At 49.4% G+C, this 60,135-nt stretch overlaps 2 protein-coding genes across 2 annotated transcripts; one reads left to right on the top strand and one right to left on the bottom strand.

The window, feature by feature from the left end:
- Window positions 1–759: 759 nt before the first annotated feature.
- Window positions 760–9,538, top strand: LOC119945794 (sialic acid-binding Ig-like lectin 5). Its single transcript, XM_038766978.1, is given in 11 exon segments — window positions 760–804; window positions 917–943; window positions 1,346–1,467; window positions 3,176–3,246; window positions 5,038–5,412; window positions 6,397–6,690; window positions 7,603–7,875; window positions 8,008–8,310; window positions 8,759–8,858; window positions 8,957–9,100; window positions 9,346–9,538. Coding segments are annotated over 11 exon segments (1,881 nt in total). The 3' UTR covers window positions 9,473–9,538.
- An 8,726-nt stretch (window positions 9,539–18,264) lies between these two features.
- Window positions 18,265–57,518, bottom strand: LOC119945793. Its single transcript, XM_038766977.1, is given in 20 exon segments — window positions 18,265–18,582; window positions 19,735–19,843; window positions 19,952–20,057; window positions 20,187–20,468; window positions 20,594–20,857; window positions 21,845–21,898; window positions 22,533–22,805; window positions 24,623–25,000; window positions 25,101–25,215; window positions 25,377–25,458; window positions 43,882–44,066; window positions 44,892–45,000; window positions 46,631–46,736; window positions 46,847–47,131; window positions 48,627–48,890; window positions 49,825–49,878; window positions 50,348–50,549; window positions 50,551–50,648; window positions 56,720–57,094; window positions 57,454–57,518. Coding segments are annotated over 20 exon segments (3,561 nt in total). The 5' UTR covers window positions 57,488–57,518; the 3' UTR covers window positions 18,265–18,396.
- Window positions 57,519–60,135: the final 2,617 nt, after the last annotated feature.

Below are 60,135 nucleotides of genomic sequence, written 5' to 3'. Positions count from 1 at the left end.
CGCTGCCTGTCATGATAAGTGAGGGTGGTCCTCCCCTGGCCTCCTCCTCCTTGTCGTCCTCGCCCTCCGCCCGGGCCTTAATGGTGGGCCGAGGGACAGGAGATGAGTCCTCGGAGCCGCTGAGGCTGCTCCTGGCCAGGCCAAGGGGCTGCCATCTTAAGGGCAATGTGTATGTCAGGATGGAGAGGCCGCGGCCTACCTCAGGGCCGGGCTTTGGGCTGCTGTTTGGGGGGTGGCGTGGAGCTGCCCCCTCCTTCCTTGCAACAGTCCTGCTCCTAAAGCCCGCTCAAGTTAAATTTGCGGGGTGGGGCATTTGTCAGGCGTTTGCTGTAGGCCAGGTGCTGGCATTGGATACAGTACAATCAGATACATTCCCTGCCCCTCGCGGTGCTCATTACTAATATTTATTGAACATTTATAATGTGCAGAGCACTGTATTAAGTGCTTGGGAGAGTGCAGTAGAAGTAGACCCTTTCCCTGCCCACAGCGACCCTGCAGTGTAGGACTACCCAGTCTAAGGGGAGAGAGAACGGGTGTTTTAATCCTCATTTGTGAGCCCATTGTTGGGTAGGGACCATCTCTATATGTCGCCAATTTGTCTTCCCAAGCGCTTAGTACAGTGCTCTGCACACAATAAGCGCTCAATAAATACGATTGAATGAATGAATGAATGTGGAGTGGGGACTGTGTAGGGAGAGGATGTGGAGGCTATAAGGGGAGGCTTGAGGGCTGAGAAAAGTGTTTAGAGTTAGAGTTTAGATGTCGTGGTATATACCACTTGCCTCCACGCCCAGCTCCAGTTCGGTAAGTGTTAGGTCTTAATTGCATGATGTCAACAGGGGCCACAATAACCAGCCCCACTTGAATAGGTTTCCGCTGAGGCAGTCCTGTTTTTTAAGCTGCCATTGCCTACCAGAAGCGCCATGAAACACTAGGGCTGAAGGTGAGGGGTCGGGGGAGGTTGGAGGTGGGGGGTTCTTCCCTGCCTCTGGCTCAGATTCCAGTCTGGGCCTGGGGATGACCAGTACCGTGGTAGAAGGAGGAAGGAGAGACCACCAGGAGTTGGGAATGGTGGAGGCTGGCAGAGGCAGACTTGGGTTTCTGGGATCATCATCATCATCAATCGTATTTATTGAGCGCTTACTGTGTGCAGAGCACTGTACTAAGCACTTGGGAAGTACAAATTGGCAACATATAGAGACAGTCCCTACCCAACAGTGGGCTCACAGTCTAAAAGATTTGTCTGTGCAGCAAGTGCTACTCCCAGAATTCTCCCTGCTTTCCACTGGCAGTATGCCAGGGCTATGCTCTGGGCTCTTATGAGTTTCTGTTCCCTTTCTGACAGATCGCACTGAGGATGAGGCTTCTGGGTCCCTCAGCCAGTGGTTGAACAAGAGCGGACCCTGCCTGTAACCCTGCTGGCCACAGAGGTGAGTCCGGAGGGGAAGCTGGGGACTGGGAGGTGAGGTAAGACTGCTTAACTGGGCTCTGAGGAAGGAGTGGGCTTTGTGGGGAGGGAGAGTTAGGGGAAGGGCACTTGGGTCCTGGGAGGGGAGAGGGGTTGTGGGCGGCAGGGCTCCCCCTTCTAGACTGTGAGCCCACTGTTGGGTAGGGACTATCTCTATATGTTGCCAACTTGTACTTCCCAAGAGCTTAGTACAGTGCTCTGCACACAGTAAGCACTCAATAAATATGATTGAGTCAATGTCTGGACCGGGCCTTAGGGGAATAGTGTTGGAGGTTTAAGATCCCAGGTCCTGGGAGGGAAGTGGGTGGTGGGGGACAGGACAACTGGGTCTTGGGAGGGGAGCTGAGGTCAAGGACAGGATGCTGGGTCATGGTGGGGAGTTAGGGAAAGAAAGACTGCTCCTGGGAGGGGCTGGAACCAGGGTCCTGGGTCCCGAGGAGGGGAAGTGGGGGTGGGGGACAGGGTCCTGAAAAGGGAAGAGGATCTTAAAGGGAAGGGTGCCTAAGTTGGCAAGTCATTTTGTCATGAGGAGACCCCTTCATTTTCTTCTCCCCCATCCTCCTGAGGAGAACAGAAACCTGATGATGCCCACGAGAGGTGCCCACAACACTCTCTCCCTTCCCCAGTCATCACTTCCTTCCCCAAGCTGCCACTTCGCCTTCATCTCACTTCTCTCAAGCCCTGACCCAAGGTGGTGAACTCTGGACCCCTCCCTGGTCCTTCCAAGGTCCGGCCCGGGCCCCGTGGCTTGGTTCCCAGGGACCCGATGGCCTAATGGTTAGAGCACGGGCCTGGGAGTCTGAAGGTCATGGGTTCTAATCCCACCTCTGCCACTTGTCTGCTGTCACTTTGTGCCTCAGTTACCTCATCTGTAAAATGAGGATTGAGACTGTGAGCCCCAAGTGGAACAGGGACTGTGTCCAACTCGATTTGCTTGTATTCACCTCAGCGCTTAGTACAGTGCTTGGCACATAGAAAGTGCTTAACAATTACCACACTTATGATTATTATTCTATGTACATATATTATTATTATCCCCTGATCCCAGACTTTCACCCCACCAGCCTCCCGGAGATGCCTGGAGCGAGGAAGGGTGAAGGCTTGTCTCCCAGCAGACTCCCAAAAAAAGTGAGTCCTCTTTGTTTCCCCCAAATCCAGTCTCCTTCTTCCCTGCCCCCACAGCAAACCTGGTAAGCCTGAGCCCTGACCCCTAGACTGGCAGCTAGAGCAAAACTTCCCAGAGCCAGGGCAGAAAAGGGCTTAGGAAGCCCTTAAATCAGGGATGGGGCAGAGGGAGGACCCAGCTTCTGTCCCCAAACCACAGGATCCCCTTTGTTATCTTTCTCCTCATGGGTATGCGAGGAGGCCAGGAGGCGGAACCAGGGCAGGGGCTTCAGCGTGGAGAGGTGTTTTGTTGGGGGGCCCTGGAAGGAGGAGTTGAAGGGAGGTGGGAGAGAGGGAAGAGCCAGTCAGCAGTGGGAGCTGGGTCATGAAGCGGGAGGGGGTAGAGGTTGGAGGGACCCCCAGGGCCTGGTTGACTCCTGGGATTTAGAGGGCGATGGCTGGGGCCAGGCAGCATGTGACAGAGCGATGCCTGATCCCCAGGAGGAAGAAAGGGGAGCTGGGAGGGGAGTGGGGTTGAGGGGCCACTGGGCCGGATCCTCACACCCTCCCCACCTCCCTGTGACTCGACCCACTCCTCCTCAGATCGCTGCGCTTCCCCCAGGACTCAGACATGGGGTGTCCTCAGCCACAGCTCCTCTTGACTCTGCTAATCGGTGAGGTCCCCTTCTCCCCCGGTCCCAAATCAGGCCCTTTCCCTCCGGGGTTCCCCTGCTCTTCTATTGCTCCCTGAAGGAGGTAGGGCTTGGGGGAGGGAGTGAAGAGCCTGCAGGCAGAGGGAGGAGGTCAAGGCCAGAGAAGGTCAATCCTCTGGGCCAGTGCTTAAGTGGGCCGGGGTTCGCGTGGGCCAGTGTGGGCCGATAGGGAGGGGAGTCTGGCCCCAAATGGCTCTTTCGTTTGTGGAGTTGGGGAGAGCAAGGATTCAGTAAGGAGAGTATCGGACAAAGGTAATGGATCATCCCCACGTCCAAGTCTGACCTCCCTCCGTTCCCCCTCCAATCCTGCTCTGTTCCCCCTCCATCCCGCTCCTTCCTTCTTGGCCCTCCGCCGGTTCTCAAGTGAGAAGTGGCACGGCATGGCTTAGAGAAGCAGCATGGCATAGTCGATAGAGCACAGGCTTGGGAGTCAGGTGGTCACAGGTTCTAATCCCGGATCCACCACTTGCCGGGTGTATGACCTTAGGCAAGTCACTTCACTTCTCTGGGCCTCAGTTCCATCATCTGTAAAATTAGGATTGAGACTGTGAACCCCACGTGGGACAGTGGCTGTGCCCAACCCAATTTGCCTGTATCCACCCCAGCGTTTAGTACAGTGCCTGGCACATAGTAAGTGCTTAACGAATACCATAATTAATTAACTGTCTGCCAGCTTTCCCAGGAAAGATTTCTGAGCCATCCAGTCTTTGGGGAGGAGGTGGGGCCGGATGGGAGAATGTGAGCCCACTGTTGGGTAGGGACCGTCTCTAAATGTTGCCAACTTGAACTTCCCAAGCGCTTAGTATAGTGCTCTGCACACAGTAAGTGCTCAATAAATATGATTGAATGAATGAATGAATGGGAGGGAGGACAGACAGATGACTGGAGGTGGGGGTCTTAGGGAGGGCGGTGGAACCTTAAGTTCAAAAGTCCCAGAGCTGATGGACGTGAGGAGCCTGAGCGTGATGGGGGAGGTAGGGGGAAGGTTCACCCCAAGCGAATCCTCCCTAGGGCCAAGCGAGCACCAGCCCCTCCATCCCCCCGCCCTCCCCGCCCTGCTTCCCGGGGCTGGGACCAGGGAACCCCTCTCCTCCCAACACCAAGAAGCAGTATCGCCTACTGGATAGAGAACGAGCCTGGGAGTCGGAAGCACCTGGGTTCTAATCCTGGCTCCACCACTTGTCTACTGTGTGACCTTGGGCAAGTCACTTAACTTTTCTGGGCCTCAGTTACCTCATCTGTAAAATGGGAATTAAGACTATAAGCACATGTGGGACAGGGACTGCGTCCAACCCGATTATCTTGTATTCATCCCACAGCTTAGTGCAGAGCTTGGCACATAGGGCTTAAAAATACCATAAAAAACAAACAAAAAAAGCACCCTGCACCCTGTGTTTGGGGGTCCCTCCATGGGCCTGCTGGATCTGGCAGGGGATCCCTGGGGTGTGCCTGACCAGACCCAGCCACAGCAGGTGGAAGGGATGGAGGTCTGCGGCCTCTTCTGGTCCCATCCAGTAGCCCAGAGGAGCTGAACTCTGCCCTCCATCTGGCTGCCGGTCATTCATTCATTCAATCGTATTTATTGAGCACTTACTGTGTGCATTGCTATGTGCACCTGCCCGCACCCCTGTCCTCTGTCCCAGCCTCAGCTGCCCCCCACCAACCCAAACTCCATCCCTCCCCCTTCCACCTGCTCCCAGCAGGGCTGTGGGTCCAGAGAGGCCCACCTCAGTGCCCCCCTTCTCTCCCCAGCTGTGCTGCAGTGTGGTGAGGGGGCTCCATCCTGGCATGTGGTCCTGCCCTCCTCCCTGAAGGCCCTGCAGAGCTCCTGCGTGGTCTTGCCCTGCTCCTTCAGTGCCCCACCAGAAGCCAGGCCCCCCTACATCATCACCTGGTACCTGTACCGCTCCATGAGGTACCCCGAGGTCTTCCGCAGCTCTGCCACGGCCAGTGGCCAGGGTGATGCCCAGACCCGCTGGAAGCTGCATGGGGATCCGGCCCAGGGGGAGTGCAGCCTGCGGATCAACCCTGTGCTCCCCAGCGATACAGACGTCTACTACATCTGGATCAACTTCGAGGGAGGGCACAAAGGCTTTTACGACAAAACTCTGACCTTGACCTTGCAAGGTTAGTCAGTCAGTCAGTCAGTCAGTCAGGTGTATTTATTGAGCACTTACTGCATGCGAGCACTATACTAGAGAAGCAGCATGACTCAGTGGAAAGAGCACGGGCTTTGGAGTCAGAGGACAAGGGTTCAAATCCCGGCTCTTCCAATTGTCAGCTGTGTAACTTTGGGCAAGTCACTTCACTTCTCTGTGCCTCAGTTACCTCATCTGTAAAATGGGGATTAAGACTGTGAGCCCCCCGTGGGACAACTTGATCACCTCCCCAGCACTTAGAACAGTGCTTTGCACATAGTAAGCTCTTAATAAATGCCATTATTATTATTATTACTAAGCACGTGGGAGAGTACAATAGAACAATAAATGGACACATTCTCTGCCCACAACGGGCTTACAGTCTAGAGTGGGAGACAGACATTAATATAAATAAATCAACTTACAGAGATGGACATAAGTGCTTTAGGTCTGGGGGTGGGGATGAATAAAGCGAGGGAGTCAGGGAGATGCAGAAGGGAGTGGGAGAAGAGGAAAGGAGAGCAGAGTCGGGGAAGGCCTTAAGGTCAGAGCAGGAGGGAGTGGGAAGAGGCTTGAGTCAGGGGAGTCCAGGTTGGATGTGGCTGCAGGGGGGGTGGAGCTAGGGGAGGGAACCCAGGCTGGGAGAGCCGGAGGCTGGGAGAGCTGAGGCTTGGAAGAGTGGGGGGAGGGGGCCCAGGCTGGGAATGGGGTCCGGGAGAGCTGGGGATGAGAATCTATGGGAGCTATTGAACCCTGGTTAGAGTAGGGGAGACAGGAAGGAGAGAAATTGGGGTGGGGCACTTGGATCTTTGGGGACACAGTCAGAAATTGGAGAAGAAGCTTGGAGTGGAGTTCTGGAGTCCCAGGAAATAGGTCAGAGGAATAGCCAGAGGCGGGGTTGAACAGTGGTGGGGGCTCTCGGCCCAGGGCGAACTGGGCTGAAACAACCGGGTCCCCACGACTGTCACCCCAGAAACTCCGGAGCCTCTGCAGCTGACTGACTCCGGGGAGCTGAAGGAAGGGGTGCCCGCCACCCTCACCTGTTCTGTCCAGCACACCTGCCCCTCGGACCCCCCTACCCTGATCTGGTCTGGCCAGGGGGAGGCCGCCAACGTGAGCCACCAGCCTCTGCGGGATGGGGTGTGGCGGCTGATGTCCCAGCTGCAGCTGCTGCCCTCAGCCTCTGACCATGGGCGCCTTGTGGAGTGCAGAGTGCTCTACCCCAGCGGTCAGCGGAGCCAGGCCAAGACAAACCTCCAAGTCAAGCGTGAGTGGGGTGGGGGCGAGACCTGGGCAGGTAGGGCTGTAGCCACCACTGGTTGGCCACACTGGATCATGGGCCTGGACCCATTGCAGGGTCCAGTGAGCGGTGTGAAGAAGGCGGATTTCTCTCTTTAGTCTGAGGCCCCTGAGAAGGAAGCAGCGGTGGGGGAGGGCTAGTGGGGCTGGCTCTGGGGGAAGCTTCTCTCTGCCCCCAATTTCTCAGTAGCCCCTGTGGGACTGCCCAATCTGGACTGAGTTCCATGAGAGGAAGGCCATGTCCAGCTCAAAAGCCAGTAGGGCCTCACCTCATTTCTTGGGCGGGAAGGGGACGAGCCTGTGTGGATTCTCCTGAGGGCTCCTGGGACTTGTCATCCCAGCAGCTGAACAGGAGAGAAGAGGAGACCACTGGCCAGGCCTGGCCTGACTGAGTCCATGGTCCGTAGGAGGGGCCTGGGCCTATGTAGGGCTCTAAGTGTCAGGGAGCAAAGTTGTGGTGGGGGGGGGGGGGGTGAGAAGGAGAAGATGAGAGACGATGTAGTAGTAATAGTATTTATCAAGTGCTTACTGTGGGCAGAGCACAGCACTAAGCACTGAGAAAGAGTACACAGTTGGGAATTAGACACAGTCCCTTGTCCCTCCAGGAGCTCCCAATCTGGGAGTATATGTTGGGGTTGGAGAAGGAGGTCTGGAGACAGACATATCGGGAGACGTGACATGCAAAAATATGATAATAGCTTAAGGGACAAGGACAAATATACAATACGCAAATTAAAAAGGAAAGTCAAAAGGATGTGTGACTGGAGAAGCAGAGAAAGAGGTCATTGGGTTGTCCACTCCCCCGCCCTCCTAGTGCCAGACCCTGTAAGTGCTCAGGAAGTACAATTGACTGACTGACTGACTGACTTTTCTCCCACAGACCTGCCCCGGGCAGCCCAGGTGTTGATACAGGGTTCTGGACCACTGATCGAGGGCGGCTCTGTCACCCTGCGCTGTACCTGCCAGAGCCACCCACCGGCCCAGGGCTTCCGCTGGACCCAGGGGCCCACACGTGCGAGCGTCCCGGGGGCCGGAGACCTGGACACCGTGAAAGTGACGGGCCTGCTCCGTGACACCGGACCCTATTACTGCGCCGGGATCAACGAGCTGGGGGTCGGGGAGGAGTCGGCACCGCTGAGCCTGGACCTCCAGTGTACTTGGCGGGGGCAGGGGTGGGAGAAGATGGTGGCCAGTCCTGAGGGGCTGGGGGTGATGCCATCTTGGGGGGGAGGGAGGGAAGCCGGGGGCCTCAGGAACCTCTCCTTGTCTCCCTCCTGCCCTCTAGACAAGCCACTGCTCCTGCCCCTGGGAAACTGCTCAGCACAGCCCGATGGGGGAGTGACGTGCCACTGTGGGGCCCGGGGGAACCCGAACCCAAGCCTCCAGTGGCTTCTGCCTGGCGTTGCCCACCCCGTGCCCAGCGACTACAATGACTCGGCCGTGAGTGCGGTCTCCTCGGCCTGGGATGGGGCTGTGCTTGGGGAGCTCCGGATGCCCGTTTCCCCGCCTGGGAACGTGACCTGCCGGGCACTGAACCTCCATGGCCACAGCGAGCTGCTGCTGCCCCTGCTCCCTCTGCCACCCTCAGGTACTCGAAGGCCTCTCAGGATCCGAAAGCCGGATCCCTTTCCTCCCCTGGGCTCCTCGGGATTCAATGATAATAATAATAATAACAATAATAATAACGATAAGGACTATGGTATTTGTTAAGTGCTTACTATGTGCCAGGAACTGTACTAAATGACGAGGTAGATACACAGGTTGAACACAGATCCTGTCCCACAGACCCTGTTGCACATGGGGCTCGCAGTCTTAATCCCCATTTTACAGATGAGGAAACTGAGGCCCAGAAAAGTTGAGTGACTTGCCTGATGTCACAAAGCAGACAAGTGGCGAAGCTGGGATTAGAACCTATGCCCTTCTGACTCCTGGGCCTGTGCTGTACCCATTACACCACGCTGCTTCTCAACCCCCAAAGTCAGTGGGGTAGAGAAACCGAAGCCCCCTCCTCTCCATTGCTCTCCCTCTTCCCTCAGAGCCAGAACAGCAGCTGCTTATGGCCTTGGGGGCCAGTGGGGCCGGGGTGCTGCTGCTCCTGATCCTGGTGATTGTGGTCTGCCGGTGGATCCGAAGCCGGTGAGGGGGACTCTGGGAAAGGAGGGGAGAGTGACTTATGGGATCGGGAAGGGCGGGGACTCTCCTGGGAATGGCTGCCTGAGCCCCTACTCCCACAGAAAACATGGGGCGCAGTCTCCCTTGGGACTGAGCCTGCAGGAAGAAAACCAGGCTGGGGGAAAGCTGAGCCAGAGCCCCAGCAACGGGGAGACCGGAGATCTAATCCACACGTATCACACCCGGCGGGGGCCAGAACCACCCCTCAGAGGAAGGAAGAAGGTCAGGGGGCAGAGCTGGAAGGAGAGGGGCAGGAAGCCTGGCTCAGGGCTCTAAGATCTTGGAAGGGGAGTGGGGCATTGGGAGTGCCTGGAGGCTGTGGAGCGGGAGCTTGGGGGTGGGGAGGAGAGTGGGGGGGTGAGGGGCTGGGTTCCCTGGGCCTGGGGAAGGGAAGTTGGAGAGCTGGCAGAGGGGCTGGCAAAGTTCTGAGCGTTCACCTCCCTTTTCCCTACTCACAGAAGCTGGCAGGGGAGAAGTTTGAGATTCCAGACCCAGATGCTGATTATGAGAACTTTGAAGTGTTTGCCGGAGGTAGCCAGCCCCACCACCTGACTGAGCAGATATACTCCAACATGTGACCTCGAGCGGCCCCCCGCCCCATTTTTCAGAGGGGTGAGGGCCTACCACTCCCAGCCTCGCCCAACTCCCCGTTCTAGACTGTGAACCAGTTGTTGGGTAGGACCATCTGTATATGTTGCCAAATTGTACTTTCCAAGCACTTAGTACAGTGCTCTGCACACAGTAAGCACTCAATAAATACGATTGAATGAATGAATGAAAGAATGAATGAACTCCCAAGGGGCCACCTCTGTCCAACCAGCAATGGTGCTCCAGTTTCTAATCCCGGATGCGGGACTACTGTGTTCTGGCCTGGTGTGGGAACGAAGGACCTTGGCCTCTCCAACCCATCGCCTCTGCTCCCTTGGTCTGCCTATTCTGGGGAGCTGCTGCTCTAGGGAAATGGGCCTTGTTTCCACATACTTCCCCTTCCCTCCTCTTCCTCCTCATCCCCTTCCTCCTCATGCCTCACAGGACACGAGCCCCTCCTCTTCCTCCTCATCCCCTTCCTCCTCATGCCTCACAGGACACGAGCTTCTTTAAATGAATGGGTTTCAGAACAAGCACCGGCTCTTTATTCTGCCTCCTTCTGAGACTGGGCCCAGGAGAGGATTAGAAATGGATGCAAGGAGGGAATGGTCAACGTCTCCTTGCTGCTCAGCCCACAAGGACTGCCTGGAGGTGAAAGATTTGGGAACCGGAAGGGAGAGCAGGGTCCATCCTTGACCCCATCCAAACTCCACTGCCCTAGCCCCTGAACCCCAGTTTCCTCTCTGGAGGGGCTCATGTCCTTTAAGTCTAGTACCCCCATTTCCACTGTTCCCTTCTCTCTCACCACAGTCAGCACCCCAGCCCCCAGGGAAGAGAACAGGAGGAAAAGGTCTGTAATAACCTCCCTGGTAATTTCCTAGGATGCCAGAACCCTCTCTGAATGGGGCTGGGATGTGATGTGGAGGCAGGGGGTGGATTTAGTGATCTCAGAAGGTTCTTCCTGCCCTGGAAGAGTTGGAGATCTCTAGGTTCTCCATTGGTTTTCTTTCTGGGCCTTCAGAGAGGATGTGGGCCCCCAAACCTGGCAAAACTCTTCTCTCCCCTTGCTTCTGGGCTTCTCCAGAGGTTTGGGTTTCCCGGTGAGGGGTCTTGGGTGGCTCTGGGCATCCCCAAACAAACTGGACCCCAGGTCTAGCCTAGAGAGGCCTAATCTTTCAGACCGGCTCTGGCCCCATGGAGTTAGTATGGAGGACTTGGAGTAGGGGTGTGTCTTGCAGTGAAGGGAGACTCATAAAGGGGTAAATACCACGTGTGGGAAAGCTTCTTCTGCACTGGGCATTCAATGATGGTGGTTTGTAAATACCAAGACAAGAGGAATAAAATAAAACGTGATCTTGGGTAAGTCACTTAACTTCTCTATGCCTCTGTCAACTCATCTTTAAAAGGAGGACTAAGACTGTGAACCTCATATGGGACATGAATTGTGTACTAGATTATTGTGTCCTAGATTATTGGCTTGTATCTCCCCCAGCACTTAGTACAATGCCTGGCACATAGTAGGCACTTAACAAATACCATAGAAAAATAAATGAACTGCGGCAGTTGAATTTTCTGAAAGGACTTACTGTGTTGGAATAGCTATCTTACGAAGTCTCGGAAGGGAAACAAGGAGATCAGCCAGGGGTCCACTCCCACAACCCTGCCCTTCTGATGGGGTTGTACTTAACCCAGCTCAAAGAAATGGGAGAGGCAGATTGGGGGTGAGGGTGGGGAAGTGTCCTACTTCAGTAGTCAGAACATACTTTTGCTGCTCCTATCAGACAGACCACACAGCTTTCTTCACGTTCAAATTCTTCCTCAAATGCAACCCTATCGCTTCCACAAGTTTTACCCCAATTAATTTCCCAGCCCCCTGAGACGTGTCATCCCTTCAGCCAACTCTAGCACTTGTGAACTTGTTTATGCCCCCACTTAGCCCTCATGTACCTATCAATCAGTCGAGGTCAGCTTATTTATTTTGACCACTGTAGTTGTAAATATTTTGGTTGTCCCCTCATTAGAGTGCAAGCTCCTTACTATTCTGCGCTTCCCAAATGCTTAGTACAGAGCACTGCACCAAGTGGGTGCTTAATAAATGCTGCTGCTGCTACTACTACTACTCATCTAACTCCCTCCTGCTGCATTTAACTTCCCCCCCTCATCTCTGCTTCTGCAGAGAACAAACCCTTGGTCTAAAGTTCGATGGTGGCTGGGGCGAGGGGAACAGGAAAGATGAGGGGTAGTGGGGTAGGGAGAAGGATCTCTCTCAGGAAGAGGGGAAGTAAAGGGCCTGGATGATAATAATAATAATAATAATAATAATTGTGGCATTTAAGTGCTTACTATGTGACAGGCACTGTAATAAGCACTAAAGTGGATACAAGCAAGTTTGGTAGGACAATTCAGAGAACTCCCCTCCCACACCTCAGCACCTCTCTTCAGAAAGTTTGATGTAGCTGGAGAAAGGCTACTTTGGAGGGTTTGAAACCCATTACTCAGTGTTTTCTATCCATAGAGCCGGCATCGAGTCTGTGGTCCGGTCCTTCTATACGTGAGCTCACTGTGGGCAGGCAACACTTCTACCAACTTTGTTGTATTGTACTCTCCCAAATGCTTAATACACTGCTTTGCACAAAGTAAGCACTCAATAAATACAATGGAATGAATTAATGAATGCTCTAAACACATAAGCGCTTAACAATAATAATAATAATCATTATTATTATTATGGTATTTGTTAAGCACTTACTATGTGCCAAGCACTGTTCTAAGCACTGGGGTAGATACAAACCAATCAGGTTGGATACAGGCCTTGTCCCACATGAGGCTCACACTCTTAATCCCCATTTTATAAATGAGGTAACTGAGGCACAGAGAAGTGACGTGACATGCCCAAGGTCACAGAGCGGACAAGTGGGGGAGCTGGGATTAGAACTCACGACACCTGACTCTCAAACCTGTGCTCTTGCCACTAGGTCATGATGCTTCCCGTCAATAATTGATGATGATGATGATGATAATAATATGATGATGGCATTTATTAAGCACTTACTATGTGCAAAGCACTGTTCTAAGCGCTGGGGGATACAAGGTGATCAGGTTGTCCCATGTGGGGCTCACAGTCTTAATCCCCATTTTACAGATGAGGTAACTGAGGCTCAGAGAAGTTAAGTAACTTGCCCAAGGTCACACAGCAGACATGTGGCGGAAACGGGATTCAAACCCTTGACCCCTGACTCCAAAGCCCGTGCTCTTTCCACTAATCCACGCTGCTTCTCTGGGTGATGATGATGAAAGATCAAGAAAGACAGGAAGGAAGAGATGGGACCTTGTCTCAACCCAAAGAGGCAGGAGAGACCCAACCATGAGCATCTCTGAAAAGAACAGAGAGGGAGAGTGGGGGTTGTTGAGCCTGGTTCTGGGTTCTGGCAGGAGAGTTAAGTGAGAGCTGGGTGGTGGAAGGCAGAACTCCTGGGACCAAGGGTGGAGGGCTGGGGGAGGAGAGGTCAAAGGAGAGCCAGGAGCAGGATGCCTGGGTTGCACTGCAACTGGAATAGATTTAGAGGAGGGAGACTTCGGACTGAGTCCTGGGGCTAACACTTTAATTACCAAGGCTCTTTCCGCCCCGTCTACCTTCTCCTCGTCAAGGGCATCTCTGCAGGGATAGTTCGATCTGTACTTCCCAAGCGCTTAGGATAATAATAATAATAATAATAATAATAATGGCATTTATTAAAGCACTGTTCTAAGAGCTGGGGAGGATACAAGGTGATCAGGTTGTCCCACAGTCTCCATCCCCATTTTACAGATGAGGTAACTGAGGCCTAGAGAAGTGACTTGCCCAGAGTCACACAGCTGACAATTGGCGGAGCCGGGATTTGAACCCACGACCTCTGACTCCAAAGCCCGGGCTCTTTCCACTGCTTCTCAAGTGGTAGGGAAACAGTGCGGATAGAGCTCTGCGCACAGTAAACACTCAATAAATACGATTGACTGAATGAATGAATGTTTGGACGGGGACCTGGTGATTTAGAGTTCTCTGTCTCCCCCTTCTAGACTGTGAGCCCACTGTTGGGTAGGGACCGTCTCTATATGTTGCCAACTTGTACTTCCCAAGCGCTTAGTACGGTGCTCTGCACTCAGTAAGCGCTCAATAAATACGATTGATTGATTGATTGATTGATTGGACGGGGACCTGGTGATTTAGAGTTCTCTGTCTCCCCCTTCTAGACTGTGAGCCCCCTGTTGGGTAGGGACCGTCTCTCTATGTTGCCAACTTGGACTTCCCAAGCGCTTAGTACAGTGCTCTGCACACAGTAAGCGCTCAATAAATACGATTGATTGATTGATTGATTGATTGATTGATTAGAGTCGCTGGCCCTTTAATACTCTCGCTCGGTTTCTCGCGCGCATGCGCGCGCCGTTGCCCCTCCGCTGCGATGATGTCGACGTTTTGATTGGCTGGATCCGGCCAGGAGGCGGGACGAATGACGGAGGTGCTTCGCGGCCTGAACCGACAGGGGGCGCGGCCGAAGGAGCAGGCCCGGGGCGTTTGGGCGGGAAGAAGGGCGAGGCCGCCGGGCCTCTGATGGGCTGGGAACTCCACACCCTTCCACGTGCCCTGGGGGGTCATTCGGTCCGCGAGGCTCTCCGAATTGCCCCAGGGCTGCTAGCCCTCCTTGTTAGAATAATAATAATAATAATGGCATTTATTAAGCGCTTACTCTGGGCAAAGCACTGTTCTAAGCGCAGGGGAGGTTACAAGGTGATCAGGTTGTCCCACGGGGGGCTCACAGTCTGCATCCCCGTTTTACAGAAGAGGGAACTGAGGCCCAGAGAAGTGAAGTGACTTGCCCAAAGTCACACAGCTGACAGATGGTGGAGCCGGGATTTGAACCCATGACCTCGGACTCCAAAGCCCCGGCTCTTCCCACAGAGCCAAGCTGCTTCTCTGCTTCTCTGCTTCTCTTGTTCCCGCCCTTTCACCCAACCTTCCATCCCCAATCTCCTCACTACCCCATGTCCCTTCTTCTCGCCCTCTTGGCTTGGCATCCCTTCTCCCAGCCAGCCTCCCTCAGTTTCTCCCCTCAGCCACCCCCATCTCTCTCCAGTACCCCTCATCATCTCCTAAGTACTCCCTTCACCACCTTTGTATTCCCTGATGCCTCTCCTTTCTTTCAGCGTCTCCTCCCTCCTTTGAATCCCACTTCTTCTCCCTCAGCATCCTCTGCTCCCTCTCAGCACCCCCTCCTCCAGAGTATTTCCTCCCCCTCAGGCCTCTTTAGCCTCTTCCGGCAAGCACCCCACCATCCCTCCTTAGCCTTCGCCCCTTCAATAGTAATAATAATAATGATGGCATTTATTAAGTGCTTACTGTGTGCAAAGCACTGTTCTAAGTGCTGGGAAGGTTACAAGGTGATCAGGTTGTCCCACAGGGGGCTCACAGTCTTAATCCCCATTTTCCAGATGAGGTAACTGAGGCACAGATAAATTAAGTGACTTGCCCAAAGTCACACAGCTGACAATTGGTGGAGCCAGGATTTGAACCCATGACCTCAGACTCCAAAGCCCGGGCTCTTTTTCACTAAGCCAAGCTGCTTCTCACCGTTGCCAGGCTTTCCCTCCCTTCAAGCTCTTACCTCCTTCCCTTCCCCATAGCACCTGTATATATGTATATAAGTTTGTACATATTTATTACTCTATTTATTTATTTATTTATTTATTTTACTTGTACATATCTATACTATTTATTTTATTTTGTTAGTATGTTTGGTTTTGTTTTCTGTCTCCCCCTTTTAGACTGTGAGCCCACTGTTGGGTAGGGACTGTCTCTATATGTTGCCAACTTGTACTTCCCAAGTGCTTAGTACAGTGCTCTGCACACAGTAAGCGCTCAATAAATACGATTGATTGATTGATTGATTGAAGCTCTCCTCACCATCCTGACCCTTTGCCAAAGGCCTCTTCTCTCCACTCCCTTCCCACCTTCCCATAAAAGCTAAGGATGCTACTCAGAGACTAGGAAGTGCTCCTCGTCCCAGAGACCGAAGGGAAATGCTGCCAGCAGAGGAGGCGGCCCAGCCCCTCCCCTCCGCCTCTTGGAATCCGCTCATCCTCCGAGAACCCAGGAGTTCTGCCTTTCCAGAATGAGCTAAACTTGGATGATTTTCACCATGGATCCCAGCAAGACCTCTGCCAGGTGAGGCAGGTCGTGATGGGGGTGGAAGGAAGGAGGAGGAGGAGGATGGGAGAAGTGTTACCTGGAAGGTTAAGTGGGGATGAATAAGGGAGGAGACTAGGGCGGAGGAGATGGAGTAGGGAAAACAGGAGTGGGCAAACAATCGGGAATCAACCTCCAAGATCGGAGGTTAGCACTTTAGGCAACTGTCTTCCCCACTCTAGGCAGCTAGAAGGTCTTGCTGTTTTTTGACAGCCATATTTCTATCCATTCCAGAGGCTTACAGTTGTGGCGGAAAGTTTTCCCCCTCTAGACTGTGAGCTCCTTGTGGGCAGGGAATGTATCCACCAACCCTGTTGTATTACTCTACCAACCGTGTAGTACAGCGCACTGCACACAGTGAACGCTCAATCAATACGATCGATTAATCGATTTCTGATATCTAATCTCAGCCGTTCCTGATCCCCATCTTCTTTAAAATAACCTTTCTCCTCTCAGTTTGTCCTCTGCCATTCCTCCAGGCTAAACACTCCAATTTGCGCTTTGCTCTTGTCCCAGGTACCATTCCATTTTACACTGTAGTTATCTTCGCGACTCTCCTCTGAATCCTCACCCAGATCTCTTCATCTCTAAGTGGCCAAGCCCAGAAGTGACTAGCCAGGGTTGAAAAAACACGGAATGAAATGTGAGGATTGTCTCTTTCGCCACTTTTTATCCCTTCCAGAAGCGTGCTTGCATTTACTCACGGGGATTCATTGTTGTCTCTTCTGTGGTTTGTGGACCACCAAGACCACAAGATCCTTCTCAGCCTTCTCAGTAGTCACTCTCAGCCAGTCTTTCCCCACCTCGGACGTAAGTGGTTTGCTCTTCCTCATGCAGTTCAACTCCCAGTTCTTGTTGCTTTTTTTCTTCCTTCAGAGCTCTCTGTTCAGTCACAGCCAAATCCTTAATATTTCTCTCACCACAGAGCCCTGGGGTGTGTGCTAAACTGAGTCCTGAGATTTCCTGTATCCCCTTGTGTAACCCCACTGGGTAACCTTGGGCAAATCACCTAACTTACCCATGCCTTAGTTTCCTCGACTGCAAAATGGGGATTTAATACCTGATCTCTTTCCTACTAAGACTACAGGCCTCCTGTGGGACAGGGACTTGTGTCCGAAATGATTCACTTGTCTTTATCCCAACACGTAGAGCAGTGCTTGAAACATTGTAAGTGCAGAAACAAATTGTTATTATTATTGTTATCTTTCCAAGATAATAAGGCTCAAATCCTTACTCCAAGGGAGAAGGGTTGGTACTGTCCATGGTTCTGTAAACAGGATCTGTGTACCTCAAATAGGATCAATTAATAATAACAATAATAATAATAATAATGGCATTTATTAAGCGCTTACTATGTGCAAAGCACTGTTCTAAGCGCTGGGGAGGTTACAAGGTGATCAAGTTGTCCCACTGGGGGCTCACAGTCTTAATCCCCATTTTACAGATGAGGTAGCTGAGGCACAGAGAAGTGAAGTGACTTGCCCAGAGTCACACAGCTGACAATTGGCGGAGCTGGGATTTGAACCCATGACCTCTGACTCCAAAGCCCATGCTCTTTCCACTGAGCCACGATACTTCTTCAATTGTGGCCCAGGCAGCCAGAAACAGAACCATTTGCCATTTCCCTTCTCGAAATTCAGTGATTGATCCAGTACCTCGTGCGCTCCTTGGATTAGGTTGGGATTGGCTTGACCCGGGGCCCTTCTAAGGCCCCATCTGTTCCCATCTATAGGAAATCCAGAGGATCCGCACCAGCCCCGTCAAATCCTCAGACCCAAAGACCCAGGGAAAATTAGGTCCAGGTGGTTCGATGTACCCCAGGGTTCTATTGGATCCAAGAACCCCCACCCCCGAGCCTTTATTCCCTCAGAATGGCCACCCTAAAATCCCATTTGTAGATCAGAACTCAGTGTCCATTCACCGGGCTAATCTTTGTCAGTGGCTGTAGATTCCTTGGAGAGTTCTGAGCATGGCTGGTCATCCCCCCGCTTGTCTCATCCCTCCATTTATATCCAAGAAAAATATTGGACATTGCCTTCCCAAATGCCCCCTCCCACCTGTGAGAAGTCAGAGGGAAAGGCCTTTACTCTTCTGTCAGGGGACTCCAGGAGCCACTGATTATTGGCTGATGTGTGTACATGTATGTGTGGGTGTGTGGACCTCGGCCTAGCAGATGGAGCAGAGAAGGATTCTAGGAGGGAAAGTAGGCCTCTCGTGGAGCTGGGACTTCGACAATCTCAAAAGCCTCATCTTTTCCCTTCTCGTCTCCCTCTTTTTCTTCCTTTTCTCCCACTCCCTTCTGCATTGCCCTGACTTGCTCCCGTTATTCATCCCCCAACCCAGCCCCATAGCTCTTATGTACGTATCTGTAATTTATTTATTTACATTAATATCTGACTCCCCTTCTAGATTGTAAGCTCATTCTGGGCAGGGAATGTGTCTGCTTATTGTTCTATTGTACTGCCCCAAGCACTTACTATAGAGCTTTGCACACAGTAAGCGCTCAAGAAATACGATTGAATGAATGAATGAATGAACCTCTAGGAACAATAGTGCCATCTCATTGTCCTCATCTTTATTCCTTCCCTACAATCAAATCCTAACCCAGCCCTCTCCCCATTGCAAAGCTGAGGCCGCGAGCCCCTCAGATCCGTCAGCCGGGGCTGGTTCTCTATCCGTCCCTCCTCTCCCCTCTTATCTGAAATTAAGCTCTGAGTATTCAGTAGAGGGGGTCTTGGCTAGCTGGACTTCTCGAGTCTTCCGCCCCAGAAACTTGAGAGAAGAGTAATGCAGCTCATCTCCCCTCACCTCAGATCTGCAGATGGCAGCAGGGGAATGGGGGATGCATGGGTTGTCCGGCCTGGATTCTCGATGCTGGTCCTGGGAGGAGAGAAATCAGTCAGTCAGTTGTCAGTCAGTCAGTCATATTTATTGAGAAGCAGCATGGCCTAGCAGAAAAAAGCAGGGGCCTGAAAGTCAGAGGACGTGGGTTCTAATCCTGGCTCTGTCACTTATCTGCTGTGTGACCAGGGGAAAGTCACTTCACATCTCTGTCCCTCAGTTACGTCATCTGAAAAATGGGGATCAAGACTGTGAGCCTCATGTGGGACAGGGTCTTTATCCAACCTGATTACCTTATATCTACCCCAGACCTTAGAACAGTGCTTGGCACATAGTAAGCGCTTAACAAATACAGTAATTATTTTTATTATTATTGTTATTGGGCGCTTACTGAGAAGGGGTCTGTGAGCCCCATGTGGGACAGGGACTGTGTCCAACCCAATTTGCTTGTTTTCACTTTAGTGCCTGGCACATAGTGAGTGCTTAACAAATAGCATTATTATTATTATTATTATTATTAAGGACTCACAGTGGGCTGTCTGGCTTCCTGGAGGGACAAGATCAAGGTTGAGAGTCAGAATTCTTGGCTTTTATGATGGTTCTAGGGAGACACAAGTGGTGGGAGCCAGAATCTGTGGAACTGGAAGGCTGGGCTCTGGAGAGACTGGGTGTCTGAGTTTGAGGAGGGGAGTAGAATCTCTCAAAGCCAGTTTAACTTCTCTGGGTCTCAGTTTCCCCACTTGTAAAATGGGGATTCAATACTTGTTCTCACTCCTACCTAAACTGTGAGTTCCATGTGGGATGGGACTGTGTCTAACCTGATTAGCTTATACCTACCCCAGCTCTTAGAACAGTGCTTGATGCATAGTAAGCACTTTACTAATGCCATAATAAATACGCAGCGTGGCCTTGTGGAAAAAACGCGGGCCTGAGAGTCAGAGGACCTGGATTTTAATCCCGGCTCTGCCACTTGTCTGCTGTGTGACTTTAGGAAAGTCACTCACCTTCTCGGTGCCTCAGTTACCTCATCTATAAAATGGCGATTTAGACTGTGAGCCTTATGTGGGTCAGGAACTGTGTCCAGCCCGATTATCTTGTATCTACCCCAGCGCTGAGTAAAGCGCTTGGCGCATAGTAAGCGCTTAACAAATATCATTAAAAAGTGGGAGCAGGGCATGTGGAATCACTCACAGGTGGGAGGTCATTGGAGACCAAGTTGATGTAATCAGCCTCAGTATTGTCCTGCAACTTGGAGGCCTCAGTCGTCGAGCCCCCTCCTTTTTTCTTCAGCATCTTCACCCTGAGGAAACGGCCCCATGTTTTCTCCTTTCCCGAGGAACCTGTCTTTCTTTTGGTCCTGCTCCTGGCCCCGGGCTCCCACCTCCTTCTCCCTGTAGCGAGGACTCACGTGAAGAGGAAGAGGCCGAGGGAGACCAGAACCGTGATGCCAACTCCATAAATGATTCCCTGACTCATCCCCTTGGCGTATTGATTCATGAGAGAAGTCTTCAGATCTGGGGAGAAATAAGAGGTCAGAAACACACTTCCTTCCCAGAAACCGGGGAGCGGAGATACCCCGCGCTGTCCCCTCCTCAGCCCCTCTCTGAATCTGTCCCCTCTCTTAGGACTTTCCGGAACCTCACCTGGTCCTGGCAGTAAGGTGAGAGTGTGGGCCCCGTGGGGATTGGAGCCTTCACAGCGGAGGCTAAAACCATCATCCAGCTCCCACTTCAGGCTTAGGGTGCTGACGGTCCAGAGTCCAGACTTAGTGGAAGATACTTGGGGGTTTCCACTGCTGTTCCCTTCCATAGCTTCCCCCCCAACCCACCAGCGCAGGGATGGGGGTGGCTTAGCCTGAGTGGAGCAGTTGCAGTTCAGGCCCTCCAGGTCCCAGAGACAAGAGGAATTGAGTAGGCGAGGGGGGTCTGAGGGAAGAGAAGGGAAAGGGGTAAACCGGGTTGGGTGGAGGAGAGAGTTGGGTCTTCTCTGGTCCAGAATCCAGAACTCATCCCGCCCTCTGCCTCACCACATCCCGGCCGCTCCCACTCACAATGTACAGAAAGATTCAGGGAGACATTTCTGGTCCCTAGTGGGTTCTGAGCGTGGCAGGTGTATTCTCCTTCATCGTCTTCCCCAAGATACGGCAGCAGGAGCTCCAGGACCCCGGGGTCCCAGGAATGGGAAAGCTTCAGGCCTCGGCCCTTCCGGGTCCATCTCAGGTCCGCTGGGGGATTGCCTTTGCTACTACAGATTAGACGGAGGGACTCCCCTTCCAGGGCGGTCAGAGAGGAAGTGGTCCCTCGTAAGTCCCAGGCTAGAGAGAGACAGAGAGACAAAGAGACAGAAAGGGAGATGGGTGGGGGGAGAGAGAGAGAATCCAGAGCCTTGGAATGAGTTGCCATTTTTTATGGTATTTATTAACCACCCCCACAGCACTTACGTCCATATCTGTAATTTATTCATTTGTATTAAAATCTGTCTCCCCTTCTAGAGTCTAAGGTCATTGTGGGCAGGGAATGTGTTTATTGTTGTACTGTACTCTCCCAAGCACTTAGTACAGTGTCCTCAAACAGTAAGCACTCAATAAATACAATTGAATACAATTGAATGTGCCAGGCACTGTATTAAGCACCTGGGTAGATATAAGATAATCAGGTTGGACACAGTCCGTGTCAAACATGGGGCTCCCAGTCTTAATCCCCATTTTACAGATGAGGTAAATGAGGCACAGAGAAGCATAGTGACTTGCCCGGAGTCACACAACAGACAGTTGGCAGAGCCAGGAGTAGAACCCAGGTCCTTCTGACCCTTAGGCCTGTGCTCCATCCATTAGACTACGCTGCTTTCCTTCAATTCAACTTCACATTCATGGACAAAGGTGACTCGGCTTCCAGGAGCCAGGACCTATTTTTCCTCACAACACTCATATTCCGCCCTTATCCTTCTCCATTGAGCTCCCCCTCCCGCGGCTCCCATGCCCCTCCATCTTTCTCTGGCCCTCGACAGAGAGGCATGCTGAGACCCAAGTGGTTTTACAACCCGGCTGTTGGCATTCCTTTCAATCCATCGCCCCCACAGCCAGGACAGATTCAACCTAGGAATCCCCGTGCTTAGGAATTGGAAGTGGTTCTGAGTTTGACTCCCCTCCACCCCACCCACCAGGTCTAGCTCCAGATGAGGAGCAGAAACTCAGTCAGAGACGGGGCTCCTCCTGGGGAGTTTGGGACCGGAGTGGAACAGGTTCTAGGCTCCCTCACTACCTCCGTGTCCTGGGCCACAGTGACCCTGCCCCCCGGCTCACCTGTACTTGTTTGATTTTCCCAGAGAGCTTGAATGGTTAGATCCTGGGGAGCGTCTGCAACAGAAACATGTGGTCAACTCTAGAAAAGGGATTTCTGTCCCCCGCCCTGTACTAATTATGTTGTATCGTGCTCTGTCAAGCCCTTAGTACAGTGCTCTGCACATAGTAAGTGCTCAATAAATAGGATTGATTGCTCCATCTCCCTTCTCATCCCATATAGCCAAGGAGTCATCCCCTTTCTGTAAGCTCCCTCTAGGCTGTAAGCTCACTGTGGGCAGGAAATGTATGTGTTTATTGTTATACTCTACTCTCCCAAGTGCTTACTACAGCGCTCGGCACACAGTAAGTGCTCACTGAGCCTGGCTGTCTGGCTGACTTCCTCATGCTGAAACACAATTGGCTTTGAGGGGTGGGATGAGGGCACCCTCGAGAATGCAGGCTCTTTGGATGGCTCCACCACTTGTCTGCTGTGTGACCTTGGAAGCCATTTAACTCCTCTGCGCCTCAGTTTCCTCATCCATAAAGTGGGGATTAAGACTGTAAGTCCCATGTGGTACAGGGACTGTGCCCAACCTGATTATCTTGTATCTATCCCAGCGCTTAGTACAGTGCCTGGCACATAGTAAGCACTTAACAAATACCAAAAAAAAATCCTCTGGGTGCCAGGGATCTCCACCTCAGGACTCACAGGAGACGTTGAGCCGGACGGTTTTCTCGGCGGTCGCGGCTCCAGGGATCGTCACCCTACAGGTGAGGTTGGTGCCGTGGTCCTGGGGTCCGGGGGTGAAGAGGAACACGGAAGACTGGGGGGTCCCGGGGCACTGATAGAGTCCTCTCCATATCCAGGAGAAGGTGGGCAGCAGCGTCCTCCCACAGACCCAAGGCGCTGAGCAAGTCACATTTACGGGGTGCCCAGATTCCAGGGTCTCTGGGATGTCGATCTCCGGCACCTTCGTCAAGGCTGAGGAAGAACAGAGGAGAGTTCATTCATTCATTCATTCATTCAATCATATTTATTGAGTACTTACAGTGTGCAAAGCACTGAACTAAGAGTTTGGGAGAGTACAATACAACAATAAACAGACACATTCCCTGCCCACAGCGAGCTCACGGTTTAGAGGGGGAGACAGACATTAATATAAATAAACAAATAAATCATATTACATTACAGACATGTAATAATAATAATAATGGCATTTATTAAGCACTTACTATGTGCAAAGCACTGTTCTAAGCGCTGGGGAGGTTACAAGGTGATCAGGTTGTCCCGCAGGGGGCTCACAGTCTTCATCCTCATTTTACAGATGAGGTAACTGGGGCACAGAGAAGTTAACTGACTTGCCCAAAGTCACACAGCTGACAATTGGCAGAGCCGGGATTTGAACCCATGAACTCTGACCCCAAAGCCCGGGCTCTTTCCAGTGAGCCACGCTGTACACAAGTGATGTGGGGCTGGGAGGCGGGGATGAATAGAGGGAGCAAGTCAGGGCGACCCAGGCCCGGGGGAAGTGGCCAGGGAAGGTTCTTACCCATCCCAGCCCTTTCCCCTGCAGCTGCTGCTGCTGCTCTGTCCACTCCCACGGGAATGTCTCCCACACCCTGGAGAAGCAGAGTGTGGGCCTAGTCAGAAGGACCCGGATTCTAATCCTGTCTCCATCACTCGCATGCTGTGTGATGGAGACTGTGAGCCCACTGTTGGGTAGGGACTGTCTCTATATGTTGCCAACTTGTACTTCCCAAGCGCTTAGTACAGTACTCTGCACACAGTAAGCGCTCAATAAATACGATTGATTGATTGATTGATGTTGGGCAAGTCACTTTGCTTCTCTGGTCCTCAGTTTCCTCATCTGCAAAGTGGGGATTCAATACTTTTCCTTTCTACTTAGATTGTGAGCCCCATATGGGACCCAATTATCTTTTATCTACCCCAGCACTTAATACAGTGCTCGGCAGATAGTAAGTGCTTAATAAATACCAGTGTTATTATGATGATGACAATGATCTTATATCTACCCCAGTGCTTAGTACAGTGCTTGGCACATCGTAAACTTTTAACAAATACACATTCATTATTATTATGACAACAATGATCTTGTATCTACCCCAGCACTTAGTTCAGTGTTTGGCACAAAGAAAGCGCTTAATAAATACCAGTATCATGATGATGATCTTGTATCTACCCCAGAACTTAGTACAGTGGTTGGCACATAGTAAATGCTGAACAAATACCACAGTTATTATTATTATTATTATGGTGATGATGTTGTATGTACCCTAGCATTTAGTTCAGTGCTTAACACATAGTAAATGCTGAACAAATACCACAGTTATTATTATTATTATGGTGATGATGTTGTATGTACCCTAGCATTTAGTTCAGTGCTTAACACATAGAAAATGCTTAATAAATAAGAGTATTATTATGTTAATGATGATGATCTTGTATCTACCCCAGAGCTTAGTACGGTGCTTGGCACATAGTAAATGATTAACAAATACCACAATCATTATTATTATAATGATGATGATCTAAAATGGGGAATAAGACTGTGAGCCCCACATGGGACAACCTGATTATCTTGTATCTACCCCAGCGCTTAGAAACAGTGTTTGTCACATAGTAAGCGCTTAACAAATACCGTAATTATTATTATTGTATCTACCCCAGAACTTACTTCAGTGTTTGGCACCTAGAAAGCACTTAACAAATACCACAATTATCATTATCATCATTATTATTATTCCTATTCCACCCTTCCAAAGCCCCGAACTCCTCACCGGTCACATTGACAAAAACTTTGTACTCCAGGAACTCATATCTCAGACGTAACCCCTTCTCCACCCTGAACAGGTACTTCCCGCTGTCTCCGAACCGGGCATAGTCAATACTCAAGGAGCAATTGTCCATCTGCGGGTTTCCAGCCAGCTTGAAGCGATCCCGGCTCCAGTTCTTCACTGGTCGACTGGGGTCATTGGTGGCCACGGGATCCCCTTTACTGCCATCCTCTTCTTGGAACCAGTAAGCGAAGGCTTCATTGGTGTTCTGGAAGCTCCAGGGGTAGATGAAGGTACAGGGGATAAGGACACAGAGGCCCACTTCTACCGTTACCGAATTGGGAATGTCCAGCTGAAAATTCTTATCGTGGGACAGGGACCCTGTGGCGGGAGATAGACAATCATCAGTGCTCCCCATTCCTTGACCCCCGGATTCCCCCAGGCCTCGGCCTCCTCAGCGACGTTCCCCGGCCCCACTTACCTCCCCAGAACAGAGGCATGAGCAGCAGTAACATGTCCGGGGAAGAAGAGAAACCGGGAGGACCAGAAGATAGCGCGCGCGAGAGAGGGGGCCAGGCTTCCTTCCCGGGTCTGACTCAGACTCCAAGCCCCATTGCTCCAGTCTGTTGGGCTCAGAGGGAAAGTGAAGTGGCGACAGGAAACACAGCCTGGTGCAGCCCGTGGGGACTGATGTGTGAAGTGAATGGGAGGCGCTCAGTTCTTCAGAAACATGCGGTGTGGTGTGTAGCGAGCTTACCCTGTGACTGCGATAAAGCCGTCGGATGCACCCTACGCTGAGGTTGTCCAGACTTGGGGAGACCTTGGACCTGGAGGTGGAACTGGGGAGCGGGGAGAGGGGCCCTGTCTGCTCCAGGAACCATGCAAAGGCTGGGGTCTCTAGCTGAAGGAGAGCTTCCCCAACGCCCCCCTATGAGAATGGGGAGGGCGTGGGAGATATTTCTCCCTTTTCTGAGGAAGAGTAGAGGAGGAGGGGGAGGAAGAAGAAGTGAAACCTTCAGACAAAGCAGTTCTGCACTAGGGCACTCCATCTGCAAACGATGGTGAGGGGTCATGTCCCTCAGCCCTCCCTTTTCTCTCATCTATCCTTCCCCTGCCCAACTCTCCCATTCTTAGGGGCCCGGACCAAACCTCCCTCTGGTGGGTTGGCTCTGTCAGCCTCTCCTTCTGTTGCTGACCCCTGACCCTCAGTGCCTTCCCCTAAACCCCAAAGTCCCAGCATCTACATAATTATAATGGTATTTGAGTGCTTACTATATGTCAGGCACTGTACTAAGCCCTGGGGTGGATACAAGCAAATCGGGTTGGACACAGTCCCTGTCCCACAAAGGGCTCCCAGTCTTAATCCCCATTTTCAGATGAGGTAACTGAGGCCCAGGGAAACGAAGAGACTTGCCCAAAGCCACACAGCAGACAAGTGGTGGAGTCAGGATCAGAACCCAAGACCTTCTGACCCAGGCAGGTGCTCTATCTACTACGCCATCCTGCTTCTTTTTTTATGGTATTTGTTAAGAGCTGGGGTAGATACAAGTTAATCAGGTTAGACACAGTCCCTGTCCCACATGGAGCTCACAGGAACTGAGGCACAGAGAAGTTAAGTGACTTATTTGGGGTCACCGAGAGGACAAGTGGCAGAGCCAGGATTAGAACCCAGGTCCTCTGGCTCCCAGGCCCGGGCTCAATCTACTAGATTGTCTTTATCTTCCCTGTGGGAAGTTGGGACAAGGCCCCCCCCCCGCCCCCCAACCCCAGGAGAGGCACAAGCTCTTGGAGACGACAGGCTTTGGGAACTTCAAAATCCAGGAGGGGGAAGGGGTTGTGTTTGAAGCTTTCTTGGGGTGCCACTTCACCCCTCTGCTGGAGTGGGAGTGAAGGGAGAGAATCAATAAATACAATTGATGATGATTTGTGGGGCGGTGGGTTTTTGAGGAGGAATAAAAATGAGCCCCTTGGGGCTGAAGGATAAGAATGGTTTGCCTTCCCTATCCAGGACTGTGGCAGGCCTGGATAAGCCAGGGACAGGAAGCAATCCTGAGAAGCAGCGTGGTTTAGTGGAAAGAACACGGGCTTTGAAGTCAGAGGTCATGGATTCAAATCCCATCTCTGCCAATTGTCATCTGTGTGACTTTGGGCAAATCACTTAACTTCTCTGTGCCTCAGTTACCTCATCTGTAGAATGGGGATTAAGACTATGAGCCCCCCGTGGAACAACCTGATCACCTTGTAACCTCCCCAGTGCTTAGAATAGTGCTTTGCACATAGTAAGTGCTTAATAAATGCCATTATCATTATTAATCCTGAGAAGCAGTGTGACCAAGTGGATAGAACATGGGTCCGGAAGTCAGAAGGACCTGGGTTCTAATTCCGGCTCCGCCACTTGTCTGCTGGGAGTCATTTCATTTCCACTCTGCCTCAGGTACCTCATCTGTAAAATGGGGATTAAGACTGTGAGCCCCATGTGGGATAGGGACTGTGTCCAATCTGGTTTGCTTGTGCCTCCTTCAGCACTTAGTACAGTGCTTGGCACATAGTAAGCATTTAACAATACTATTATTATTATTATTATTGTTATTATTATCACTAATCGAGGACCACAACCTCTACCTCTGGCTCTGCTGGCTGTTGTCAGCTCTTTTCCCCATCTGACATGTCACTCTCCCATCCCGTCTCTGATCCCCACCCACGGGAAACCTTCAGAGGTGAGAAGCAGCATGGATAGAGCAAGGGCCTGGGCGTCAGAAGGACCTGGATTCTAATCCTAGGTCCGCCACTTGTCTGCGTGTGACCTTGGGCAAGTCAATTCACTTCTCTGGGCCTCAGTGACCTCACCTGTAAAATGGGAATTAAGCCTGTGAGCCCTGTGAGGGACAGGGACTGTGTCCAACCTAATTACCTTGTATCTACCCCAGCACTTAGTACAGTGCCTGGCACATAGTAAGCACTTAACAAATATCATTATTATATGTCCCTCAGGGCACCGAGGGCCCAGGCCAGGGGTCTGCTCATCATCATCATCATCATCATCACACAATCAATGATATTTATTGAGCGCTACTGTCAGTCAGTTGGAGTTATTGAGTCCTTACTGTCTGCAGAGCACTGTACTAAGTGCTTGGAAGAGTAGACTGTGACAGTAGAACAGACACATTCCCTGCCCAAAACGAGCTTACACTCTAGAGGGGGAGACAGACATTAATATAAATAAATAATTTGCAGATATGGACATAAGTGCAGTGGGGCTGGGAGAGGGAAATGAATAAAGGGAGCAAGTCAGGGCGACGCAGAAGGGAGGTGAAGAAAAGGAAAAGAGGGTTTTGTCAGGGAAGGCCTCCTGGAGGAGATGCACCGTCAATAAGGCTTCGAAGAGGGGGACAGTAATTGTCCATCAGATATGAGGAAGGGGGGCATTCCAGGCCAGAGGCAGGACATTGGCCAGAGTTTGGTGGGGAGATAGACAAGATCGAGGTCCAGTGAGAAGGTTAGCAATGGAGGGGCAAAGTATGCAGGCTGGGTTGTAGTAAGAGAATAGCGAGGTGAGGTAGGAGGGGGCAAGGTGATTGACTACTGTGTGCAGAACATTGTATTAAGCACTCGGGAGGGTACAGTACAACTGAGTTGGTAAACATTTTCACTGCCCACAGTGTAGAGGTCAGCGATCTGGCCTTCCTTCTGAAGTTCTACCGAAGAAATGTGGCCTATTGGGAAGGAGCCTGGGGCCTGGGAGTCCAAGGACCTGGGTCCTAATCTCAGCTCAGCCACTTACCTGTCCTGTGATCCTGGATGTTAATATAAATAATTTACAGATAGGGACTTAAGTGCTGAGGGGCTGGGAGAGGTAGATTAATTAAAGGGAGCAAGTCAGGGCGATGCAGAAGGGAGTTGAAGGAAAGGAAAAGAGGGTTTAGTCAGGGAAGGCCTCTTGGAAGTCACTTCTCTGGGTCTCAGTTCCTTCATCTGCAAAATGGGGATTCAGTACCCGTTCTCCCTCCTACCTAAACCATGAGCCACATATCGGGCCTGATCATCTTGTATCTACCCCAGCGCTTAGTACAGTGCTGGGTACATACTAAACACTTAACAAATACCACAGTTATTATTACTACTAGGAGCAGTGCACCACCCAAATGATAACCTCGTGAAACAGGACTGGACCTTTTTATTTTATTTTATTTTTTTGGTATTTGGTAAGTGCTTACTATGTGCTAGGCAATATACTAAGCTCTGGGGTAGATACAAGATAATCAGGTTAGAAACAGTCCAGACCTTTCAAAACTACAGTATTCTGAAGTTGACACATCAACTTTCCGGGTTCTCCCCATAACATTTGCCCAAACTCTGAAGATGAATCTAGAAAGCAAAAGTATCGGGCTCCTGCTGTTTGAGTGAAAATGTCACTCTTTAAGCGGTATTCATTAAGCTCTTACTGTATGCCAGGCACTGTTCTAAGGACTGGGAGAGATAAATAAGATAATCAAGTTGGACACAGTCCATGCCCCATGCGGAGGTCATAATCCTACTCCCCATTTTACAGATGAGGTAACTGAGGCACAAAGAAAGTAAATAATGTGCCCAAAGTCACACAGCAGACAAGTGGAGGAGCCGAGATAAGAACCCATGTTTTCTGACTCCCACACTCTTGCTCTATCTACTAGGCCACGCTCCTTTTTTTCTAAGAATGGGAAAACATTCTCCTTAGACTCCTTATTCCAAGTAAGCCCTCCTCTCCTCTTCTCCCACTCTCTTCTGTTCCGCTTTCGCTTGCTCCTTCATTCATCCTCCCTCCCATTCCTACAGCACATATGTATATACCTGTAGTTTATATTAATGCCTGTCTCCCCCTCTCTACTGTGAGCTTGTTGTGGGCAGGATTGTGTCTATTACTATACTGTACTCTCCCAAGCACTTAGTACAGTGCTTTGAACACAGTAAGCACTTAATAAATACGGCTGAATGAATAAATGAATGAAAGTAAGTTACCCTATCCTGTACTACTACTGCTATTATTCCCATTCCACTGATGTGTCAGCTTTCTTGGTTTTCCCTGACATTTCCAATTTTACTATTCCCTTAAGGTTAATGGTCCCATCTTTTGAGCCTGCATTACAGGATGCCATCTTTTCTAAGCTCAATTTCAGAGCTGGTGGGTAACTTCCCCATGCTTCGCATTCCCCTTGGTAGCTCTAGTTTCAGTTCCTTCCCGTGACTTGTAAACACTTTAAAAAATGAACTCCAAGCGTTAAGATATTTGAAGTCTGAAATGGTCACAGTACTTGCCTCTGCAGTATTAAATGGTATAGTTCCCTCCTTATGATTAAAACTGTACTGATGAAATTACGAGAACCTGCAATTGGAATATTGATTCCGATGAATGATCCAAACTGTCAAATAGTATTGTACTCTCCCAAGCGCTTAGTACAGTGCTGTGCACACAGTAAGCACTCAAATATTATTGATTGATTCATCTTTAATCTGTTGTCTGTTTTGGACAGACTGTGTCTAGCTAAAACTTTACTGCTTTCAATTTACTCCTTGTATCATATATATTTTCGTGGATTGCATATTTAGTCAACAACAAATATCGTGTTTATTTTAGGGTTTTATAACTTACTTGGAATATACTCAGTTTTTCTGCTCCGCTGTAGGTTTCCACAGCACTTCCTGAAAGATCTGTTCCCTTCCTGCCTATCCAGTCTTCTCAGTCCCTCTGTCAATCAAAAGTATCTATTGTGCACTACTATGTGTAGAACACAGTACCAAGATTTTGGGAGAGAACGCCAGAGGTGTGGTTCCTGCCCTCGTGGAGTTGAGAATCTAATGGAGGAGAGGTAAGCTTTTGTAAATAAATTAAATACATATTTTAATGGTATTTTGTTTATTATAAATTATTTATTTATATTAATATCTATCTCCCATTCTAGACTGTAAGCTCATTGTGGGCAGGTAACATTTCATTCATTCAATTGTATTTATTGTGCTCATACTGTTTGCAGAGCACTATACTAAGCGCTTCTGCCAACTCTGTTCTATTGTACTCTCCCAAGGACTTAGTACAGTGCTCTGCACAAATTAAGGGCTCGATAATAATAATAATGGCATTTATTAAGCGCTTACTATGTGCAAAGCACTGTTCTAAGCACTGGGGAGGTTACAAGGTGATCAGATTGTCCCACGGGGGGCTCACAGTCTTCATCCCCATTTTACAGATGAGGCACAGAGAAGTTAAGTGACTTGCCCAAAGTCACACAGCTGACAATTGGCAGAGCCGGGATTTGAACCCATGACCTCTGACTCCAAAGCCCGTGCACTTTCCACTGTGCCGCGCTGCTTCTCTAAAAATACCATTGATTAAAATAGTGGAAAAAGAAGGGAAAACAGAGATATAACATGTATAAGCAAGAATATAACAGTATGAAGAAGAAGTAATCTGACCTAGTGGAAAGAGCATAGGCCTGAGAGTCAGAGGAGTTTTTTTTATAGTATTTGTTAATCAATCAATCAATCAGTCGTATTTATTGAGCACTTACTGTGTGCAGAGCACTGGACTAAGCACTTGAGAAGTACAAGCTGAACTTCCCTTGTTAAGTTCTTGTTAAACACTTATATGTATCAAACACTGTTTTTAGCCGTGGGGTAGATAAAAGTTAATCAGGTTGGAGATAGTCCCAGTCCCACGTGGAGCTCATAGTCTAAGTAGAAGGGAAAACAGGTAGTTAATCCCCATTTTGCAGTTGAGGAAACTGAGGCACAGAGAAATAGAGTGACCTGCCCAAGCTCACACAACAAGCAACTGGCAGAGCTAAAATTAGACCCCAGGTCTTCTGACTTTCTAGCCTGTGCTCTTTCCACTAGGCCATGCTTCTTCTCTGAGTTCTAGTCCCGGCTCCGCCTCTTGTCTGCTGTGTGACCTTGGACAAGTCACTTCACTTCTCTGTGCCTCATTTTTCTCTTCTGTAAAACTGGGATTAAATAATAATAATAATAACAGGAATGATGGCATTTGTTAAGTGCTTACTCTGTGCGAACCACTGTTCTAAGTGGTGTGGGGGGATATAAGGTGATCAGGTTGTCCCACTTGGGGCTCACAGTCTTAATCCCCATTTTACAGATGAGGTAACTGAGACACAGAGAATCAATCAATCAATCAATCAATCATATTTATTGAGCGCTTACTGTGTGTACAGCACTGTACTAAGCACTTGGGAAGTACAAGTTGGAAACATATAGAGACAGTCCCTACCCAACAGTGGGCTCACAGTCTAGAAGAAGTTAAGTGACTTGCCCAAAGTCACATAGCTGACAAGTGGCGCAGCCGGGATTAGAACCCATGACCTCTGGCTCCCAAGCCCGTGCTGTTTCCACTGAGCCACGCTGATTAAATCCTACTCCCTGCTATTTATACAGTGAACCCCAGATGGGACAGGGACTGTGTCCAAACCGATTGATTATCTAGACCCTACCCCAGTGCTGAAGCACAGTCTTTGACACATAGTAAGTACTTAATTGTTATTATTATTATTTAAATGAGTAAATATTTGAAAATATTTGAACTCAGTTATATCATTGGTAAAATGGGGATTAAGACTGTGAGTCCCATATGGGACATGGTATGTGTCCGACCTGATCAGCTTGTAGCTACCCCAGTGCCTGGAACAATGCCTGGCACACAGTTGAGTGCGTAACAAATGCCATAAAAACAAGCAAAACAAATCTACCACAGCATTTAGTACACGTAGTAAGCACTTAAGAGATGCCATTTTTTAAAAAAGGGAAGCAGGAAGTAGTCCTCCTCTCAATAGTCAATCAATTGCTGGATTTATGAGCTCTTTGTGTGCAGAGGGCTGCACCATTTTTTTAAAAAAAGGAAACAGGAAGTAGTCCCCCTCTCATAGTCAATAAATAACTGGAATTTATTGAGCTCTTACTGTGTGTGCAGAGCTCAGTAGTATGTGCTTGGGAGACTACTAGAGGAGTTGGTAGATTCCCCCCCGCCACAAACACACTTACTTTACGTAAAGACTGCGGTGGCCATGGCTTGGAGTGAGAATGTGGGAGCCCCCCAAGCCACGTTGAGGGGAGAGCGGGGTTAAATCATGAACTTGTTGTACCTCCCCTGAGATAAGGGGCTCTCCCTGCCCTCCTTGGGGGAGGATCCCCCCCCCCAAGGAAGTTGTGGGCAGGACTGACTTCAGACGTTTGGCCCCCTGTGACAGGAAACCCCCCCATCACCACCACCACCCCTGTGTCACTTGCGGGCATCCTGCCACAGTCACACAACGGCATCATACACCAGTCTGCCTGGGTTCCTCCACGTCCCCAAACCGCTTGTGTTTCTAATAATAATAATAATAATAATAGTATTTATTAAGCACTTACTATGTGCAAAGCACTGTTCTAAGCGCTCGGGAGAATACAAGATGTTCAGGTTGCCCCAGGGGGGGCTCATGGTCTTCAATTAATCAATCGTATTTGTTGAGCTCTTACTGTGTGCAGAGCACTGTACTAAGGGCTTCATCCCCATTTTACAGATGAGGTAACTGAGGCGCAGAGAAGTTACGTGACTTGCCCAAAGTCACACAGCTGACAATTGGCGGAGCCGGTATTTGAACCCATGACCTCCGACTCCAAAGCCCGTGCTCTTTTCCACTGAGCCACGCTGCTTAATAAATGCGTCCCAAGCCGGTCACTCAGTCGGTCAGTCGTGTTTATTGAGCGCTTACAGTGTGCAGAGCACTATACTTAGCGATTGGGAGAGGGCAAAACAACAATAAATGGACACATTGCCTGCCCGCAACGAGCTTACAGTGTAGAGGGGGAGGCCGACATTAATATCAGTCAGTAAATTACAGCTGTGGACCTAAGTGCCGTGGGGCTGGGATGGCGGATGAATAACGAGAGCGGGTTAAGGTGACGCAGATGAGAGTGGGAGAAAAGGAAAGGCGGGCTTAACAGGGAAGACCTCTTGGAGGAGGTGTGCCTTAATAAGGCTTTGAAGCGGGGGAGAGTATTCATCTGTTGGATCCAGCCCTTAGAACAGTGCTTTGCACATAGTAAGCGCTCATTATTTTATTATTATTATATGAGGAGGGAGGACGTTTCAGGCCAGGGGCAGGGTGTAGGCGAGGATCGGCCGCAAGATAGAAAACCCTCTAAGCGCCGTTACCATGTGGGTGGAGGGAAGCTGGACACATTCAGATTTTCCGTGCCTCCTTTGATGGCGCAGTCTCCCTTGTAGCAGTCTGGTTAGGATTCTGGTAGCTAATAATCTGTCTAATAATAACAATATTGCTATTATTTGTTAAGCACTTACGATATGCCAAGTACTGTACTAAGCGCTAGGTTAGATACCAGATCACCAGGTCAGACACAGCCCCTGTCCCACATGGAAAACTCGTTAAGGGCGGGTAACATGCCTTCCGACTCTGTTGTATTGTACTTTCCCAATACCTTGGCACAGTGCTCTGCACGTAGTAAGTGCTCAATAAATACCATAAATCAATTGATTGATAGGAAAGGCCTGAAACCTGTGGGCAGAGAAGGTAACTCAGAAAGATTTGGAAACCTGGATTCTAGCTCTGAAATTGGGACAGGATGGGGAGAGGTTGTTATTTTGTGCTCTTTTTACCCTGCACTGATGCAACCTTAAGTGTGTTTGATTCTGATGGTTTGTGATTTTACTTAACCGAGCACGCTTTCTTTAGTTTTAGTTAAATGTTGTTTTTTCTTCTCTAAAAGAGGAAAAGCCCATACGACTTGTATTCTGGAAACTGGGAAATAGACGATTTCGAAAGGGTTTATGATTCAGAAAAACCCTCCAATTTTGTATTTGTCCCATGGCCTAATAGGGGAAACCCCAAATAACGATGATAATAATAATGAAACTACTACTACCCTCACTGCTCATTATTATTCTAGTATTTAAGCTTTAGGGTAGTTACAATATTTTGGGGTGGTGATTTTTACATCGTCATCTTGGGGTCCTCTAGCTGGAAAAGCTTCCTGAAGGAGAGTAGAATTTGGGAATCTTAGACTCTCAGTAAACACGGTAAACTGGGTTAGAGGGAAATAGCGTGGCCTACTGCATAGACCACGGGCTTAGGAGTCAGAAGGGCCTGGGTTCTAATCCCCACTCCGCCACTTGCCTGCTGTGTGACCTTGGGCAAATCACTTCACTTCTCTAGGCCTCAGTTCCCTCAGCTGGATAATGGGGATTAAGACTGCGAGCCCCACGTGGGACAACTCGACTACCTTGTAGAACAGTGCTTGGCACAAAGTGCGTAACAAATACCATATTTTTTTTTTCCTCTGGGCCTCAGTTCCCTCAGCTGGAAAATGGGGATTAAGACTGTTAGCCCCACACGGGGACATGGACACCGTCCAGCCTGATTAGTTCGTATCTACCCCAGTGCTTAGTGCCTACCACTTAATAAGCACTTAATAAATACCATAAAAACAATTTTTGTGGCTGCAAGTGGGGACAGACTTTGTTTATACAGTGTCAGTCATGCCATACCTTCCCTAGTGAGGTCTTCCAGATTCTGTGTCTGAGAATCAGTCAATGGTAGGTAGGTATGAGCGCTTACTAATATGCAGAGCGCTGTACTAAGTGCTTGGGAGAGTACAATACAGCAGAATTAGCAGACAAGTTCCCTGCCCATAACGAGCCTACAGTCTGAGAAGCGTTGGAGTTCATAAATCCCACCATCCCCCAGATTCCCATTAATTTAGTCGGACTCCCCTCTGGCATTGTGGCTGGACCTGAAATTTAACTTGGGAAGTGGTGTGGCCTAGTTGGCAAAGCATGGGCTTGGGAGTCAGAAGGACCCAGGTTCTAATCCTGGCTCTGCCACTTCTCTGCTGTGTGACCTTGGGCAAGTCACTTCACTTCTCTGGGCCTCAGTTCCCTCATCTGTAAAATGGGGATTAAAACCAAGAGCCCCATAATGGACATGTTGTGTCCAACTAATTAGTTTGTGTCTACCCCGCGATTTGTATAGTGCCTGGCATAGAAGCACTTAATAAATACCATTAAAATAAAGGCCCCCCACCTTTGGATCTCACTGTGGTCAGGGAATATGTCTATGACCGTTTTTAAGTCAGAGATCTCTCTCCCCTGTGGGCTCTGAGCTGCATGGAACTCTTCCCTTTGGGGCTAATAATAATAATGATAATTGTGGTATTTGTTAAGCACTTACTAGGTACCAGGCACTGTGCTAAGTGCTGAAGTGGATATAAGCCAGTCAGGTTGGACATAGTCCCTGTCCCATTTGGGGCCCACAGTCTCAATCCTCATTTTACAGATGAAACAGGCTCAGAGAAATGACTTGCCCGCAGTCACACCGCAGACAAGTGGCAGACTTGGATTAGAACCCATGACCTTCTGCTTCCCAGACCTGTGCTCTATCCACTATGCCATAATAATATAATAATAATGATGGCATTTATTAAGCGCTTACTATGTGCAAAGTGCTTACTATGTCCCTTTTAGACTGTGAGCCCACTGTTGGGTAGGGACTGTCTCTATATGTTGCCAACTTGTACTTCCCAAGCGCTTAGTACAGTGCTCTGCACACAGTGAGCGCTCAATAAATACGATTGGTGATGATGATGATGATGATGATGCGAAGCACTGTTCTAAGCGATGGGGAGGATACAAGGTGATCAGGTTGTCCCACGGGAGGCTCACAGTCTTAACCCCCATTTTACAGATGAGGTAACTGAGGCCCAGAGAAGTGAAGCGACTTGCCCGAAGTTACACAGCTGACAATTGGTGGAGCCGGAATTTGAACCCATGACCTCTGACTCCAAAACCCGTGCTCTTTCCACTGAGCCATGCTGCCATGCCACGCTTCCCACCAGGAAGAGTGGCGGTCTGTCAGATGCGAAAGGGTGGGGGAGTTCTGGGCCAGGGAGCAGAAGTGGCAGCGGGATGTGGGCCGGAGACCCTCCCGACAACCTCAGACCTCTTTGACATCCCACCCTCCTCCAACTTCCCCATGGCTATCTCCTCTGGGGTCCCCTTCAGCTGGGGAGGACAGGGGCCTCCTCACTAGAGAAGCAGCGTGTCTCAGTGGAAAGAGCACGGGCTTTGGAGTCAGAGGTCATGGGTTCAAATCCCGGCTCCACCAACTGTCAGCTGTGTGACCTTGGACAAGTCACTTAACTTCTCTGTGTCTCAGTTACCTCATCTGTAAAATGGAGATTAAAAGTGTGAGCCCCACATGGGACACCCTGATTACCCTGTATCTACCCCAGCGCTTAGAACAGTGCTTGGCACATAGTAAGTGCTTAACAAATACCAACATCATCATTATTATTATTATCATTAATAATTCCCTTCAAGGCCCTACTGAGAGCTCACCTCTTCCAGAAGGCCTTCCCAGACTGAGCCCCCTCCTTCTTCTCCCCCTCGTCCCCCTCTCCATCCCCCCCACCTTACCTCCTTCCCTTCCCCACAGCACCTGTATATGTGTATATATGCTTGTACATATTTATTACTCTATTTATTTATTTATTTTACTTGTACATATCTCTTCTATTTATTTTATTTTGTTAGTATGTTTGGTTTTGTTCTCTGTCTCCCCCATCTAGACTGTGAGCCCACTGTTGGGTAGGGACTGTCTCTATATGTTGCCAACTTGTACTTCCCAAGCGCTTAGTACAGTGCTCTGCACACAGTAAGCACTCAATAAATATGATTGATTGATTGATTGATCGATCATTAATTGTTTTGTTTTGTTGTCTGTCTTCCCCTTCTAGACTGTGAGCCCATTGTTGGGTAGGGACTGTCTCTATATGTTGCCAATTTGTACCTTCCAAGTGCTTAGTCCAGTGCTCTGCACACACTAAGTGCTCAATAAATACGATTGAATGAATGCATGATTGACTGACTGACACTACCACCAGCCTGCTGGAGGAAATGGCTGGGCTAAGACTGAGCCGGGTAGAACTGAAGTGGAAATCTGAGCTTCAATCACTTCTAGAAGTGACAGAAGAAATGATTTCCGCCCGTCAGATGTGGAATTAGGAAAACCACGAAAAAATCTTGCCAAAGAGTTGGGCTGCCCAAGCAACGTGACTTAGTGGCAAGAGCCGGGGCTTGGGGGTCAGAGGTTGTGGATTCTAATCCCAACTCCGCCACTTGTCAGCTAGGTGACTTTGGACAAGTCACTTCTCTGGGCCTCAGTTCCCTCATCTGTCAAATGGGGATGAAGACTGTGAGCCCCACGGGGGGACAACCTGATCACCTTGTATCTAGCCCAGCGCTTAGAACAGTACTTGGCACATAGAGAAGCAGTGTGGCTCAGTGGAAAAAGCCCGGGCTTTGGAGTCAAAGGTCATGGGTTCAAATCCCGGCTCCACCAATTGTCAGCTGTGTGACTTTGGGCAAATCACTTCATTCATTCAATCGTATTTATTGAGCGCTTACTGTGTGCACAGCACTGTACTAAGCGCTTGGGAAGTCCAAGTTGGCAACATACAGAGACGGTCCCTATCCAACAGTGGGCTCACAGTCTAGAACACTGCTCTGTGCCTCAGTTCCCTCATCTGTGAAATGGGGATGAAGACTGTGAACCTCCCGTGGGACAACCTGATCACCTTGTAACCTCCCCAGCGCTTAAAACAGTGCTTGGCACATAGTGAGCGCTTAACAAATACCAACATTATTATCGTAAGCACTTCTAGACTGTGAGCCCACTGTTGGGTAGGGACCGTCTCTATATGTTGCCAACTTGGACTTTCCATTCCCAAGCGCTTAGTACAGTGCTCTGCACACAGTAAGCGCTCAATAAATACGATTGATTGATTGATTGATTGATTGACAAATACCATCATTACTATTATGGAACGACGGGGGCGGGCTCTGCTGCCACCTGCTGGCCACTGTTAAAACCACCACCCCAGGGGGCAGAGTGGAAACAAATTAAACAATTACAAAGAACAAAGCATCTGGTCTCCTAATCTAGGGAAGCAGTGTGACCTAATGGGTCAGCAGGGGCCTTGGGAGTCAGAGGATCTGAGTTCATTCATTCATTCATTCATTCATTCATTCATTCAGTCGTATTAATTATTATTATTATTAATAATAATAATGATAGCATTTATTAAGCGCCTACTATGTGCAAAGCACTGTTCTAAGCACTGGGGAGGTTACAAGGTAATCAGGTTGTCCCACGCGGGGCTCACAGTCTTCATCCCCATTTTACAGATGAGGTAACTGAGGCACAGAGAAGTTAAGTGACTTGCCCAAAGTCACACAGCTGACAATTTGGCAGAGCCGGGATTTTAAACCCATGACCTCTGACTCCAAAGCCCGTGCTCTTTTCCACTGAGCCACGCTGAGCACTTACTGTGGGCAGAGCACTGGACCAAGCGTTCGGAAAGTACAAATCGGCACCATATACAGTCCCTACCCAACAACGGGCTCCCAGTCTAGAAGGGGGAGACCGACAACAAAACCAAACAAGTAGACAGGAGTCAATACTAATCTATCTGCTGGGTGACCTTGGGCAAATCACTTTGCTGGGCCTCAGTTACCTCATCCTTAGAATGGAGATTAAGTGAGTGTTGGAGAGGGACTCTGTACATCCCGATTTGCTTGTATCCACCCCAGCGCTTAGTACAGTGCCTGGCTTGTAGTAAGTACTTAACAAATACCACCATTTTTAATATGTGTGACTGGGAATGTGTCCCACCTGATTAGCTTGTATCTCCCCCCGAACTTAGAAGAGCATAATAAGTGCTTAACAAATACCATCATTCATCATTCTTAAGGGAGCATGTTCTGAAAATTAAGGTAATAATAATAATGGCATTTATTAAGCGCTTACTATGTGCAAAGCACTGTTCTAAGCTCTGGGGAGTTTACAAGGTGATGAGGTTGTCCCACGGGGGGCTCACAGTCTTCATCCCCATTTTCCAGATGAGGTAACTGAGGCACGGAGAAGTTAAGTGACTTGCCCAAAGTCACACAGCCGACAGTTGGCAGAGCCTGGATTTGAACCCATGACCTCGGACTCTAAAGCCCGTGCTGTTTTCACTAAGCCATGCTGATTCTCAGTTAAAGAGATCTAGAGGATGTAGTTCTCACTCGCTTTGGGCTTGAAGGTCAGAAGAAGGTCCAGAGAAAGGAATGGGCTGGCCAGAGCCATGGGAAAACCTGGAGCCTAATAATAATAATAATAATAATAATAATAATAATAATAATAATAATGTGTGGTTGGACACACATAGAGCTCGCAGTCTTAATACCCTTTTTTTCAGATGAGTTACTGAGGCCCAGAGAAGTGAAGTGACTTGCTCAAGATCATACAGCAGACAAGTGGTGGAGTCGGATTCAAACCCAGGTCCTTCAGACTTCCAGGCCCGTGCCCAGGGCCTTGGGCAAGTCACTTGCCTAACTTGACTAGCTTGTATCTACCGCAGTGCTTAGTAGAGTGCCTGGCACATAGTAAGCATTTAACAATTACCATTAAAAAACAAAAATGGTCACGAAGCAGACAAATGGCTGAGCCGGGATTAGAACCCAGGTCCTTCTGCCCCCCAGGCCGATTTCAGCCTCAGTTCAGGAACCCTTAATCGCTCCAGCATCCTGTGCCTCTCTCCAGGGAGCCAACTCCCCAGCTGTATTTCTGACTGGTATGTCAATCTGTAGATTTAAATCCGTGGATTTGTCAGGTCTCCCTGTTCCTCCATCAGCATGGCTCAGTGGAAAGAGCCCGGGCTTGGGAGTCAGAGGTCATGGGTTCCAATCCCGGCTCCGCCACTTGTTTGCTGTGTGACCCCGGGCAAGTCACTTAACTTCTCTGTGCCTCAGTGACCTCATCTGTAAAATGGGGATTAAGACTGTGAGCCCCACGTGGGACAACCTGACAACCTTGTATCTAACCTTAGCGCTTAGAACAGTGCTTGGCATATAGTAAGCGTTTAACAAATACCATCATTATTATTATCGACTGTGATCTCTGGTAGGGTAGAGATGGTGGTCACTCCCAGGAGACCTCTGCTCCCAGGATCAATCAATCATACTTACTAAGCACTTACTACATGCAGCGTGCTGTAGTAAGCGCTTGGGAGGGTGCACCACAGCAATATAACGGACACATTCCCTGCCCACAATAAGCTTACAGTCTAGACAGGTAGACAGACATGAATATAAATAAATTGCGGTTATGAACATAAATACGCCGGGGTTGGGGGGTGAATAGTGGGAGCAAGTCAGGGCCACCGCAGAAGGGAGTGGGGAAAGAGGAAATGAGGACTTAGGGAGATCAGAAAACCCAGCCCGGGGCTCTGGTTTTTGAGTGAGTTGGTGCCCCCACCTCATAGATGCAAGGGGAGACTTGTCAAATCAATCAGTCAGTCAATCAATTGTATTTATTATTCATTCAATCGTATTTATTGAGTGCTTGCTGTGTGCAGAGCACTGTACTACGCGCTTGGGAGGGTACAGTACAACAGTGAACAGACACCTTCCTTGCCCACTTTTAGCTTACAGTTTAGAGGGCTACTATCATCTCTACGCTGATGACACCCAAATCTACATCTCTGCCCCTGCTCTCTCTCCCTCCCTTCAGGCTCGTATCTCCTCCTGCCTTCAAGACCTTTCCATCTAGATGTCTGTCCACCATCTAAAACTCAATATGTCCAAGACTGAACTCCTTATCTTCCCTCCCAAACCCTGCCCTCTCCCTGACTTTCCCATCACTGTTGATGGTACTACCATCCTTCCCGTCTCACAAGCCCGCAACCTTGGTGTCATCCTCGACTCTGCTCTCTCATTCACCCCTCACATCCAATCCGTCACCAAAACCTGCCGGTCTCACCTCCACAACATCGCCAAGATCTGCCCTTTGGACATCCAAACCGCTACCCTGCTGGTTCAATCTCTCATCCTATCCCGACTGGATTACTGCATCAGCCTCCTCTCTGACCTCCCATCCTCCTGACTCTCCCCACTTCAATCTATACTTCAAGCTGCTGCCCGGATTATCTTTGTGCAGAAACGCTCTGGGCATGTTACTCCCCTCCTCAAAAATCTCCAATGGCTACCAATCAACCTATGCATCAGGCAAAAACTCCTCACTCTCGGCTTCAAGGCTGTCCATCACCTCGCCCCCTCCTACCTCACCTCTCTTCTTTCCTTCTCCAGCCCAGCCCGCACCCTCCGCTCCTCTGCTGCTAACCTCCTCACTGTGCCTTGTTCTTGTCTGTCCCGTGGTCGACCCCCGGCCCACATCCTCCCCCTGGCCTGGAATGCCCTTCCTCCGCACATCCACCAAGGTAGCTCTCTTCCTCCCTTCAAAGCCCTACTGAGAGCTTACCTCCTCCAGGATGCCTTCCCAGACTGAGCCCCCTCCTTGTTCTCCCCCTGCCCTACCTCCTTCCCCTCCCCACCTGTACGTATGTTTGTACAGATTTATTACTCTATTTATTTTACTTGTACATATTTACTCTTCTATTTATTTTATGTTGTTAATATGTGTTGTTCTGCTGTCTATCTCCCCCTTCTAGACTGTGAGCCCGCTATTGGGTACGGACCGTCTCTACGTGTTACCAACTTGTACTTCCCAAGCGCTTAGTACAGTGCTCTGCACACAGTAAGCGCTCAATAAATACGATTGAATGAATGGAGGAGGCAAAATGGACATCACTACAAATAAATAAAATGCAGATATGGACATAAGTGCTGTGGGGTGGGGAGGGGGAATGAATGAGAGGAGCAAGTCAAGAAGATGCAGAAGGGAATGGGGGGAGTGGAAGACTTAGTCAGTAAAGGCGTCTTGGGGGAGATGTGCCTTCAATAAGGCTTTGAAGGTGGGGAGAGTAATTATCTGTCAGATTTGAGGAGGGAGGGTGTTCCAGGCCAGAGGCAGGATGTGGGCGAGGGGTCAGTGATGAGATAGGTGAGATGGAGGCACAGTGAGAAGGTTAGCACTAGAGGAGTGAAGTATGCGGGCTGGGTTGTAGAAGGAGAGAAGCGAGGTGAGGTAGGAGAAGGCAAGGTGGTAAAGTGCTTTAAAGTCAATGGTGAGGAATTTTTGTTTGGCGCAGAAGTGGATGGGCAATCACTGGAGTTTTCTGAAGAGTGGGGTGTCATGTTTGCACGTTTTTGTAGAAAAATGATCCGGGCAGGAGAGAGAAGTACGGACTGGTGTAGGGGGAGAGGCATGCTTACTGTGTGCAGGGCACTGTACTAAGAGCGTGGGAGAGTACAATATAACAAAGTAGGTAGACACATTCCCTGACCTGGAGTTTACAATCTAGAGAGGGAGACAGACATTAACATACACATATAAATTACAGATATTGACTTAAATGCCGTGGGGCTGAGGGAGGTGGTGAATAAAGCGAGCAGATCATGGTGATGCAGAAGGGAGATGGAAAAAAGGAGATGAGGGTTTAGTCAGGAAAGGCCCCTTGGAGAAGATGTGCCTTCAGTAAGGCTTTGAAGATGGAGAGAGTCATTGTCTGTGGGATGTGAAGAGGGAGGGCGATCCAGGCCAGAGGCAGGATGTGGGTGAGAGGTCGACGGCAAAACAGATAATAATAACAATAATAACGGCATTTATTAAGCGCTTACTATGTGCAAAGCACTGTTCTAAGCACTGGTGAGGTTACAGGGCCATCTGGTTGTCCCACAGGGGGATCACAGTTTTAATCCCCATTTTACAGATGAAGTAACTGAGGCACAGAGAAGTTAAGTGACTTGTCCAAAGTCACACCGCTGACAGTTGGCAGAGCTGGGATTTGAACCCATGACCTCAGACTCCAGAGCCCAGGCTCTTTCCTGCTTCTCTGAGATGGAGGTACAGTGAGGGGGTTGGCATTAGAGGGGTGGAGTGTGCAGACTGGGTTGTAGTAGGAGAGCAGCGAGGCGAGGTAGGAGAGGGAAGGTGATTGAGTGCTTTCAAGCTGATGGTAAGGAGTCTCTGGTTGATAAGGAGGTGGATGGGTAACCACAGGAGGTTCTTGAGGAGTGGGGAAAGATGGACTGAGGAATCAGGGGTGAACCTTTAGACAGTCGTGCCCAGTTGTGAGATCAGGGCAGAGGGCAGAGGGTCCCTGGGTTCTGGGATCGTACCCACCATCCCTGCCACCAGGCAGGAAAAAAAATGCCATCTCATTTTCATTCTTTATTTTCTCGAATCAAAGTCCCCCTTCAGCCCCCCTCTCCTCCCCTCATTCAAGCCTTAGTCCAGGAGACCGTCGGGTCGAGAGGCCGGGATGCGGTCCCCAGACCCACTTATCTGAATTTGATCTCAGAGTATTCAGTGTTTGGCTCCCTGGAGGCCTGGGTCTCTCTGGGCTTCAGCCCTAGGAAGGTGAGGGAGGCGTAATGGAGCTCTTCCATCCTGGCTTCATCGCTGAAAAGGTCTGCTGAAGAAGCAAAGTCCATTGGGCTGCCCGGCTCTGCTTCCCAGGGTTGATCCTGGTTTGGGGGAGACAAGGCATGACAATAATAATTGGGGAATTTCATAATAATAATTGTGGTATTTGTTAAGCACTTACTGTGTGCCGGGCACTGTACTAAGCACTGGGGTGGATACAAACAAATCGGGTTGGACACAGTCTCTGTCCCACATGGGCCTCACAGGCTGAATCCCCATTTTCCAGATGAGGTAAATGAGGCCCAGAGAAGTGAAGTGACCTGCCGAAAGTCACATAGCAGACAAGTGGCGGAGCTGGGATTAGAACCCACAACCTTTGGCTCCCAGGCGTGTGCTCTATCCATTACGCATGCTGCTTGCTTACTATAAGCCAAGGACTGAACTAAGCACTGGGGTAGATACAAGATCGTCAGGTGTCACATGGGGCTCATAATCTAAATCGGAGGGATAACAGAGATTGAATCCCCATTTTGCTGATGAGGGAACTGAGGCTCAGAGAAGGGAAGTGAGTTGCCCAAGGTCACCCAGCAGGTAAGTGGCAGAGCCAAGACCTCTGACTACAAGGCTCTGTCTCTTTCCCCTAGGCCATTCATTCATTCAGTCAATTGTATTTATTGAGCGCTTACTGTGTGCAGAGCACTGGTCAGAGCAGAATGCCTACATTTTGGGCCTGGGGGGGCAAAGGTCAGAGGTCAGAGTGGAGGGGGGTGAGGTCAGAGTGGGCTTTGGGGCTTGGGGACGGGGGAAAACACTGGGGGATGTCGGGAGCGCAGAGCTGGAAGACAGGATGTTTGAGCCTGAGGGATGGAGGGGAATTGGCAGGGGCAAGGCTGGATTCGGGGGCCCAAACACCTGGTTTCACTCACGGATGGCGCACTCTTAGAGGGCAGGTCAGCACAGTCAACCTTGGTGACACCTTGGGACTTTGTGACCCCTGACCCTGTAGCTTCTTTTTTCTTCCTTAGAATCTTCACTCTGAGGACAAATGATACCACATTCTGTTTCACACTCAGATCCTGCCTCTCCCCTGGAAGGGTTGTTAACATTATTATTATTATTATTATTATTATATTTGTAAAGCACTTACTAGGTGTCAAGTACTGTTCTCAGTGCTGGGGCAGATACATGTTAATCAGGTCAGACACAGTCCCTGTCCCACACAGGGCTCACAGTCTAAACAGGATGGGGAAGAGACATTGAATCTCCATTTTACCGTTGAGGAAATTGAGACTCAGAGAAGTGAAGTGATTTGCCCAGGGCAACATAGCAGGCAGCTGAGAAAGCCGGGATCAGAACTCAGGTCTTCTGACTCTCAGTTCCATGCTAATCTTCCCACTGTACCTCGGTCTCCTCTATCTTTCTCGCCTGTCCCGCCATCGACCCCCGGCCCACATCATCCCCCGGGCCTGGAATGCCCTCCCTCTGCCCATCCGCCAAGCTAGCTCTCTTCCTCCCTTCAAGGCCCTGCTGAGAGCTCACCTCCTCCAGGAGGCCTTCCCAGACTGAGCCCCTTCCTTCCTCTCCCCCTCGTCCCCCTCTCCATCCCCCCCATCTTACCTCCTTCCCTTCCCCACAGCACCTGTATATATGTTTGTACATATTTATTACTCTATTTATTTATTTTACTTGTACATATCTCTTCTATTTATTTTATTTTGTTAGTATGTTTGGTTTTGTTCTCTGTCTCCCCCTTTTAGACTGTGAGCCCACTGTTGGGTAGGGACTGTCTCTATATGTTGCCAATTTGTACTTCCCAAGCGCTTAGTACAGTGCTCTGCACATAGTAAGCGCTCAATAAATACGATTGATGATGATGATGATGATGATCTTTCTGCCGACCTCTAACCCACGTCCTGCCTCTGGCCTGGAACGCCCTCCCTCCTCAAATCTGACAGACAACGAATCTCACCCCTTTCAAAGCCTTATTGAAGACCCATCTTCTCCAAGGCCTTCCCTGCCTAAGTCCTCCTTTCCTCTTCTCCCACTCCCTTCTACGTCTTCTTGGCTTGCTCCCTTTATTCATTCTCCCTCCCCGCCCCACAGCACTTATGTCCATATCTGTATTTTATTTATTTCTATTAATGTCTCCCCCACCAGACTGTTAGCTCATTGTAGGCAGGGAAGGTGTTTGTTTAATGTTATATGGTCCTCTCCCAAGCACTTGGTACACTGCTGTGCGCACAGTAAGCACACAATAAATTTTATTTTGTTGGTATGTTTGGTTCTGTTCTCTGTCTCCCCCTTTTAGACTGTGAGCCCACTGTTGGGTAGGGACTGTCTCTATGTGTTGCCAACTTGTACTTCCCAAGCGCTTAGTACAGTGCTCTGCACATAGTAAGCGCTCAATAAATACGATTGATTGATTGATTGATTGAATAAATATGATTGAATGAATGAATGAATGGTTGGTGATGGAGGCCTGAAGTAGAGACAGAAGTGGTGGGAAGAGAAGAGGGAGCCCCAACTGAGAGGCAGGGAATGAGGAGCGACCAGTCAGTAAATCATATTGGGAGGGTACAAATCAACAATAAACAGACACATTCCCGGCTCAGAGCAAGCTTGCAGTGTCCCCTGGCCCCAACACTCCCTTGAAGCTGAGACTCACATGAGGAGAATGAGGCAGAGGGAGAGCAGGGTCATGACACCCGCCCCTCCGATGGCAGCCAGGGTCACCCCGTTGGCGAAGGGATTGGTGATTAGAGGCTTCGGATCTGAAGGACAAGAGGAGATTCCGTGTCCGCCTCCGTCCCCCAAAGCCAGGCTCCACATGCCCCACATCCCTCCCTCCCCATCCCACCCCTCTCCGGTCCCCAGGCCTCACCTGACACCAGCAGGATGGTGAGGCCGTGCGTCCCGTGGGGGTTGGTGCCCTCACAGAGCAGGTGGAAGCCAGGCTCCAGAACTCCCCTCAGGCTCAGGGTGCTGTTGACCCAGGGGCCAGACCCCCTGGAAGTCACCAGGGGGTCCCTGCCACTGCTGTTCTCAGACACGGGCTGCCCACCTACCCACCAGCGCAGGGTGGGAGGTGGGTTGGCCAGGATGGCGCAGCTGCAGTGCAGACCCTCCTCATCCCGGGAGCAGGAGGAATTGACCAGCCGGGGAGGGACTGTCCAAAGAAGAGACAGGAGTCAGCGGGCACCACTGTCCTCGTTTTCTTTTTCTGTGCTATTTGTTAATCAATCAATCAATCAATCGTATTTATTGAGCGCTTACTATGTGCAGAGTACTGTACTAAGCGCTTGGGAAGTACAAATTGGCAACACATAGAGACAGTCCCTACCCAACAGTGGGCTCACAGTCTAAAAGGGGGAGACAGAGAACAGAACCAAACATATCAACAAAATAAAATAAAAAGGATAGAAATGTACAAGTAAAATAAATAAATAAATAGAGTAATAAATATGTACAACCATATATACATATATACAGGTGCTGTGGGGAAGGGAAGGAGGTAAGATTGGGGATGGAGAGGGGGATGAGGGGGAGAGGAAGGAAGGGGCTCAGTCTGGGAAGGCCTCCTTAAGCGCTTAGTATGTGCCAGACATTGTCCTAAGCACTGGGGGAGATACAAGATCATCAACAGTGTGGCCTAGTGGATTGTACTTCCCAAGCGCTTAGTACAGTGCTCTGCACACAGTAAGCGCTCAATAAATATGATTGATTGATTGATTGATTGATTGAGCCCGGGCCCAGGAGTCAGAAGGACCTGGGTTCTAGTCTTGGGTCCGCCACTCGTCTGCTGTGTGACCTTGTGCAAGTCACTTCACTCCTCGGGGCCTCGGTTCCTTCATCTGTAAAATGGGGATTAAGACTGTGAGCCCCGTGTGTGACAGGGACTGTGGCCGACCTGATTAGCTTGTATCTACCCCAGTGCTTAGAACAGTTCTTGACACATAGTAAGTGCTTAGCAAATATCATCAGTATTATTGTTGTTATTATTATTATTAGGTTAGATATTTGCCCCACCCACACCTCCACGGCCCTTATATGTACATATACATTATATTATGTACATATCTTACATATATATATGGTACATAAGTATATATATTATATTATGCTTAGAACAGTGCTTTGCACATAGTAAGCGCTTAATAAACGCCAGTATTATTATTATTATATGCATTACTACATTACTTATTTATTCCTATTAATGTCTATCTCCTCCTCTAGACTGTAAACTTGTTGTGGGCAGGGAACATATCTGCTAATTCTCTTGTGTTATACTCTCCCAAAGACCGTGAGCCCTATGTGGGACAGGAACTGTGTCCAACCAGATTAGCTTGTATCTACGCCAGCGCTTAGAACAGGGCTTGACACATAGTAAGCACTTAACAAATACCATCATAATTAGTAGTACGGTGCTCTGTCAATACGACTAATACGTGGCGCTCACAGTTTTAATTCCCATTTTACAGATGAGGGAACTGAGGAACAGAGAAGTTAAGTGACTCACCCAAGGCCACCCAACAGAGAAGTGGCAGAGCCAGGATTAGAAGCCAGGTCCTTCGGTCTCCCAAGCCTGGGCTCTGTCAACTAGGCTGTGCAGCTTTTCCAAGAAACCAGGGCTTCTTCCCTAGGTCTTTCCTCACACTACTCACAATGCACAGAGAGGTGCAGGGAAATCCACCGAGATCCCAGTGGATGCTGAGCCTGGCAGGTGTATTTTCCTCCGTCTCGTACCCCGATGCGGGGCAGGTCCAGCTTCGAAACCCCGGGGTCCGGGGACGGAGAGAGGCCGAGACCGAGGCCCTCGTGGCTCCAGCTGAGGGTGGCCGGAGGGTTGCTGTCAGCGGCACAGGCCAGACGAAGGTGCTCACCCTCCAAGACCGTCAGAGACGAGGCATTTCCTGAGGAACTGAGGGCTGAAGAGGGGAAAGAGAAAGACGGGGAGCAAGCAGACCCAGAATCCGGGGCTTGTGACTGGAGGACACCCTACCTTCCTGACACCTTGAAGCCCCATAGGAGGAGCAGAAGCTTCATCTCTCCATTTTTTTTTACAGGTATTTGTTAAGCGCTTACTGTGTGCCAGGCACTGAACTAAGCACTGGAGTAGATCTTAAACTACACAGTCCCTGTCCCACATACGGGGCTCACAATCTTCCTCTCCCTATTACAGATGAAGTAACTGAGGCGCGGAGGAGTAAAAGTGACTTGCTCACTGTGTGTCAGGAATTGAATTTCGTGCTGCGGTAGATGAGGTAACTGAGGCCCAGAGAATAGAAGTGGCTCGCCCAAGGTCACACAGCTGAATTGGCAGAGCCGGGATTTGAACCCATGACCTCTGACTCCTGGGCTCTTTCCACTGAGCCACGCTGCTGCCCATAGTAAGAGCTTAACAAATACCATGGAAAGAAAACATAGTAAGTGCTTAACAAATACCAGGGAAAAGAAACATAGTAAGTGCTTAAGAAATAACATTTTTAAAAAAACAACACCTCCTCAATCAGTGCAATTTATTGAGCACTTACTATGTGCAAAGCACTGTTGCCGAATGGTACTTTCCAAGCGCTTAGTACAGTGCTCTGCACACAGTAAGCGCTAAATAAATCCAGTTAAATGAATAAATCTTAAACTACATGGTCCCTGTCTCCCATGGGACTCACAATCTTAATCTCCCTTTTGCAGACGAGGTAACTGAGGCGCAGAGAAGCGAAATGACTTGCCTAAGGTCACGCAACGGACAAGTGGTGGAGCCGGGATAAGAACTCAGGTCCTTCTGACTCTCAGGCCTGTGCTCTACCCACTAGGCCATGCTGTTTCTCTTCCTGCTCCCTCCCTCTCCCTCCTCAGGCTTACCGATATCTGATCTGTTCATCCGATGAACCGTGAAGGTCAGATTCTCTGGGGCGTCTGGAACAGAAACAAAGCCGGCAATGTCTGTCTCCCCCTCTACACTGTAAGCTCGTGTCTGCAGGGAACGTGTCTGCTAATTCTGTTGTATTGTACTCTCCCAAGAGCTTAGTAAATGCTCTGCACATAGGAAGGGCTCAATAAATACCAATGATTTGTTGATTGATTGCTCAAAGAGACAAAGGGGACACTCCAGGGTGGGGGTTGCCAGTTGGACCCGCACATCCCACACATTGGTGACCCTGCAACCCCTGAAGGAAGACATCTGGTTTTGAAGCCCCCCGCCATCCCGTTCAGGACCCAAGTGTCCCTAGTGTCCCCTCACCCCCAGCAGCCCCTAGATCCAATCCCTAATTCCCTCCAAGGACCCAGGAGTTCCGTCTCTCCATCCTGCCTATCCCCTAACCTTGGGTTCAACCCAAGGGTCCTGCTCCGCAGTCTTCTCCACCCCATTAGTCCCTGAGCTCACAGGACACGTTGAGCCGGACGGTACTCTGTGTGGACACACCGGCCCCAGGGAAGGTCACGTGACAGGTGAGGTTGGCTCCATGGTCCTGAGGCCCCAGAGTGAGAGGGAGAACGGAGAAGAAGGGGGGTCCCAGGCTTGAGCTCCAGTGTGGGCTTCTTGCGGGGGAGAAGACCGGCGCTGTCCAGAAGAAGGTGGGGGGGGGTGGCCTGCTCGCAGGCCCAGGAAGCTGTACAGTTCAGGATGACCGATCGCCCGGACTCCAGAATCGCTGGAAGGTGAATCTCTGGCTCCTGTGTCAGGGCTGGGAGAGGAGACAGAAGTGTGGCCCAGGTCTGCCAAGGAGAGGAAGCCTCCTGCCTAGCCCTTTCATTTCACTCAGACGTCCCTCATGTTCCATTTCCCCTTTCCAGTCTTCTCCTTCTTCTTCCTCTTCTTCTTCTTCTCCTCCTCCTCCTCCTCAGTGGTACTTATTAAGCACTTGCTATATGCCAAGCACCGTTGTAAGCACTGAGTAGGTACAAGTTAATCATGTTGGACACTGTCCCTGTCCCACATGGGACTCACATGCTTGTCCTCATTTTACAGATGAGGTAACTGTGGCACAGAGAAGTTAAGTGACTTTCCCAAGGTCACACAGCAGACAAGTGGAGGAGCCGGGATCAGAACCCAGGTCCTTTTGGCTCTCAGGCCCATGCTCTAGCCTCCTCCAGGTTTGGCTCTCTTTCCCCATCCCTGGGCACAGACCACCCTGAGCCATTGCTGGGTCAGAGATGATGGGTCGGGGCTCAGAAACAGTAGACAAGGAGCAGCACAGCCTTATGGCTAGAGCCCGGACCTGGGAATTGGAGAACGTGGGTTTTGATCCCGCCTCTGCCACTTGTCTGCTGTATGACCTTGGGCAAGTCACTTCTCTGGACCTCAGTTCCCTCATCTGCGAAAAAGGGATTAAATACTACTCCCTCCTACTTACAGGGACCGTGTCCAACCAGATTATCTTGTCTCTACCTTAACACTTAGTACACTGCTTGGCACATAGGAAGCACTCAGCAAGTGCAATATCAATCAGTGGTATTTACTGAGCACTTACTCTATGCAGAGCACTGTTCCTTATACTTGGGAGAGTATAATACAATAGAATTGGGGAGCCCGTTGTTGGGTAGGGATTGTCTCTATGCCAAATTCTACTTTCCAAGCAGTTAGTACAGTGCTCTGCATACAGCTCTGTGAATGAATGAACTGAATGAATTGATAGACACATTCTCTGCCCATAGCAAGCTTACAGTCTAGAGGGAGCTATTTGTTAAACACTTAACTATGTGCCAGGCACTGTATTAAGCACTGGGGTAGATATAATAATAATAATAATAATAATAATAATAATAATGATATTTGTTAAGTTAATCAGATATGTTAGGTTGGACACAGTCCCTGTCCCATGTAGGGCTCATTCTTAAATCTCATTTTGCATATGAGGAAATTGAGGCCCAGAGAAGTGAAGAGATTTGCCCAAGGTCACACAGCAGGCAAGTGACAGAACCAGATTTAGAACCCAGGTCTTTCTGTCCCCTGGGCCACAATACTTAAAGTCTAATTGATGGATTTCTGTTCAAACGTGACCACCTGAGGGGTCCGAACAGGGAACTGGAAAGCCAATTGGCTAAAAGTGAAACCGTCTCTCTCTTCCCCTCCATGCCTGGTGTTAATAATAATAATAACAACAATAATATTGGTACTTTTTAAGCACTTACTATGTGCCAAGTACTGTTCCAAGCGCTGAGGTAGATCCAAGTTAATCAGGTTGGATATAGTCCATGACCCTCATGGGACTCACACTTTTAATCCATATTTTGCAGATGAGGTAACTGAGTCCCAGAGAAGTCAATGCTCTCAGGCAACTCCATCAGCGAGGGCAGGAGAAGCCTCTGGAATTTCAGGGGGGCAATTTAAAGTCTGAAACATTCATTTGATTTTTTATGGTATTTTTTAAATGCTTACTAAGTGGCAGGGTCAATATAAGATATTAAGAGTGGATGCAGTCCCTGTCCCTCATGGAGTTCTCAGTCTAAGAGGGAGTAGGATTTGATCCCCATTCTACACATGAGGAAACTGAGGTACAGAGAAGTGAAATGACTTGTCCAAGGTCACACAGCAGACAAATGAAAAAGCTGGGTTTAGAGCCCAGGTCCTGTGAATCCCAGGCCCGGGCTTTTTCCACTAGGCCAAGCTGCAAATTGATTGAATTTGGGTTCCTCCTCATAATTTGCAATTCTGGTTGTGTCAAGTCTGGCTCAGGTTCTCCACTGATTGTCTCGACTCCTCCAAGCAAGTCCAGGAAGGACAACCGGTGAGGGTACTAAAATATTCCAGACACCCCTCTGCTGATGCCCAAACTGAACTCATGTTATGTCAGGGCTCCCTGACTAAGCCCTCCTTTCCTCTTCTCCCACTCCCTTCTGCATCCCCCTGACTTGCTCCCTTTATTCATCCTGCCTCCTAACCCCACAGCACTAATGTCCATATCTGTCATTTATAATAATAATAATAATGGCATCTATTAAGTGCTTACTATGTGAAAAGCACTGTTCTAAGTGCTGGGGAGGTTACAAGGTGATCAGGTTGTCCCACGGGGGGCTCAGTCTTAATCGCCATTTTACAGATGAGGTAACTGAGGCCCAGAGAAGTTAAGTGACTTGCCCAAAGTCACACAGCTGACAGTTGGCGGAGCCGGGATTTGAACCTATGACCTCTGACTCCAAAGCCCGGGCTCTTTCCACTGAGCCATGCTGCTTTATTTCCACTAATGTGTGTCTCCCCCTATAGACTGTAAGCTCGTTGTGGGCAGGAAATGTGTTGGTTATATTGCTATATTGTACTCTCCCAAGCACTTAGTACAGTGCTCTGCACACAGTAAGCACTCAATAAATAATAATAATAATAATTATGGCATTTATTAAGCACTTACTCTGTGCTGGGCACTGTACTAAGCTCTGGGATATGATTGACTGGCCGACTGGCTGACTGATAACCACAGGAAGGGTCCTTGTGGAAGTTTGCAGATTCTCCATAGATAATAATGATAATAATAACAATAATAATAGTATTCGGTTAGTTCTTACTATGTGGCAAACACTGTATTAGGCACTGGGGTAGACACAAGAAAATCAAGTCCCACATGGGGCTCGCAGTCAAAAATATTCATCTGCTCATTCGATTGTATTTACTGAGCACTTACTATGTGCAAAGCACTGTACTAAACACTTGGGAGAGTACAACAATAAACAGACACATTCCCTGCCCACAACGAGCCCACAGTCTAGTAGTCTTGAGTCTACTCAAGTGGGAGGGAGAACAGGCAATGAATCACCAAGACGAATAAAGGGAGCAGAAGAGAGTGGAAGAAAAGGATAAGAGGGCTTAGTCAGAGAGATTTATTGGAAGAAATGTGCCTTCAGTAGGACTTTGAAAATGGAGAGAGTAATTGTCTGTCAGCTATTGAAGAGGGAAGACGTTTCAGGCCAGAGACAGGACCTGGGTGAGAGGTTGGTGGCAAGATAGAAGGTACAATGAGAAGGTTGGCATTAGAAGAGCAAAGTATGCAGGCTGGGTTGGAGTAGAAGAGAGGCAAGGTGAGGAAGGAGGGGGCAAGGTGATTTAAAGCCGATGGTGAGGAGTTTCTGTTTATATGGAGGTGGAAGGGCAATGACTGGAGGTTCTTGAGGAGTGGGGAAACATGGACTGAATGTTTTTGTAGAAAAATGATCTGGACAGCAGAGTGAAGTATGGACTAAAGTGGGGAGAGACAGGAGGCAGGGAGGTTAGCAAAGAGGCATCAAGGTGGGATAGGATAAGCACTTAGATTAACATGGTAGCCGTTTGGATGGAGAGGAGAGAATGGATTTTAGTGATGTTGTGGAGGTCAAACCAACAGGATTTAGTGACAGATTGAATATGTGGCCTGAAAGAGAAAGGAACTTGGGGATTCGTCTACTTAGGCTGTGAGCTCCGAGCGGGACAGGGACTGTGCCTGACCTAATTAATTTGTATCTACCACAGTGCTTAGAACAATGTTTCATACATAGAAGGCACTTAACAAATATCATAAAAAAGGGCCAGGGGGCAAGGAAGGCCATAAAACACCCGGGAGCAGGAAGCAAGGAGCAGGGAGCCAGGAACTGACCAGAGTGTCCATCTTGAGAAGCAGCATGGCTCAGTGGAAAGAGCTCTGGAGTCGGAGATCATGGGTTCAAATCCCGGCTCCGCCAATTGTCAGCTGTGACTTTGAGCAAGTCACTTAACTTCTCTGTGCCTCAGTTATCTCATCTGTAAAATGGGGATTAAGACTGTGAGCCCCCCCGTGGGACAACCTGATCACCTTGTAACCTCCCTAGCACTTAGAACAGTGCTTTGCACATAGTAAGCGCTTAATAAATGTCATCATTTATATATGCCACTTATGTTGACAACTTGTACTTCCCAAGCGCTTAGTACAGTGCTCTGCATACAGTAAGCGCTCAATAAATATGATTGATTGATCATTATTATTATTATCTTGGAAAGGCTGAGGCTCAGAGACCGTTAAGTATCTTAGAAAGACAAGGGAATCTGGATTCTAGCTCAAGGAGTGGGGCAGAATCAGGGAGAGGTTTTCAATTTGTGACCCAAGTTGGTTTTTCGGTGTTTTGGACCTCATACCAGTGCAACCACGTCAACTTCTCTAGCTGTTTCTCTGTTTCCTTATAACATGAGAAAGCCTGCGTGCCTTGTGTTCTAGACCCCCATATCCAAACTGGAACCCCACTTCTGAAGGAGGGATTAGGGTTCTGAAAACCCCTTCAAGTACAATTTTATCAAGCCTAGGGTAGAGCAGGGACAGAGAGAAGCAGCGTGACCTAATGGATATGTGTTGTTTTGTTGTCTGTTTCCCCCTCCTAGACTGTGAGCCCGCTACTGAGTAGGGACTGTCTCTATATGTTAGCAACTTGTACTTCCCAAGCGCTTAGTACAGTGCTCTGCACACAGTAAGAGCTCAATAAATACGATTGAATGAATGAATAGAGCACGGCCCTGGGAGTCAGAGGACCTGGGTTCTAATCCCGGCTCTTCCACTTGTCCTCTATTGACGTTGGGCAAGTTACTTCACTTGTGTGGGCCTCAGCAACTCATCTGGAAAAGGGGTATTAAGTCTGTGATCCCCAGGTGGGACATGGGCTGTGTCCAACCTGATTCGCTTGTATCTACCCCAGTGTTACCTAATACAATCCCTGGCACATAGTAAGTGCTTAACATATTCCATTTAAAAAAAAAGTTAGAGTGGAAATCTGTGTGCTCCCCAAGCCTTCTGGGGGCTAGAACTAACAAGAACAACAATAATAATAATAATTGTCGTATTTTTTAAGTGCTTACTATGTGCCAAGCATTGTAGTTGGTTTTTCAGTGCTAGGGTAGATACAAGATAATTAGGTCCCATGTGGAGCTCACAGTCTAAGCAGGAGGGAGAACAGTTATTGAATCCCCATTTTGCATATGAGGGAACTAAAGCACAGGGAAATGAAGTGATTTCCCCAATGTCACACAGCAGGTCAATGTCAATTGAGAAGCAGTGTGGTCTAGTGGATAGAGCATGGGCCTGGGATTCAGAATAAGATTCAGAAGGACCTGGGTTTTAATCCCAGCTCTGCCCCTTGTCTGCTGCATGATCTTGGCCAAGTTACTTCACTTCTCTGTGCCTCAGTTACCTCATCTGTGAAGTGGGGATTAATACTCCTGGCCCCATGTAGGACATGGACCATATCCAACCTGATTAGCTTGTATCTCCTTCAGTGCTTAGTACAGTGCCTGGCACATCTTGGAGTGCTCTAGCTGGGAAACGTTCCCACAGGAATAATAATAATAATGATGATAGTACTTGTTAAGCACTTACTAGGTGTCAAGCACTGCTCTAAGTGCTGGAATAAGTACAGCTAATCTGGTTGGATAGAGTCCATGTCCCAAATGGGACTCACACTTGAAATCCCCATTTTACAGATGGGGTAAATGAGGCAGAGAGAAGTGAAGTGATTTGCCCAAGGTCACCCAGCAGACAAGTGGCGGATCCAGGATTAGAACCCTGGTCCCTCTAATTCCCATTCACTAGGCCATGAATGTGTAAGGCTTGAGATTGCAATAGATTTACTTGTAGGGAGGAATTTCCTGGCTGTGGGAAGTTGTAGGGAACCTCAGCACAACATAGGTCAGCCCCCTTGGGGGTAGGGCTGGGGAGGTAGAGGTGTCAGACTAAGAACCCCCAAATGCAGAAGAGCTTCTAGGAATACTATCCCTTATGGACTAGCTGGGGGCAGCCCTTGTTCCCTCCTGTGAATCTAAACACCTTACCTGTCACCGTTACATTGACAGAATGCTCTTTGTACAGGTATCTCAGATGAGCTTTTTCCACTCTGAACATAAACCTCCCGTTGTCCCAAACGTTGGCGTCGCTGATGTGCAGGGAACATTCGTCCCTCTGGAGGTCCCCGATGAGGTGGAATCGGTCCCGGCTTCTCCACTGCTTGTTCCAGTCGTGTCTATTGCTGGCCACGAGTTCCTTCTTACTTTTGTCCCCTTTCTGGTACCAGTAACCGTAGGCAGTGTGGTTATTCTTGAAGTTCTCGGGGTAGATGAAGGTGCAGGGAATGGAGACGCAGAGTCCCTCTTGCACCGTCACTGACTCCGGAACCCTTAGTGCGAACTCCGGAGTCCGGGAAAGGGACCCTGTGGGGAAAACAAAAATAAACAAACGGTCCCCGCCACCCCCACCCTCAGCCCTTCTGGAGGGCCTTCTCAGACTCAAGACACTCTCTCTCCCTTTCTCTTCCCATCACAACCCTCCTGTCCTCTTCTTCCTCCCCTTAACCCCTTCTCTCTCTCCCTCACTTTCTCTCTCCCTCTCTGCCCTTCTCTGTCTTTCTCTTTCTCTCCCTCTCTTTCCTCTCTCTCTCCCTTTTTCTTTCTTTCTCCCTGTCTCCCTCTCCCTCCCATCCCCCCCGCTTTCTCTTTCTCTTTCTGTCTCCCCCGCTCCCCATTTCTCCCTCCTGGCTTCTTCCTCCCCCTAACCCCTTAGCCCTACTTACGACCCCAAAACAAAGTCAGAAGTAGAAGCAGCATCTCCAAGAAGGGAAGGGAGGGAAAGAGCGATAAGGAGTGTTCCACGATGAGGCCCCCCGGACAGATCTCCAATTTCTTCTCCCAGCTCTGACTCCCTCACTCGGGGAGGGGAGAAGCTGGGGAGGAAGGGGAAGTTACAACAGAAACCCAGATGCCGGTTACCCATAGGACATTAATTAGTATATAATAATGATGGTATTTATGAGACAGTTGTTTGTTTTAATGGTATTTGTTAAGCAGCTCACTAGGTGCCAGGCACTGAGCTAAGCGCTGGAGTAGGTACAAGCTAATCAGGTTGAACACAGCACATGTCCCACTTGGGGCTCACAGTCTTAATCCCCTTCTTGCAGATGAAGGAACTGAGGCCCAGAGGAGTTAAGTGGCTCACCCAATGTCACCCGGCAGACAGTTGGCAGAGCTGGGATTAGAATCCAGGTCTTTCTGAATCCCAGGTCCATGGTCTACCCACTAGGAAATGCTTCTGATTGGTGGTTCTCAGCCTTTCTTTAACGAGTCCTATCTTGCTCTCACTCTTCAGACCACACTCTGGACTGGGTTTCAGGAAAGTTCTCTTCTCAGGTTGAGGAGCCATACAGTAGCCAGGGAAATTTAGAGCGGGGAGACCCGCCAAAGCTCAGGGGTGAAGGAGTGCCCAGATTAGAGGAAAGCTTACTGAATTTGGGACATTTTTGGGTGCCATGAGTTTAGAGGAAAGAGGAGGAAGAGGAAGTGAAACCTCAGACAGAGCAGTGCTGACCCTTATCAAAACTGCTGCAATAGAGCTGATATTTCCTCTCTCTTATTTGTTTCCTTCATGGGTTTTATTAACCATTTGAAAAGTAGCTTGGTCTAATGTGAGCCCCCTGTGGGACAACCTGATCACCTTGTAACCTCCCCAGCGCTTAGAACAGTGCTTTGCACATAGTAAGCGCTTAATAAATGCCATCATTATTTATTACTTATTAATGGAAAGAGCCCGGGCCTGGGAATCAGAGGACCTGGATTCTAATCCCGGCTCTGCCACTTGTCTGCTGTGTTACCCTGGGAGAATCACTTAATTTTGCTAGGCCTCAGTTTCTTCTACTATAAAATAGGGTTTAAATACCTGTTCTTACTCCTACTTAGACATTTGGGACAGGGATTTTGTCAAACTTAATTAACTTGTACATACCCCAGCACTTAGAACAGTGTTTGACATGTAGTAAGCATTTAACAAATACCATTTTAAAAAAGTGCTTACTATGTGTCATGCACTATTGATTTGATTGATTGATTGATTTGATTTGATTGATTGACTGATTGTAGCCCCTTAATAACCAGCTGTGGGGACAAACAACACTTGCTAATTGACTAACAAACAATTCAAACCCACCAGAATGAGACCATGGCCCTGACTTCATTCAATCCTGTTCATTGAGCGCTTACACAGCAGATTAGTGGCAGAGCTGGGATTAGAACCCAGGTCCTCTGATTCCCAGGCCCGGTCTTTTTCCATTAATAAATAATAAATAACGATGGCATTTATTAAGCGCTTACTATGTGCAAAGCACTGTTCTAAGCGCTGGGGACTGTGTCTGCCCTACATGGGGCTCATGATCTAAGTGGAGGGAGTAGGGTTTAATCTCCATTTTAGAGTTGAGGAAAGTGAGGCACAGAGAAGCTAAGTGACTTGCCTAAGGTCACGCAGCATACAAGTGGCAGAGCCAAATCAGAACCCAGGTCCTCCTACTCCCAGGCCCATGCTCTTTCCAATAGGCCATGCTGCTTTTCTTCTACACATGGCCACCCTCAACACAGCTTTTTCTTCCCTGGGACCTGAGCTTTCCTTTTCCAAAGACTGAGCTCCTTATCTTCCCTCCCAAACCCTGTCCTCTCCCTGACTTTCCCGTCACTGTGGACGGCACTACCATCCTTCCCATCTCACAAGCCTGCAACCTTGGTGTCATCCTTGACTCCGCTCCCTCATTCACCCAGCACATCCAATCCATCATCAAAACCTGCAGATCTTACCTCCACAGCATCGCCAAGATCTGCCCTTTCCTCTCCATCCAAACCGCTACCTTGCATCAGGCAGAAACTCCTCACCCTGGGCTTCAAGGCTGTCCATCACCTCGCCCCCTCCTACCTCACCTCCCTTCTCTCCTTCTCCAGCCCAGCCCGCACCCTCCGCTCCTCTGCCGCTAATTTCCTCACGGTGCCTCGTTCTCGCCCATCCCGCCGTCGACCCCCCGGCCCACGTCCTCCCCCTGGCCTGGAATGCCCTCCCTCCGTACATCCGCCAAGCTAGCTCTCTTCCTCCCTTCAAAGCCCTACTGAGAGCTCACCTCCTCCAGGAGGCCTTCCCAGACTGAGCCCCTTCCTTCCTCTCCCCCTCACCCCCCTCTCCATCCCCCATCTTACCTCCTTCCCTTCCCCACAGCACCTGTATATATGTATATAGGTTTGTACTTATTTATTACTCTATTTATTTCTTTATTTATTTATTTTACCTGTACATATCTATTCTATTTATTTTATTTTGTTAGCATGTTTGGTTTTGTTCTCTGTCTCCCCCTTTTAGATTGTGAGCCCACTGTTGGGTAGGGACTGTCTCTATATGTTGCCAACTTGTACTTCCCAAGCGCTTAGTACAGTGCTCTGCACACAGT

The sequence above is a fragment of the Tachyglossus aculeatus genome, chromosome 26 (assembly GCF_015852505.1).
Source record: "Tachyglossus aculeatus isolate mTacAcu1 chromosome 26, mTacAcu1.pri, whole genome shotgun sequence".
Lineage (NCBI taxonomy): Eukaryota > Metazoa > Chordata > Mammalia > Monotremata > Tachyglossidae > Tachyglossus > Tachyglossus aculeatus.
Note: the sequence above shows the minus strand (reverse complement) of the source record. Positions and strands in the feature narration are given on the sequence as shown.